This window comes from Schistocerca cancellata, chromosome 5 (assembly GCF_023864275.1).
Source record: "Schistocerca cancellata isolate TAMUIC-IGC-003103 chromosome 5, iqSchCanc2.1, whole genome shotgun sequence".
Taxonomy (NCBI): domain Eukaryota; kingdom Metazoa; phylum Arthropoda; class Insecta; order Orthoptera; family Acrididae; genus Schistocerca; species Schistocerca cancellata.
In genome coordinates this window covers 127,674,804-127,746,892 of record NC_064630.1, presented here as the reverse complement: position 1 = coordinate 127,746,892, position 72,089 = coordinate 127,674,804, and positions in this window count along the sequence as shown.

Genomic DNA, 72,089 nt, shown 5'->3' with positions numbered 1-72,089 from the left:
ACGTACCGCCGAATTGCTCAACACGTGGGGCGTGAGGTCTCCACAGTACATCGATGTTGTCGCCAGTGGTCGGCGGAAGGTGCACGTGCCCGTCGACCTGGGACCGGACCGCAGCGACGCACGGATGCACGCCAAGACCGTAGGATCCTACGCAGTGCCGTAGGGGACCGCACCGCCACTTCCCAGCAAATTAGGGACACTGTTGCTCCAGGGGTATCGGCGAGGACCATTCGCAACCGTCTCCATGAAGCTGGGCTACGGTCCCGCACAGCGTTAGGCCGTCTTCCGCTCACGCCCCAACATCGTGCAGCCCGCCTCCAGTGGTGTCGCGACAGGCGTGAATGGAGGGACGAATGGAGACGTGTCGTCTTCAGCGATGAAAGTCGCTTCTGCCTTGGTGCCAATGATGGTCGTATGCGTGTTTGGCGCCGTGCAGGTGAGCGCCACAATCAGGACTGCATACGACCGAGGCACACAGGGCCAACACCCGGCATCATGGTGTGGGGAGCGATCTCCTACACTGGCCGTACACCACTGGTGATCGTCGAGGGGACACTGAATAGTGCACGGTACATCCAAACCGTCATCGAACCCATCGTTCTACCATTCCTAGACAGGGAAGGGAACTTGCTGTTCCAACAGGACAATGCACGTCCGCATGTATCCCGTGCCACCCAACGTGCTCTAGAAGATGTAAGGCAACTACCCTGGCCAGCAAGATCTCCGGATCTGTCCCCCATTGAGCATGTTTGGGACTGGATGAAGCGTCGTCTCACGCGGTCTGCACGTCCAGCACGAACGCTGGTCCAACTGAGGCGCCAGGTGGAAATGGCATGGCAAGCCGTTCCACAGGACTACATCCAGCATCTCTACGATCGTCTCCATGGGAGAATAGCAGCCTGCATTGCTGCGAAAGGTGGATATACACTGTACTAGTGCCGACATTGTGCATGCTCTGTTGCCTGTTTCTATGTGCCTGTGGTTCTGTCAGTGTGATCATGTGATGTATCTGACCCCAGGAATGTGTCAATAAAGTTTCCCCTTCCTGGGACAATGAATTCACGGTGTTCTTATTTCAATTTCCAGGAGTGTAATAATTTGAAATTCTGATAACCAGCGTGAATATAACAGTAACTGACTAATAAATTGAAAATAAGAATCTCGCCTTTTCTGGTCGAACTTTTCCCTTCAAATCTTTCAAAGTATACATTGTCTGGAGTTGTAAAGCAGCTTTTTATGACTCGTTGAGAATAACAGTCTTGGAAGTCTTGGTTTAGCTCATAAAGACTGCATACCAAAACAGGAAAGAAATAACTAAATGTGTTAAAAAGTGAAATATGTTTACGATTAATGATTCAGTGAAAAATAATAAAAATTCTGAGCGCTAAATCATTTTTTGTCCACAGTAGGCTGTCATAAACTTTATTAGGCAGATAAACCTTATTATATCACATATCGCATTACAGTACTGGCAAATTTCGGCTTTTGGTCATTTTCAGATGCAGTTGTGTTGGTGAAATGAGTGTCCTCGTATTTAATAAGTAATACGAATTTTATTCCAGCAAGAATAGCTATATGTGTGTGTGCCTGACGTGGTGGTATTTCCTGCTATACATCGAAGGACTATAAATGTCAAACCAGGCTGTTGTAGTAAAATCTCGGATATGAGAGGGAGGTCAAATAACAATAGCATATTTTGAAAACGTTGCAGACCTTCCAGACAAATGTAAAGGATATTTATAATATAGATTTATGTCACGTGATTTTGTACGTAGACAGCTCGGGTGGAAGGCGAGAGATCCTGATTTCAGATTACAAATGCGACCGCAAGCGCCTTGGCGGGGTTTATGATTGAGGCCCGCGTGATTTGACACCTAAGATCGGTTTCACAGGAGTCAGTGGGAGCCAGTTCACACTTCTCTCCACAGATGGCAGTGTCTTTGAGACGGGAAAAGCCCGGACGGTGAAGGCGGTTAATGGAGACCTTCTCATGGCTGCATTGCGCAACTACATGAAAAATAAACTTATTTAAAATTAATAACTATGGATTAATATGTGTCATTAAGGAGCTAATAGGCTTACCCTAGGAAGAAAAAAAGGCGATTACGTGAGTGAAGACACGCTCTCGATACCTGCATTAGTTTGAAAGTTATTGCAAATTAAATATTTTGTGTAGTTTCTGAACCACAAAGGGAAATATCTCGGTAACACACTGTGCAATTATAGAACGGAATACGTCTATGTTTAAGTGTCAGGAAATCATTTCTGAAAGTATTTGTATGGAGTGTAGCCATGTATGGAAGTGAAACATGGACGGTAAATAGTTTGGACAAGAAGAGAATAGAAGCTTTCGAAATGTGGTGCTACAGAAGAATGCTGAAGATTAGATGGGTAGATCACATAACTAATGAGGAAGTATTGAATAGGATTGGGGAGAAGAGAAGTTTGTGGCACAACTTGACCAGAAGAAGGGATCGGTTGGTAGGACATGTTCAGAGGCATCAAGGGATCACCAATTTAATATTGGAGGGCAGCGTGGAGGGTAAAAATCGTAGGGGAGACCAAGAGATGAATACACTAAGCAGATTCAGAAGGATGTAGGTTGCAGTAGGTACTGGGAGAAGAAGAAGCTTGCACAGGATAGAGTTGCATGGAGAGCTGCATCAAACCAGTCTCAGGACTGATGACCACAACAACAACAACATACGTCTATGGATACGTCTCGTTGAGTTGTATCTGACAGGTTTAGAAGACTCATTGAAATAGTACACATTTTTAAATAACGAGGCCGAAATGTGTATTTCGCGCAATAAAAACAGATGTTTTTCCTAAATAACTATAAAAATTCTAAACCAGTGGCAGTGCTACAAACTAGAAATAAGTAGGAAATTATTGGAATGTATAATCTAAGTTATTTATTAATATATACTCTTAAAAACCTGGAAAACTAATGATAGCCACAGAAAAATGTTATTTATAAAGAACCTATGCTAAGTACAAGAAAACGAATGCACTATGTGATTTCTCGGAAAACTACCTTGTAAATTGCTATACTGATGTATAATATGAATGTTAAATGTTTAAATTATGAATTTCAGCAATTGGCTTACTAAGTTGTTTCTTTGAATTCGGCTGTTGTAGATCGGGGGTTTAAAAGGGCGGCAGCCATCTTTGAACGAGGAGTTCAGTATAGACGTGTCTTGTTGGCAGTTTCTGTAAGTCGTTGTGTTTGAAGAGAGGCAATACGGCCACTGTTTGTGAGCGCTGAATTATTCTAAGTCCCCAATTTTGGACCTAAAGGATTTCATGATGGAGCTTGTGAGTTTCTTTTCTGTTTGCGTGATTGGAATTATTCTAGGTTACCAGTCTGGACTTAAAGAATTTCGTGGTGCGAATGGGACATGTAGTTTGAACTAGTGCTTTGGGACTTTTTCTTTTCTTGGGGAAATCTCATGACATTTATCGTAAATTAGGTGAGAGCCTCCATTGCTACATAATCCCTCGATCGGACTGTGATTTTTTAAGGATAAACTGAGAATTACATTCTTTAATTTTGTTATTTTTCGTGTGAATATGAAAAGCAATGAATTTCAGTTACAAACCACTTAATCAAACGTGAAACTGTACATAATTTCTAGTGTAGCAATTCCTGCCTCCATTTATTTGAAAAAATCTTTCGGGTACATTGCCATTGGTGTGATATGGCTCCCTTGGCCACAAACAGCAGGTACATTATGAAGTCCACAAATTTCCTACAGAGCCCGAGCCCCATTACTGTATTGTGTTGGGTTGTCTGTGGGTGATATTTTCGTGCATTACCGTGTGAGGGTTCCGAGCTGTGTTTTAGAGGAAAGGTGAGTCGACTGACATTAATTTTGGCACCACCACAGCGCTAGCAGAAGTCCATGTACGGTCGTAATGTGTACATCACAATGGGCTAAGATATTAGGAATAGTATACTAGAAAATGTAGTCATCAGCAAAGCTAAATATTTGCAAGACAGACAACAATCTGAATGCACAAAACACTCAGTCGAAATAATAAACAGGAAGGTCAGGGTTTAAGGGCCCCCCAGCAAGGAGGTCAAAAGTGACTTCGGATTGAGGAAGGATGGGGAATAAAATGTGCAATGTGCTATTGAAGGAAATCATCACAGAGGTCGCCTAAGGCGATGTAAGGGGATCACAGAAAAATTCAACCAAAGGGAGGGAGACACGAACCCTGCTCCTCCTGAAAGCAAATCCAGTTTCTTATCACTGCGCCATCTCATTCATGTTGATTTTTTATAATGTTGAGTGAAGAATACATATGAAGATAGAGAGTTTAATATAAGAAGCTGGAACACAGAAGTAAACGACTCATCAAACTCGTGACGGAAAAAAAGACGTTAAGATTTCCCTTGAAGACAGTCAGTGCATTGAAGTATTAGAAAGCAATAAAGTTCTTAAACTTAATACTGTTTATAATAAGATGATTCGTTTCTGATATTACATTCAAATTTACAAGAAATATACTAGTGATAGAGATTTATAAAGTAAACAAGTGGTGCCAGTTTTCTTTTCTAGTCACAGGCAATTCAGACGATGAGCACAAGCAACGTCTCTCAGGTTGATAATCACTTACGACGGGTTTGTGACGTGTTCCCAGTAATTCCATACGTATGCCCTGAAAATTTCAATGAATGTTATTTAAATTACGTCTGAGGGACCTAAACGTGATAAACTTCGTCTTGACTTTGTGCTTCATAGCTTCAAAAAATTATATGAAAAACATTCTTATATCATCCAAACGTTTATCTTAAATGTTATCTTATTCTATAACTAGTTTGTACACAGCAGTTTAATATTTTCAAGTATGTCAGATGATCACAACTATTTCAAAGCCAGTTGGGTTATGATTTACCAACAACATTTCGATAAAGTAAGACCAACTTCCATATAAAAACATATATGGCATTCGTCTTTCACTTTTATGCGAGGCAGAACAATGCTTTATAGAGATAGAAACTATGTCAGTCGGTATATTCGATACTTCATGAAACAGTAAGTACTCTTACAATTTGCAGATGACACGACTAAATTTCGTAAATTTCATTACACTAATATCGACAGTCGTATTAACAAATATGCTCCAGTGTTGGTACTCTATTTGTAATGCAAACAAATGAACTTGAGGAACTACTTAATGTAGCTGAGATTATAAAATTAGCTGAAAAACTAAAATAATTTCTACGAATTCTAAAAATACAGACAGTTTATAATAACAAGATAATCTTAAAGCATTGAACTCCTTTAAGTAAAGGATGTGGTTATTTCGAATCTTTTCGACAAATAACGTAACAGGGAAATGTAGTGTTTCGTGGAATCTAGTTCATTTCAAAATCCATAATTTCATGATAAACATATTTCTTTTCAAACAGCTCCATAAACGGAGAAGAGAGATGCATTCGAATACATGTAAGAAAAATTAAGAGTATGTTATGTAGACGAGAGGTTGTAAAATTGTACAGTATATGAAAGCACTCTCTTGATACGTTTCTACTCTCTACTAATAAAATCTCCAATGCAATCACTGATTAATAGAGGAAATAATGTTACTCGTAAAGAATTGTTATGTCATCTGCAGTACACCAAAGAATTCTGCTTAGGAGAATGAGTGAATATCATCAGAATCTCGTCATACAAGCTGTGGTACACCAAAGAATCTTGCTTAGGAGAATGAGTGAATATCATCAGAATCTCGTCATACAAGGCCAAGAGATCTGCACGTCTGTCCGCTTAACACTTCCATACGCTACCGGCCATTAAAACTGCTGCACCAAGAAGAAATGAAGATGATAAACGGGTATTCATTGGACAAATATACTAGAACTGACATGTGATTACATTTTCACGCAATTTGGGTGCATATATCCAGAGAAATCAGGACCCAGAACAACCACCTCTGGCCGTAATAATGGCCTTGATATGCCTGGGCATTGAGTCAAACAGAGCTTGGATGGCGTGTACAGGTACAGCTGCCCATGCAGCTTCAACACGATACCACAGTTCACCAACAGTAGTGACTGGTGTAATGTGACGAGCCAGTTGCTGGGTCACCATTGAACAGACGTTTTCAATTCGTGAGAGATCTGTAGAATGTGCTGGCCAGGGCAGTAGTCGAACATTTTCTGTATCCAGAAAGGCCCGTACAAGATCTGCAACATGTTGTCGCACATTATCCTGCTGAAATGTAGGGTTTCGCAGAAATCGAATGAAGGGTGGAGTCACGGCTCGTAACACATCTGAAATGTAACGTCCACTGTTCAAAGTGCGGTCAATGCGAACAAGAGGTGGCCGAGACGTGTAACCAATGGCACGCCGTACCATCACGCCGGGCAATACGTCAGGATGGCGATGACGAATACACGCTTCCAACGTTCGTTCACCGCGATGTCGCCAAACACGGATGCGACCATCATGATGCTGTGAACAGAACCTGGATTCATCCGAAAAAACGACGTTTTGCCATTCGTGCATCCAGGTACGTCGCTGAGTACACCATCGCAGGCGCTCCTGTCTGTGATGCAGCGTCAAGGGTAACCGCAACCATGGTCTCCGAGCTGATAGTCCATGCTGCTGCAAACGTCGTCGAACTGTTAGAGCAGATGGTTGTTGTCTTGCAAACGTCCCCATCTGTTGACTCAGGGATCGAGACGTGAGTGCACGATCCGTTACAGCCATGCGGAAAAGATGCCTGTCATCTCGACTGCTAGTGATACGAGGCCGTTGGGATCCAGCACGGCGTTCCGTATTACCCTCCTGAACTCACCGATTCCATATTCTGCTAGCAGTCATTGTATCTCGACGTACGCGAGCAGCAATGTCGCAATACGATAGACCGCAATCGCGATAGGCTACAATTCGACCTTTATCAAAGTCGGAAACGTGATGGTACGCATTTCTCCTCCTCACACGAGGGATCACAACGTTTCACCAGGCAATGCCGGTCAACTACTGTTTGTATATGAGAAATCAGTTGGGAACTTTCCTCATATCAGCACGTTGTAGGTGTCGCCACCGGCGCCAAACTTGTGTGAATGCTCTGCAAAGCTAATCATTTTCATATCACAGCATCTTCTTCCTGTCGGTTAAATTTCGCGTCTGTAGTGCGTCATCTTCGTGGTGTAGCAATTTTAATGGCCAGTAGTGTATATATCTAGACAGTAACTTAGGGGGTTCAAAGGATGTAATCAGTTTGGTATCACCCAAACTTAGTACCAGTACATGATAGTTGGAGAAAGAATTTTACAAATGTAGAAATTGTTATGGTGAACACACTGTGTTGAAATGCATTTAAGAGAAAAATAAATGAAGTTTGCTGATAATGAGCGCCCTGAATGCGATTATCTTGACATAATTAAGCAATTAAAATTTTATGTAGCATATCCTGACACAGAGAGCAAGTACTTTTTTTTTCAGAAAATGAAAATTTGCTGTATGGCTCAGATTTGCTGATCGCACAAAGTAATATTCAGTTCGAGACTTTCATATCGTAATGAAAAATTTCAAATAAATTCGTTGACTTTAAGCGGAAAATATAGCTGAACAGCAATATCTTATTATCTCCACTGAACATTGTAACAACGAAATCTAACTCGCTGAAGTATTGTTATAAGAAAATTTAGCACCTCTCCATGGGAAATCGGCTAATGTATTCCAGACACAGAACTATCCTTGAGCAGCTGCTTTGGTGAATACTGCACTTCAAGTGTCCGATAGTACAGCAACTAGTTAGTTGTTCGAGCAATCGTACATTCATGAAAAGTGTATGAAATTGATTTCGTGCATTTGCAGCAAAGCTACATTTTATCCATTAGAACCGTAGCAAGCGGTACTCAGATTTCTGCAACACTTTCGTCTCCCGCAAATTACCTAATTCACAAAGTTCAGACGATCAGAATACACTGGAAGCTAATATCAGAAACACCTACCGCAACCAGTGCAAAACTTAGGTTGAACTGCTGTGGCTGAGTGCTGCACTTGAGAACACAACACATTTTATCTCACAGAAAGCCCTTCAATTCCTATTTATCGGTCACAAGTTATCGGCATCTGGAATTTGTACTGGGGGAGGGGGGAGGGGGGGGGGCGACTACGTGAGTTACGCAGATTGTGCATTTACTTTTATGTCACCTTAGCCAGGTCTGCATTCCGCCTCAGTGATATGCATTTGAGTTATACACTAAACCATAGATGCGTTATGTGGCTCACCAGTAGGAATGTCTCCCTGGTGATGGTGTAAAACTTGCTGGCGGTGAGCAGCAGGGGACGCCCCGTGCGGCACTGGAAAATGCGCAGCTCCCTGAGGAAACTCGGGGATCCCCCGGTCCAGTCGCAGCTGTACACAGACACCTGCAGGCGCTCGCTCTGAAAGCACAACGGAAGAAAAAAAAATATCTTGTGATGTTTCTGAATGAAAACATGTTTGCACAACTCCCCGAATTTGTAAACCTTCTTTGTGATAGGCCAACTTCAACAGCTGGGCTTACTCGTTATGTTACCAGAACAGTTTAAATAATTACAATATTATGCAAAAGCTATATGAATACATAAACTCACTCGAACTGAAGCAAGCTCCTTTCCACATAATTTTGTGCAAACTGTAGAGTGTCGAAATAAAATACCTAAAATTGTCTAATGTTAAATGATAACTATGACTGAACAGTAATGCTTGCGAGCGTTATCAACTTTAAAACTACCGTATTTCATTCTGAGAAATGGTGATGATTCAGAAGAATAGTAAAATTTGACAAATGCTATTCAACATCTGTCCATATTAGGAGTTTTATTTTTAAAGCTGAGAATTTGCACGAACCTATCTGTAGACATAACGTACAGTTACATATATTTATTACCTAACATTCTAAATACTTAAACAATAGTATTATTCTGATGATTCCAGGTGTTTGAAAATGGGATATCAGGCGAAACTGGAGAAAGATATAGCTCACAAATTTTCTCGGTTGTGGGAGTTGGGTTGGGTTGTTTGGGGAAGGAGACCCGACAGCAAGGTCATCGGTCTCATCGGATTATGGAAGGACGAGGATGAAATTTGGCCGTGCCCTTTCAGAGGAACTATCCCGGCATTTGCCTGGAGCGATTTAGGGAAATCACGGAAAACCTAAATCAGGATGGCCGGACGCGGGATGAACCGTCGTCCTCCCGAATGAGAGTCCAGTGTCTAGCCACTGCGCCACCACGCTCGGTCGGTTGTGGTACCATGCTTTTATTTGAAAAACTGAAATTGCGTCGGGACCCACGAGGTACGTAATTTATATTGTGGGTTGTATGGTGGAATCAGTTTTCTCGTTTCGAAAGGCAAGACACTCCTTAGATTGTTTCATCTAGTGGCTAAATACTGAATAAAGTTTCCATATTATATGTATATACAGGGCTATTACAAATGATTGAAGCGATTTCATAAATTCACTGTAGCTCCATTCATTGACATATGGTCACGACACAATACAGATACATAGAAAAACTCATAAAGTTTTGTTCGGCTGAAGCCGCACTTCAGGTTTCTGCCGGCAGAGCGCTCGAGAGCGCAGTGAGACAAAATGGCGACAGGAGCCGAGAAAGCGTATGTCGCGCTTGAAATGCACTCACATCAGTCAGTCATAACAGTGCAACGACACTTCAGGACGAAGTTCAACAAAGATCCACCAACTGCTAACTCCATTCGGCGATGGTATACGCAGTTTAAAGCTTCTGGATGCCTCTGTAAGGGGAAATCAACGGGTCGACCTGCAGTGAGCGAAGAAACGGTTGAACGCGTGCGGGCAAGTTTCACGCGTAGTCCGCGGAAAATTGGCTCATGCCACAACGGGAGACCGACAGCGCCGACTTCATCTTTCAACAGGATGGTGCTCCACCGCACTTCCATCATGAAGTTCGGCATTTCTTAAACAGGAGATTGGAAAACCGATGGATCGGTCGTGGTGGAGATCATGAACAGCAATTCATGTCATGGCCTCCACGCTCTCCCGATTTAACCCCATGCGATTTCTTTCTGTGGGGTTATGTGAAAGATTGAGTGTTTAAACCTCCTCTACCGAGAAACGTGCCAGAACTGCGAGCTCGCATCAACGATGCTTTCGAACTCATTGATGGGGACATGCTGCGCCAAGTGTGGGAGGAACTTGATTATCGGCTTGATGTCTGCCGAATCACTAAAGGAGCACATATCGAACATTTGTGAATGCCTAAAAAAACTTTTTGAGTTTTTGTATGTGTGTGCAAAGCATTGTGAAAATATCTCAAATAATAAAGTTATTGTAGAGCTGTGAAATCGCTTCAGTCATTTTTAATAACCCTGTATATATGCTAAGATACCATCTTAGTATGTATACAGTTAAGGCTCACCGGCCACTTGAGCATCTTCTTCTTCTGTGCGAATGCACAAACAGTGCCCGAACTCTTACAGGAATCGGCAACGCGCCGCGTGTAATGAGTGTAATGCGGGACAATATGTTGAGAATGTGGGTTTCGCGGGAGGCGTGCCAAAGATAAATCCCTGCAGTCGCGCTGTCCTCTGTGTCCTCGGTGGCTCAGATGGATAGAGCGTCTGCCATGTAAGCAGCAGATCCCGGGTTCGAGTCCCGGTCGGGGCACACGTTTTCATCTGTCCCCGTTGAAGTATGTCAACGCCTGTAAGCAGCTAATGGTATTCATTTAATTGTAATTTCCATTATCACTCTGAAAGTTGTTCATTAGACTCGCAATTTTCACTGCTGAAATTATTTCGTGTGTTAATTACTCGCAGGTTCAATTCCAAGATGCACGTCTGTACCTAGTTATCGGTTTCTACAAACGCAAGCGTCTTTGGGACATCAGTAAGGTTTGGTGGGAGGACTCACTCAGTTATGGTTATACGAGCCATTGAGATTCGTACGCGCCATGTGACGTTGTTGTGGCGCGGCATCACACAAAAACTTGGGAAGTCGTATGGAGGTGTCTGATCTGATCGGTGTGCTTGAGCTGTTCTCTGGATGGGGCACTGCCATTTGGTAGGAGAAAGTCTGGTTTTGTTGGCGAAGAGTACATCTGTAACATGAATCTGTTAATCAAATGCTTTACATTGCGATGTTGGCAATGGAGAATCGCGACGAATCTCTCATCACTGTAAAGAGTGTTTCTCGATGTCTTTGAGTTTTTATGAAGAGCGACGACAAACGTTTGCTATTAATCCATCCCAATTATAGAGCATTTACATTTGTCACACACAGTGACTTTGCTAAGCAGTTCTGGTCCTAAAACCTTGTCCAGTGCAGATATAAACACGCCTGCGCCAATGTTCAATCCAAAAGGTAGAACACGGAATTCGTAACTTCTGCCACCACAAACAAATTCTGTACATTTTCGACTTTCTTCGTGGAGCTTTATTCGCTAGTAGGACGCCTTGTGATCGGTTATACTGAAATATTTTGTATTGTAAAACTTTATAAGCTGTTCGTCCAAGTTGTCTGATCTTATGCGTATTGGTACTAAATTTTTATTGACACCTCTAGCATCGAGAATTAATCTTACCGACCCGTCAGGTTTACTTACTGGTAATATAGGACAATAGGGTGAAAATGAAGGTTGTATAGTTCCCCATTTAATCATATGATTGATCTCTTCCCTTACTGCCTCTCGTTTTGCCCATGGAATAGGATATGACATTACACAAAATGTTTCGTGTGAGTATACTTCAAATTTATATTCATAGCCTTTGATTGCTCCTGGCTACTTACTAAAAACATGTGCGTACTTAAATAACAAGTTAGAAAGTTCTTGTCGTTGCATATCATTTAGTACCTGCTCTACTATTTCGTAACTAACGTCAGTGTTTTCTTCTTGTTCAGTATCAAATTTGTTTGTGTAATATACAGTTGGAAACGAATACTGTAATAGAACATCTGACTCTAGTTTTCTTTTGTTGCTTTCATCAGGTGTTTTGACTAAATCAATAGAAATATATTATCCTTTACATAAAAGAGGCATTTACCATTACCTGTGTCAATCTGTGTTTCGTATGTTCTAAACGTGTCCATGCCAATAAGACAATTAACTATAAGTTTGCCAATTATAAGAAAATTGTACTTCACTGTACAATGTTCAATTTGTAATGGAATAAGTGTCTCATTTTTAATCATTTTAGTCTTACTGCTTGTAGCAGTTTGCATCTTGCAATTTTGGACGGGAAATGTTGGGAATTTGCCTCTCTTCTTCAATTCACAGAAAAATGTATTTGACATTAGGTTGGTAGTTGAATATGTATCTAAAATTAACTGTGTGTCAATATCAAATATTTTCGCCTTACTGATGGCTTGTACTTGTTCTCCTGGATATTATTTGTTGTATCTAACTCATGCTGATATAGATCATCCTTGATGTCACCTTGTTTGTTAAATCTTATGAAACATGTTTGTAGTTTTGGTTTGCCCCCACTCCCAGAGAGATCAGGAGCCTGAGGCTTAACTACGACAGGTTGGTGTTTTCCGACGGCGTGTGTGACTTAATTCATTATCTGGAGAAATTTCAGTTAGTTGCACTGTGTGGGTACTTCCCCAATTTGTGTCGTTGGCTGCTGTGGCGTTATTTTGCTACCCGAAGGTCGTGTACGGTACAGCGTAAGGAATGGCATTGTTGCCGCGCGTAGGCCACTGCTGAGGCTGACTGCTTCTGTTCATGTTCGGCATAGGGCCTTGTGATGGTGGACTGTAATTCGCTAGAGCGCTGAAATTACTCCTGTCGTTTTGAAAAGTTCTTTTAAATCGTTTGTTTTCTGCGTTCCCGTTACCGTACTCGTTATCTCTGGGTATGAAACTTTGCTGTTGTGTTTACCATCTATGCTGTGTGTTTGGTTCACGTTTTACTGACTGATTTACATATCTATGTTGTTGTGACTAATTTTATGTTGTTCTATTGGGTACAGGTCTTTCCTCATAGATTAAGTCGATAGACTCAAGCACTGAAAACATTCAGTGTCATGCTCTGGCGTTGTGACTAAGTTTTCTCTAACGTGCGATGGTAAACGACTTTTCTAAATTTTTTAAAAAAAATGGCTCTGAGCACTATGGGACTTAACATCTATGGTCATCAGTCCCCTAGAACTTAGTCCGCAGCTCGTGGTCGTGCGGTAGCGTTCTTGCTTCCCACGCCCGGGTTCCCGGGTTCGATTCCCGGCGGGGCCAGGGATTTTCTCTGCCTCGTGATGACTGGGTGTTGTGTGCTGTCCTTAGGTTAGTTAGGTTCAAGTAGTTCTAAGTTCTAGGGGACTGATGACCATAGATGTTAAGTCCCATAGTGCTCAGAGACATTTGCACCCTAGAACTTAGAACTACTTAAACCTAACTAACCTAAGGACAGCACACAACACCCAGCCATCACGAGGCAGAGAAAATCCCTGACCCCGCCGGGAATCGAACCCGGGACTAAATTTTTAACACGTCTACGTGTGATATTGGGTTCGTAGTGTGTCTTGTGCAGGTGTTTTCCAAAGTATCCACGTAGACTACCGTATTTGCCACTGAATGGTGCGGGGTTGAATATCTCGTGTCTGAGCCTTTCCTGCACTGCCTTGAACCAGCATCTGTCGAGGAAAGCTCGTTCAAGTGCTGCAACGTTCGGGCACTTCAGTTGCCCATAAAAGAACGTCACCTTGCGTATACAGGGTGAGTCACCTAAAGTTACCGCTGGATATATTTCGTAAACCACATCAAATACTGACGAACCGATTCCACAGACCGAACGTGAGGAGAGGGTCTAGTGTAATTGTTTAATACAAACCATACAAAAATGCACGGAAGTATGTTTTTTAACACAAACCTACGTTTTTTAAATGGAATCCCGTTAGTTTTCTTAGCACATCTGAACCTATAAACAAATACGTAATCAGTGGCGTTTGTTGCATTGTAAAATATTAATTACATCCGGAGATATTGTAACCTAAAATTGACGCTTGAAACCTCCGACGTTCAGTTGCGTGTTGTAACAAACACGGGCCACGGTCGGCGAGCAGCATATGCAGGAACATGTTTACGATGACGACCGTGTTTACGAGTGTGGCTGTAGTGCACTGTTGTGGTTTGGTCTAGCTGTCGCAGTGTCCGCATGTTGCGCTTGCTGCAATTGTTAAGCCGGCCGGAGTGGCCGAGCGGTTAAAGGCGCTACAGTCTGGAACCGCACGACCGCTACGGTCGCAGGTTCGAATCCTGCCTCGGCCATGGATATGTGTGATGTCCTTAGATTAGTTAGGTTTAAGTAGTTCTAAGTTCTAGGGGACTTATGACCACAGCAGTTGAGTTCCATAGTGCTCAGAGCCATTTGACTCATTTTTTTTGCTATTGTTATTCTGCATTCGTCTCCGCACGCAGACCAACTGTAGTACGCCGTGTTACCAGACGTTTGTGATAGTGTAGTGTTGTAGGAACTGTGACCATGGTGTATTCGAACTCTGAAAAGGCGGAGATGATACTCATCTATGGCGAGTGTCGACGAAATGCAGCTGAAGCCTGCAGGGTGTATGCAGAACGGTACCCGGACAGAGAGCATCCAACGTGCCACGCATTGCAAAACGTCTACCGCCGACTGTATGCAACAGGTATGGTCGTAGCACGCAAACGGGTCCGTAACAGGCCCGTCACCGGGCTGCTGCTGTTACAATGAACCCACACATGAATACACGGGACATTGCGAGAGCCGGTGGACTGAATCAAAGTAGTGTCATGCGCATACTGCATCGTCACCGCTTTCACCCGTTTCATGTGTCGCTACATCAGCAATTACATGGTGATGACTTTAATCATCGAGTGCAATTCTGTCAATGGGCATTAACTGAGAATGCGTTGCAGTTCTACCTGTTTACCGATGAAGCGGGTTTCACAAACCACGGGGCAGTGAATCTACGGAACATGCATTACTGGGCCGTGGACAATCCTCGCTGGCTCAGACAGGTAGAGCGATAGCGACCGTGCAGTATGCGCATGACACTACTTTGACTCAGTCCACCGGCTCTCGCAATGTTCCGTGTATTCATGTGTGGGTTCATGGCAACAGCAGCTAACACACTAACTGCTCCCGCTTCTCCTGTGACGGGCCTGTTACGGACCCGTTTGCGTGCTACGACCATACCTGTTGCATGGTGCGGAATCATTGGCGACCACCTCATTGGTTCTCACTTCATTGGAGGGGCCCAAACAGTTGCCACATACATCGCGTTTCTACAGAATGATCTGCCAACGTTGCTCGAAAATGTCCCACTGGAAACGCGTCGACGTATGTGGTATCAGCATGATGGTGCACCTGCACATTCCGCAATTAACACTAGGCTGACCCTTGACAGGATGTTCGACGGGCGTTTCATAGGACGTGGAGGACGCATAAATTGGCCAGCCCGTTCTCCTGATCTTACACCTCTGGACTTCTTTTTGTGGGGTACGTTAAAGGAGAATGTGTACCGTGTTGTGCCTACAAGCCCAGAGGATATGATACAACGTATTGTGGCAGCCTGCGGCGACATTACACCAGATGTACTGCGGCGTGTACGACATTCATTACGCCAGAGATTGCAATTGTGTGCAGCAAATGATGGCCACCACTTTGAACATCTATTGGCCTGACATGTCGAGACACACTCTATTCCACTCCGTAATTGAAAACGGAAACCACGTGTGTACGTGTACCTCACCCCTCACGGTAATGTACATGTGCGTCAGTGAAAAAGACCAATAAAAAGGTGTTAGCATGTGGACGTAATGTGCTGTTCCAGTCTCTTCTGTACCTAAGGTCCATCGCCGTTCCCTTTGGATCTCTACGTAATTCGGTGTTCTCCGATACACACGATCGAACAGCGGAGGAGTGGTACTCAAGCGTCAACTTTAGGTTACAATATCTCCGGGTGTAATTAACATTTTACAATGCAACAAACGGCACTGATTACGTATTTGTTTATATGTTCAGATGTGCTAACAAAACTAACGGGGTTCCATTTAAAAAAACGTAGGTTTGTGTTATGATTTGTATTAACCAATTACACTAGCCCCTCTCCTCACGTTCGGTCTGTGGAATCGATTCGTCAGTATTTGATGTGGTTTACGAAATATATCCAGCGGTAATGTTAGGTGACTCACCCTGTATACCACGATACATGTGATTTTTTGTGCTTCCGTCCAGTTGCGTGGAAATACATGACAAAATCACTGACACATACTACTGGATTCATTCTTTTACCTTCGATACTGAATGTAGGGAACTGTCGATGTCACAGCAGACCTTCGTCTGCGAAAATAGTTGATAGGCACGTGGCATTTTCGGTCGTATTTATGTTGTTATTGTAGTTACCTGTAATTCCGACTGGTAATTGTTCGGGTAACGGAGTTATGGGTATGTTTATATTTTGCACTCAGCAATTGTCACTGGTACCTGCTGTAGGACCCGCTACAATTTGTGGACAAATACCGACAGGTGGTGGTTTGTTCACTGTAGCCTGTGTATGATTTACGTGCATATTTCGAGATCTGGTAATATTTTCTTCTAAAATACTGCGGATCCTATTTTCCGCGACTTGTAGCTTAATGTTTTTCATGTTCACAATTTTATTTTCTTTTTTCTGAATAGCCTTTTCTACTACATCTGTGTGTAGCTTACAATCTGTTACTAACTTCTCTGCAATGGTGTTACCCTTATCTAACGTACCTGCTTCATCTTGATTAATATCATTGATCTTCTCTCTCTCTCTCCTTCTTAGCGTATGCTGTGTCATCTTCTAATATTGCTACCGTTAAAGTAAGCTCTTTTACCGCTGGAGGTACACTTCATAGACTTCATTTAGTTTGTTAACGACAGTGGTTACCTTGTGGCTTCAATATTTGTATTTGCGTCTGTGATTTTCTTTATCTGTTGCTCTACTAGATCATGATGGTCGTTAAAAGAATCTGCCTTCTGTTTTAACTCCGTAATGTTACTGTTAACTTTAAAAAGTATTTCATGCTTAAGTGCTTTTTACTATCATTTAATTTTTCGTAGACTTCAGTGCAAAGTTTTTAGCTAAGCCATTGAATTTTTGTGAGACCGTGCCTTGAAAATCCTTGCATACTTGTTTTTGTTCTTGCTTTATTATATTTAGATCTTGTATAAAAGTGTTTTGTTGTTGTTTTACCGTGTTCATATCTTATTTGACTGTGTTCAGATTCTATTTCAAATTGTCAATTTTGGTATTCATATCTTGTTTGATATCACTGAAACTGGTGTTCATATTATCTATTTTCGTGTTTATGTTGGATAACAAAATGTCATAGCAGTGCGTCAATTACACTGGCTGTGGTTGCTGTCAGCAGTATTTTCCAACTTAATGTTCGTGTTGTGACCAAGTGATGTTCGTAACGTGTTGTAAAGATTCATACTTGAATCGCTCTTCACTGTTTCATTCATGAGCGCTATTGTCTCATCAGTTGTAAACATTGTGTCGTCAAGGTCATTGTGCTGTGGAGCATCCCTATTATTTGTCACACCTGTGACACTCTGATCTACTTAAACTTTTTGCAGTAGGCATGCGTGGCGCCTGAACTTCAATTGCTCGAACGCGCAATTCTACGCCATATTGGCTGATGGCGTTTTCGCTGACGCTATCAACAACGGACATAGATTTTTCGATCACGTTGTATGAATATGCAAAAATAAAAATTTCATAAAGATGATAAATTTTCATTTTCTAATTATTATAGTTGATAATCGTAGTTTACGTGATGTCAAAGCCTGTTTTACGTCTATTATGATACACAAACTATTGTGTCGCAATTCTTTATGTTTTACTGACAACGCGTATCACACTGAAAATTTTTTGTAAATTTTCCACACTAAAATCCAAGGAAGGGAATAATGAGGAAACGGTTTCAATCTACATCAAAAGAGGCGCTACCAAGCGTAAGCATCGTAGCTGTCCTACGTTTGCTGTGCTGAACAAAGCAGCTTACTATGAAAAATTTTACGTATCCTGTGTCCACTTCTTATTTCTTTCCAAAATTATCTCCTCAATTTTTGCCTTTTTGCTTTACATGCTCCCCGTTGCGATTCATGCAAACAGAAAATATAGACAATTATTTTTATGACTAATAACAATGTCACAGAAACTTCTTACTATATCAGTATTTAACAAACCCCACTTACAACCGGTGCTCTGGAGTCGTGGTACTCAGGTCGCGAGTTGTATTAAAATAACAAAAAAAATACATACATACGAATGGAAAAAATATAAAGGATAATACAATTGCATTATTAAAAATGTTCTGCTTGTACGAATTTAGGTTATTCGGAGTTCCTCTCATACATTTCAATTGTAGATGCAGGCAGCCGACTTCAAGGAGACCAGTGCGTGTCAAAAAATAAAAAAAACCTCCTTACTTGGCACCACTTCACTTCAGTAAAAAAAATACTTGATACTGTTGTTAAGTCGCCTCTCTTATTCAGACAAACATATAATACATAACACTCGTAGTACTTCATGCTTTAAGCAATACATCTTAACCATCCTTCTATATACGAGAGAGTCAAAACAAAATCATATATAAAGAAAAATGAATGTTTTTTTTTTTTATCTGCGCCTTACCACGCGTTCATAATTAACGTCTTTGCCGACTCTTATGGTCGATCGCTGTTTCATTTTTTTTTCGGTAAATTTTAACCTTACCATATCGGGGGGGGGGGGGGGGGGGGGTCCATCACCATGTACCTACACAACGGCTCACTGGCGTGAATTTCTGAAATCACAGCCATACATTCTCAGTTACTTTCGTTAGTAAAACATGACAAATTTCGTCTGATATCAAAGTAAAAGAAAGTAAACCTGGAGAACACACGTCCCATCCACGTACTATCTATCAGCGGCGATTCCTGGACCAATACTTCGACCTGAATTTTATGGGACCCTTTTGCTTATCAATAGTTTAAAGAACTTAAATTTACATTTGGACAGTTTACAGTTGTACATTACAAGGACCGGGCTAGCAGAGAGCTCGTGCAGAACCACAGCTGACAAACGTTTCTTTCAACTTTAAGCTGCATATTAGTGGTATTTGGGCTTGGTGTCCGCGAAAGTCTAACCTGAAGAAATAAAAATTAGAGTTTAGTGCTCGGTAATTGACGAACATTAAGATGCAGCACAAGCTTATATCGCATAAGTGTTTTAACGTTAAGCCATTTAGGCGAATCACAGAAAGATTAATTGGTATGGTCGGATGGAAAGATGAACCCCATTCTCTCTGAAGGCAAATCGACTTTCATTTCACAGAGCCCCTCACCTTGTTATAGAATATATTACTTCTTGAGGAAACTTTACGACCCCTATGGCTCTATCAGCGGATTTGTGGCATCAGTCATAGCCCACGAACCGACGTTTTGTACCTTTGCTGATGGTCGCAAGCCGCCCAAGATTGGCACCTATATAGAAAGGAATTTTGTATAGATGCCAGATCAAGAGGACCGAATTTCAAGTTCACCACTCTTTATGACATATCATTTTATTTCTAGTCAGTTTTACTCGATTTCCATACCTTTGACTGCAGATATAGTTAGATTCCAGGGACGGTTGCACGCATAATTCAAACGTCGCTGTAGTAATTTTCGTTCTTCTTGCTGACTATTAGAAAATATAAAAGGCATAGCCGCCATTTCATGAATCCCACTTGTCCGTCAGATCTCAGTTCTGTGAAAGCCCACTTCGGCACAGACTTTTCTTAGGTCTTACTTCAGCATTAGAGTTTATTGGACTGATCAGATAATATACACAGTTTGAGAATTATTTCTTGGTAAAAGTTTAATTTATCTTTGCGATGTAGTTACGTGGAATTCATTCTAACATGATATACGTTTACTGTGAATAAAGCCATAGATACTTCCTATTAATTATAATTGTGTTTTATTTACTTATCGCCATTGAATTAGAATCTAAGAAAGGGTGTCTAACTTAAATTTCATGTGCACTTCCGTAATGTTATCTGGAAGGCTTGAATTTGACAGTCGCTGTTCATACAAGTATTTATTCTGACGATACGTGAACCAACTAGACATGTCAAATATAATCGTTCACATCATTAAAATTGAAGCTTCCGAAAACTAGAAACCTTTTCCAATCCGAATTTGAATGGTATATACACAGGGTAAAATTTTCTATGAAAAGTATATATTGAACCAAATATGATCAAATGTAGTATCGATTGTGTAGTAGCGTCGAGGCTCAACAGCGATCGCTGGTTCGAGGTATTATGGGTAACGTGTTAGAGTAAATTTAGATAGAGATGTATGGAGGACTCTCAAGTGCAAAGACATGGTGTATCCGATGTGTGCAATTACTAATGAAACTGGTACGTGACCATCAGCACTGGTTGCCTGGTCTGATGAATCCCGATATCTTCTTCTGCACGCAGATGGGAGGGTGCTGGCCCCCAACTCCCCAGATCTGAACCCGATCTAACACATCTGTGTTGTGATTGAGCGTGGTGTCACAGCTCATAGCTCCCCTCCCTCTAATTTACAGAAATTTCATGACTTGGGTGCTTAGACGTGGTACCAACTCCCTCCAGCTGCCTACCAAGGCCCCATTGCTTCTATGCCACGTTGCATCGCTGCTGTTATCCGTACCAAAGGTGGACACAAGGGCAATGGATAGTGGGTCATAATATTCTGGCTCATTAGTGTATTAATGTTTTGAAAACGGTTAAGAAAAATTCATAATTTTTACGTATCTGACAACTGATTTTTATAGTTGTGAAAAGATCACGTACCACACGTGGTGTTGAACAGCAGCTATGAATATACTACCAGTGTTTACACTGTATATATATATATATATATATATATATATATATATATCAACCACTAAATAACGTTTCTAAATGAGCTATGTCGTATTGACGAGCTAATTGTGAGAAAACTCTAAGATTGGACAGGCTGTCATTATATAACTGGTCATAACTGCCAACTGCCACCTAGCAATGTGATCGCCCTTCATATTAGGGAATCTATGTAATGATCGCCACTGGAAAAAGCCATCACTAGTAGCAATACTGATTATTTATGACTACATGTAAGGCTACAGTGAATTTATTAGAAATAAAACATTTTCTGCATCAGTCACTTGTTTATTTTGCCACTATGCGTTTCGATGGTTCACGCCATCACCTTCAGGTGGAGAGTTATTTATTCACATGGTTGGTGTTAGTGAGGAGTACAGACGTCTTTTCACAGTAGCTGACCAAGGTCAGTGTAGGTTATTTTGCGTCTTTTGCTAATTATGCTGGCGTAAGCTGTCGCCAGCACACCGGTCGGCAAACATGAAGAGCAAAGATCGATTATTAGGCTTTGCATTAAGCGCGCCTATAACGAGAGAGACCAGAGACACCCACAAGCAACACGCGGACAACGCCTCCTCGACAGCATGCATTTAGCCCGCCGCCACTGACTGGAGGGCCTGACTCAATCATCCAGTTTGGCGTCTGTGAGTTTAATCGCAGAGCGGGTTTAGTTCATCATAGGCTACAACAGTACACAGCGACAGGCTTATCGACTATAGCGACACTAGTTTACCTCAAGCAGGATTGTACTTTACTAGCAACTGGAAACTAAAGTTTGTAATAGCAAGACTGCCAAGATTGACATTACATCAGTCTGCAAGAGGACTATTACTGCTGAGCTTGAACCGCAAAACATTGACTCTATTCAAGTTAAGTAAATGTTCCCAGTTCATGTAGATAAAGAACATGTGTTGTAGTAAGAGGATACCGGCCACCCATAACAACATCCTCTCCCTTGCTTCCTTGCGGTACAAGACTCTACAGTGGCCAACGATGATAATTCAGTGGTGATCGAAGATGAAATGTAATCAACTTAACTGAAGATTTTGCTTGCTTCTCTTGTCTTTTAGCTTGCAGGAGTGATTGCGTTCAAGTGTTTCTATTTGTTAATTTTTGTTGTTGTATTCTTGCATGTGTACCAGGATGGGAGCCGCAGAACTAATCAAATTTCTGTTTTTCGAGGCTTTGCTTGCTTTTTGATGTAACGTATTTGACTACACCATGAACTCCCCGGCTCCTCCACCCTTTGTCTCCGTGCCTCAGCCATAGACGGCCAATGTGATGGCTCTGACACAAGCGTAACAACAAATTGCTACCGTACTGATGACGGTACAACAACTACTGGCTGCACAAGCTACGTCGACCGCACAACCACAACGGACAACCAAACAGCCCAACAGGTGCCGCCGACCAGTATACCACCGTTCCGCAATTTAAGAAGACAGAAAAGGAATGGCTCAAATATGCATTGCTTAGTGACAGACGTTTAGTGCATTTTTACCCCGCCGAGGCAGTAGTTTCACAAGTCGACGCTTTTTCCTAAGGAATCGGCGCTGTTCTTTCGCACAGAATTGGTGCACAAGACAGACCCGTTGCTTTTGCCTCAAAGTTGCTCACTCAAACTCAGCGCAATTATTCTCAAACAGAAAAAGAGATTATTGCTATTGTGTATGGTAGGACAAAAATCCATCACTATTTGTATGGTCGCAAGTTAGTGACATATCACAAACCTTTGCAGTCCTTATTTCATCCATCAACGCCGGATCCTAGATACACTGCTCAAAAATTGCAACGTTGGGCTTTGTCGCTTTGGCACTATCTGTATGAAATTGCGTACGGCAAAGCATGGCAATGCAGACGCCCTATCTCGCCTTCCGATTGGTCCAGACACTGATATTAATGCATCTACCGCATCTTGTTGCCAAATCGATGCACAGGACTTTGAATTGCCTGAATCTTTTCCCTTGCACTACAAAAATGGTGCACAGGCCACAGAAGCAGATCCAGATTTCAAGATTTTGTTGCATTTCATTCGCACGTCTTGGCCTCGTTCGTTGAACAGTATCCAGAACTCAACCTACACAATTTTACGTTGTCGCATTGTCGAACGCTTTTTCCAGGTCAGCACATCCTATGAACGTGTCTCGATTTTTCTTTAGCCTTACTTCCATCATCAATCGCAAGGTAAGAACTGCCTCAGTGGTGCCTTTCTTTACCTTTCCTAAGGCCAACCTGATCATCATCTAACACATCCTCACTTTTCTTTTTCCTTCTTCTGTGTGTTACCCTTGTAGGCAAATTGGATGCATGAGCTGTTAAGCTGATTGTGTGACAATTCTTGCACTTGTCAGCTCTTGCAGTCTTGGAAATTGTGGGGATGGTATTTTTCCGAAAGTCAGGTGGTATGTCGCCAGACTCATACGTTCTACATACCAACGTGAAAAGTCGTTTTGTTGCCACTTCCCCAATGATTTTAGGAATTCTGATGAAATGTTACCAATCCCTTCTTCTTTATTTGATCTTAAGTCATCCAAAGCTTTCTTAAATTATGATTCTAATATTGAATCCCCTATGTCTTCTAAACCGACTCCTGTTTCTTCTCCTATTACACCAGACAAATCTTCCCCTCGTAGAGGCCTTCAGTGTACTCTTTTCACCTATCTGCTCTCTCCTCTGCATTTAACAGTGGAATTCCCGATACACTCTTTATGTTACCACCGTTACTTTTCTTGTTGCCGAAGGTTGTTTTGACTTTCCTGTATGCTGAGTCATTCCTTTTGACAACCATTTCTTTATCGATTTCTTCACATTTTTCTGCAGCTATTTCCTCTTAGCTTACCTTCACTTCCTGTGTATTTTATTCCTCGGCGACTTGTATATCTGTATTCCTGAATTTTCCTCAACATTTCTGTTCTTCCTTCTTTCATCAATTAACGGAAGTATTTCTTCTATTACCCACGGTTTCTTCGCAGTTACTTTTTTTGTACCTACGTTTTTCTTTCTAGCTCCTGTGATTGCCCTTTTTTAATTTCCATACCTCCTAAACTGCACTGCCTACTGCCTACTGAGCTATTCCTTATTACTGTGTCTATAGCATTAAAGAACTTCAAGCGTATCTCGTCACTCCTTAAAACTTCGGTGTCCCACTTCCTTGCGTATTGATTCTTCCCGACTAACCGACTGTGTGTGTGTGTGTGTGTGTGTGTGTGTGTGTGTGTGTGTGTATTCTGGTGAGCGTATTCATATATTTTAAAGAGGAGAAATATTTTTGTAGAAACCACTTAATCTTGTATCTCTGTATCCAAGGTAAAGAAACATATCTGTAGCATGTACAACTTCTTTGAAACGACAGTGTAAATGTAATGTGCAGTACAGGCGACATACATCAGGCAACAGTATGAAGGCCTTTTATAACTCTGTCATCACTGTAAGTACAATACCCTGCAAGGAATTAATGTTTTTAACCCCTAAAGTGTCTTTCCTAAATCAACAATTTTTATCATTAGCAAAAGACGCAGAATAACCTACACTAACTTTGGTCTGCGACTGTAAAAAGACGTCTGTACTCTTCACCAACACCAGCCACGTAAATAAGTAATTCTCCACTCGAAGATGATGGTGTGAACCATTTAAACGCATAGTGGCAAAATAAACACGTGACTGACGCAGAAAGTGTTTCATTTGTATTGATCAACAGCCGCAGCCCTCGTAATGCCGTCCCTTATGGACGAAATATTCAATCTTCAGTGAATTTAGCATTAAAGGCAATCGTATGTTTAATTCCAAAGCGTAAGATGGATATGGAGTTCGGTAATTTTACCTGTCACACACACATATAAAATAAAGCATTTCACTTCCTTCTTGCAGTATCGTTTTGATGCTAATAAATGTCTACCAACCAACAATGATTGATCAGCGGCGGGATGAAAGGCGCAACTAATTTTCCATTACCAAATCCTTCTGAAATAAGTACTGAATTAAATCAGTCGCCATTCCTGATGGGAAAAATTCTGAATATTCTTCCGTTGATGAAATGGATTACTTTAATAGAAGCTTTCTCTTATTCTTTCAAAGAAACAAGGTAATCGACCCATACTTATAAATCATACCAAAAGACTGGTGAGTTGCACAGTTCATAACACACAAGGAAGGAACTAGGAGTAATCCACTTATTTGAAGACACATCTCACTCACGTCGATTTACAGTAGGATTATGGAACATATACTGAGTTCGAACATCATGAATTACCTTGAAGAAAACGGTCTATTGATATGTAGTCAGCACAGACTCAGAAAATATCGTTTTTGTGAACCCAGTTAGCTCTGTATTCGCACAAAGTAGTGGGTGATATCGATACGGGACCACAAAGTGATTCCATAATTTTACATTTCCAGGCACAACTGAACCGGTTTTTTTTTTTTTTTTTTTTTTTTTTTTTTTTTTTTTTTTTTTTTTTTTTACTCCTAAGAAAATTTCATTTTAGCTGTCAGGGGATAATTACCTCCATGGTGGAAAACACTGTTGCAGCGAATGTTACAAGACCAGGTACAACATTTTACGCCACGAACAGATCCTTGACTGGTCTATCCAGTCTTTTCATTCGGCACTCATAGAGCATGTCTGGGTGCGATGGCTAGACGTACATTTCCATACCATCCTGCAACCAGCAATCTTCATGAGATGACACAGCATGTGTTGAAGACATGGATACGAATTCCTCGACGAATACTAGAGTGTATTTGTGGGGGTCACACATCACGTCGATGTTGATCGTCAAGTCTGAATGGAATAAAAGTGTTATGATTTTGTACTTGTTACGTGATGAATGCCAACGGCCTTACTGCAATGGTAATACAGGTTCCCATCAACCTATATATTATCGTCTCAGTTGTGCCACGGGATTTGTGATGTCCTACAGCATTTAATAATCGACGGAATATCATATAGTGAAACAGGAGTGATACCCGACTTTTCCAAGGAAGTGTTACAGGCCCTTTGTTGTTCCTAATGCATATAAACGATTTAGGGGACAAAATGAGTAGCCCTCTTAAACTGTTTGCAGGTTGTGCTGTCATTTACCTTATGGTAAGATCATCAAACGAACAAAACTAGTTGCGAAATAATTTACACAAAGTACCTGTATGGTCTGAAAAGTGGCAATTGACTCCAAATAAGAAAAAGTGTTAGGTCATCCGTATGAGTAGTAAAAGAAATCCGTTAAATTTCCGTAACACGGTAAATCACACAAATTTAAGGCTGTCAATTCGATTAAGCAACCAGGAATTACAATTACGAGCAACTTACATTGCAGCGATCACATAGATTATGTTGTGAGGAAGGCAAACCAAAGACTGCGTTTTATTGGCAGAGCAGTTAGAAGAAGCAACAGGTCTACTACAGAGAGTATAGCTGTGTGATGGGATACTTAACGGACAGGATTGACAGAGGACATCGGAGAAGAACAAAGAAAGGCAACTCGTTCTGTATATCGCAAAACGGGGAAGGGAGGTATAATTTGTGAGTTGGCGTGGCGGTCTTTGAAACAAAGGAGTTTTTCGTTGCGGCGAGATCATATCGCGTAATTTCAGTATAATATTATATTGTCTCCAACCTACATGGCTAGAAATGATCATCGTAATAAAATAAGAGAAATCAGAGCTCGTACAAAAGATTTAATGTCCATTTTCCCCACGCGCTAACTGAGGGTGCCACGGTAGAACAATAACCTGAAGGTTATTCTAAGAAGCCTCCGACGGGCACTTAAGGGAGAAGTACAGAGTAATCATGTAGATTTAGACGTGAATGAAGACGGACGCAAGCAGTTACTTTGATTAAGTAGCATTCTGATTATAATTTTGAAATTTCATTTGATTCGACTATTGGAAATAATTAGAGCTGAATTTTGCTTTGATCAAAAGTGAATTAAAATGAAGCAAGTCAGAAAAAGGCGTACGGAAAGATGTAGGTGTTCGTTCTTTCCGCGCGCTATAGGAGTTTGGAAAATAGAGAATTGTGAAAGTGGTTCGATGAACCCTCTGCCAGGCACTGAAATGTGATTTGCAGAGTATCCATGTAGATGCAGATGTAGAAAGGCGACAAGTTCTATTGCAGTGATTTCATTAACAGCAGATTATATTCATTTAATAAGGAAATCCGTTGTTGTTTTAATTTGCATAAAAATTATCAATATTTTCTCCTTGGTTTCTGGGTGACACGTGAGGAAATTTTTCTCCATTGATAGGTACCACTAGTCTCAGTTATTTGATGTCCACTGGAAATATATTTTTATAGCCTTTTCTTAAAGAGTACATATAATTTCCGTTTGTTCGGGGAATAATATGGTTCAAATGGTTCAAATGGCTCTAAGCACAATGGGACTTAACATCTATGGTCATCAGTCCCCTATAACTTAGAACTACTTAAACCTAACTAACCTGAGGACATCACACAACACCCAGTCATCACGAGGCAGAGAAAATCCCTGACCCCGCCGGGAATCGAACCCGGGGAATAATACTTCGCCAGTGCAACCGCATTGAGCCAGTAGTGTCTAGAACTGGATCAGAATCCTGATCTGCAGCCGCAGGTAAGATCACATCAAGCGTCGCATTGGAAAGGATTAAGTAAGGTTTCCTAACGCGAGTGATATGCAACGCTGCACATGTATTAACCCAAATCCTACTGTGCGCAGAGTAACTACACGTAACTGCGATATAAGCTCACTCACGCTAGGCAAAGTTTTCCTCCGTCTATACGGTGAAGACTGACTGTGCATGACTGTCACAATATGCTGCACTGTTAGCCACATACCTCAGCTAGGATCTCATCTCCGAACCAGCAGTACAGGAACATCTGCTCCGCAATCCCAGAGAGGTAGGAGCCGTACTTGAAAAGCCATCCTGAATCCGCCTTCTGCAAAGGAATTCGTCATTGTTTGTAAACTATTACATGTATCGATACTCAGCAGCACAACTTACGCTTCAGTAATTTACTATGGTTGCCGCTGCAGGAAAAACTCTTACAGAAATAAAAAAAAAAATGGTTGCAGATTTTGTGTCGAGATATCGTCTTCATCAAAGGAAATCACCTAAATGGGTTATAGACAATGTTCAGAAGTATTTTATATTATGCGTATCCGTAGCTCTTTTAACTGTCACAGATCCAATACTTTATTCCCAGTAAAAAAATGGTTCAAATGGCTCTGAGCACTATGGGACTTAACTTCTGAGGTCATCAGTCCCCTAGAACTTAGAACTACTTAAACCGAACTAACCTAAGGACATCACACACATCCATGCCCGAGGCAGGATTCGAACCTGCGACCGTAGCGGTCGCGCGGTTCCAGACTGAAGCGCCTAGAACCGCTCGGCCACTCCGGCCGGCCCCAGTATAACTGCAAAAACAAAGACAACTGGATGATGTAGTTTAAAGTCAATAATTCCATACACTTCTTATCTACGGTGGTTTATACTATTACTGGCTCCAGTGGTCTAGTGTTATGGCTGGTTTTTCATACTGCAGTGAAGTCTGTCCTGTTGTGAAACTTCCTAACTGAAATTTCGCATACGGATGGAACTCGAACTTGAATATTTGGGCTACGCAGACAGTGCTGTTACTAACTCAGGTCTCGTCACAGCTTCCATATGCCACGACTACTCCCTCTACCACGCTTTTTCTAAATCGCAACAAGTGAATGGCCACATGGTGACTCAAAAGTCAAACCCTTTCCTTGTTCGAGATTAACCAACTGATTAACTAATTTGCACACTGTTAAACACCTGGTGACCATGAAACATATTGTGAGAAACGTCTGTTGCAGTATCGCAATTGGTCAGATGGTTTCCAGAAGTCATTTGTCGGATGAACACTGTGCAGGATCTGTAGCAGATACAGTGCCGAGAATTCTTCAGGGTTGCATTGCCGTGGTGCATGGAACTCTTCTATCCCTGACGTTTCGTCCAGAGCTACGTTGGACATCTTCTGAGGTGCTCCTGGTTGTGCTGAGTCTTGCCGACTGACGAGTCGGACGTCGAAGAACGGCCTAAATACTGTGGAAAGTGGTCGTGGTCTGAATTTCACGTGATAGCAGAGATAAACCTTGTCAAGGTAGATGTCCAACGCAACTTTGGACGAAACGTCAGGGATAGAAGAGTTCCATGGACCTCGGTCATACAACCTGGAAGAATTCTCGGCAGCTGAAACATTCGGTCGTGAAAGCCTTCATTGTATGAGCAGATACACTGCCGGGGAAGAAAAATCGCACCACCGAAAGATAATTAGTATAAAGTAATTAAATTTCTGGAATACGTTTGCGCAGGTATTTAAGTGCTTACAATGCAAGGTCACAGGTTAATGTAAGCGCGAGATGAGGCACTGCAAATGGGAAAAGATGGTACATTAATAAGCGATGTAGCCATCAGAACATTTGATTCAAGCATGCAAACGTGTGTTGTACAGGTACCGGATGTCATGTGGGATGGAGTTCCATGACTGTCGCACTTGGTCACTACAGGGACGATTAACACTGTTTGCGGACGACGCTCGAGTTGCTGACCTATGATGTCATATACGTGTTCGATTGCGGGCAGGTCTGGTCATAGAGCAGGCGAAGACAACATGTCGACACCGTGCAGAGCATGTTGGGTTGCAACAGCGGTATGTGGGCGAGTGTTATCCTGTTGAGAAACAGTCTCTGGCATGCTATTAATGAATGGCAGCACTATGGGTTGTATCACCAAACTGACGTACAAATTGGCAGTCAGGTTGCGTGGGATAAACACTACAGCGCACATGCTGTCATACGAAATCGCACCGCAAGCGATAACTCCAGGTGTAGGTCTCGTGTGTCTAGCACATAAGTTGGTTGCAGATTCTCAACTGGCCTACTTCTAGTCAACACACGGCCATCCCTGGCACCGAGACAGAACAAGATTTCATCAGTAAACACAACAGTCATCCACCCTGCCCTTCATTGATCTCTCGCTTTGCACTACTGAAGTCTGAAATGGCAGTGGGTTTGGGTCAATGGAATGCGCGCTACAGGGTGCGTGACTCGGAGCTGTCCTTAAAGTAACGGGTTTGTAACAGTTCGTTGTGTCACTGCGGTGCCAACTGCAGCTCAAATTACTGCTGCAGTACGATGCGCCAGAGCCGTACGCTGAACAGGATCGTCTTCCCTCTCGATAGTTCCACTTGGCCGTCCCGGGCCCGCATCTCGTGGTCGTGCGGTAGCGTTCTCGCTTCCCACACCCGGGTTCCCGGGTTCGATTCCCGGCGGGGTCAGGGATTTTCTCTGCCTCGTGATGGCTGGGTGTTGTGTGCTGTCCTTAGGTTAGTTAGGTTTAAGTAGTTCTAAGTTCTAGGGGACTTATGACCACAGCAGTTGAGTCCCATAGTGCTCAGAGCCATTTGAAGCCGTCCGGGGCCCGGTCTTCTTGTGACAACGGTTGCCAACAATCATGGACAGTGGCTACATTCGTGCCAAATCTTTCTGCAATATCGCAGAAACAACGTCTAGCTTTTCGTAGCCCTATTACACTACCCCAACTCAGTGAGGTGTTGATAATGGCGTCTTTGCCGCCTTAAAGGTACTCTTGACTAACATCAGTTGACTACGTCCAGTCTGAAACGTAAATAATGCTCACGACTGCTACAGCGTGTATTTAAAGCAAACCTCATTTGCATCCTCACAGTGGCGCTACTAGCAGCACTCTTATGTAACTGGTGCGAACTTTGAATAAACATCATCTTTCAGATACAGGAACAGGCCAACAACTTTCGTTTATGTCGCGTATTTCTTTCTTGGTGTAGCAGTTCCTTTTTCCGTCAGTGTAGGAGGCACTTGGTAGTCCTACCGTTATTCATAGGACGTTGTAGCAATTTGTAAGCTGTTTTGATTCTCAGGAGGTCCAGATAACGATAGCCAAGAACTAATACGCACTCCGCTGAAAGATATTTGCTATCGTGGAAGGATTTTGACAGCACAAATGCAATACCGTGCGCAGATGGTTGCCAGTCACTTTCGTACAGTAACCGCTCGTCTGAGAGGGAACGACTGCATTCTGAACGTAAAAACGTACATCAAAATGCAGACAAGTTATGGTTCTTTAACAAAGAGAAAGAAGATCGGTTTTCATTTGGTGGAAAGCCACATCCCTCATTATCGTCCATTATCATCCAGTCTTGAAAAAGACGCCTTTGAGAATGAGAGTGTTTCCATGTATATTGATATGTCTTTACGTGGACACAAAAAATCCTTTACTTCTTCTTAAGTGAAACTATCGCTGCGCAATACAGATGGTGTATGATGATCATGTGGGACCTTGTATCAGTGCGGTGATAAGTATAGTAAGAATAAGTAAGTAGGTATAAATATAAAATAACAAATATCGAACAGACATGGCTCATTTAGTAAACCAGTATCTTGTAAAGAAAACAATGGAGTTATTAGGTCTCCCAGTCTCAAACCTGTGGGGCATATTTATGCTCTCTGGACAGACATTACTGTTCAGTCCTCCTCTGGATTTTGTTGCCGTGTTGACGTCAAACTTGTAAGCTAAATTTCATTCATTTTTTAAGCAGAATCTGTAGTATCACACCTATAATACGTGCTTTGTTACTGCTTTGATCTTCTGAGTGCAAAAATGAATTCCTTTTGGGGAACTGTGTTTTCACATTTTCTTTCTATTGTGGCATGTATTCATAATTTTGTCTCTATTTCAACATATTTGACGCCTATGCCCTTGAGTTATCGTTGTTTGTGAGTTGGCATTGATTTGTGGAAAATAATAAATATCATACTGACACACCAAGCAAAATGTAAACAACAGAGTAATGTATAGGCAAGAAATGTAATTGGATTCCTGGAGAGGCCCAACAGAGTGTGTGCTAAACAGCTATTCTTTCCATCCATTCTATTCTTTCAATCAATCGAATTTTTGGTTTTTTATACGCAGTGGTAACAGTTTGTGAGCACCATTGTCAAACTAACCATGGGAAATACAGTTATACAGACGGTACGAAGTTTAAAACTGTTAATTTCATGTGAAATAGAGATCCAGTGTCGCCAGAATGCAGCCTTCCTGTCCTCAGTGTTTTGCTGCGTATCTTTTCCTTTAACTTAACGTTAAGTTTCCTTTAAGCACACATGGCATAATTTGATAATTACAACAGTAAAACAAACTTTATTTCGGAAATTAAATTTTCATTGAAGGTAAATTTACAGTTTTCCGTAGTGAGTCATATACAGAGTGTTACAAAAAGGTACGGCCAAACTTTCAGGAAACATTCCTCACACACAAAGAAAGAAAATATGTTATGTGGACATGTGTCCGGAAACGCTTACTTTCCATGTTAGAGTTCATTTTATTACTTCTCTTCAAATCACATTAATCATGGAATGGAAACACACAGCAACAGAACGTACCAGCGTGACTTCAAACACTTTGTTACAGGAAATGTTCAAAATGTCCTCCGTTAGCGAGGATACATCCATCCACCCTCCGTCGCAAGGAATCCCTGATGCGCTGATGCAGCCCTGGATAATGGCGTATTGTATCACAGCCGTCCACAATACGAGCACGAAGAGTCTCTATATTTGGTACCGGGGTTGCGTAGACAAGAGCTTTCAAATGCCCCCATAAATGAAAGTCAAGAGGGTTGAGGTAAGGAGAGCGTGGAGGCCATGGAATTGGTGCGCCTCTACCAATCCATCGGTCACCGAATCTGTTGTTGAGAAGCGTACGAACACTTCGACTGAAATGTGCAGGAGCTCCATCGTGCATGAACCACATGTTGTGTCGTACTTGTAAAGGCACATGTTCAAGCAGCACAGGTAGAGTATCCCGTATGAAATCATGATAACGTGCTCCATTGAGCGTAGGTGGAAGAACACGGGGCCTAATCGAGACATCACCAACAATGCCTGCCCAAACGTTCACAGAAAATCTGAGTTGATGACGTGATTGCACAATTGCGTGCGGATTCTCGTCAGCCCACATATGTTGATTGTGAAAATTTACAATTTGATCACACTGGAATGAAGCCTCACCAGTAAAGAGAACATTTGCACTGAAATGAGGATTGACACAGTGTTGGATGAACCATTCGCAAAAGTGTACCCGTGGAGGCCAATCAGCTGCTGATAGTGCCTGCACACGCTGTACATGGTACGGAAACAACTGGTTCTCCCGTAGCACTCTCCATACAGTGACGTGGTCAACGTTACCTTGTACAGCAGCAACTTCTCTGACGCTGACATTAGGGTTATCGTCGACTGCACGAAGAATTGCCTCGTCCATTGCAGGTGTCCTCGAAGTTCTAGGTCTTCCCCAGTTGCGAGTCATAGGCTGGAATGTTCCGTGCTCCCTAAGACGCCGATCAATTGCTTCGAACGTCTTCCTGTCGGGACACCTTCGTTCTGGAAATCTGTCTCGATACAAACGTACCGCGCCACGGCTATTTCCCCGTGCTAATCCATACATCAAATAGGCATCTGCCAACTCCGAATTTGTAAACATTGCACTGACTGCAAAACCACGTTCGTGATTAACACTAACCTGTTGATGCTGCGTACTGATGTGCTTGATGCTAGTACTGTAGAGCAATGAGTTGCATGTCAACACAAGCACCGAAGTCAACATTACCTTCCTTCAATTGGGCCAACTGGAGGTGAATCGAGGAAGTACAGTACATACTGACGAAACTAAAATGAGATCTAACATGGAAATTAAGCGTTTCCGGACACATGTCCACATAACATCTTTTCTTTATTTGTGTGTGAGGAATGTTTCCTGAAAGTTTGGCCGTACCTTTTTGTAACACCCTGTATACAATAACAAATGAGCGGGAACTGAAGCGAACTGCGAAAAAATTGTGCCATAATTATGGCACAACTTGATGAGTTGATAGACACATTCTGAGGCATCAAGGAACCGTCAGTTTGGTAATGGAGAGAAATGCGACGGATAAAATTTGTAGAGGGATACCTAGGTATGAATCCAGCAAACGGGTTCAAATGGATGTGTTTGCAGTAGCTACACAGAGATGAAGACGCTTGAGTAGGATAGACTAGCGTGGAGAGGTACATCAAGCCAGTCCTCGCACTCAAGAACGAAATAATATTAATAATGATAATCATAAATACTTCTGTGTTATCTGTCATGTCTGTCACTTTCATGGTTCTGTGGCTGTGAAAGGTAATTAAAACCAGGTGATAAAATAAGAGGTTGAAAAACTGTCTGTAAAATAAGTAAAAATTGTGGAAGTTTTTTAATCAGACATTTATCTTCCTGCGATATCTATAACTAGCTTAACCTAATGAATTCGTCCGGTATGGAACTCCTTTGTGTCAAGTGTATTTGTCCCTCTAACTATATTAATACTTAATTGTCCACTGATACCTTGTTAAAAGTTCTGATTTTCATATTACGTTTCAATACAAACAGCTCTAATGGAGAGGAAGATGGGTGAAAGGCGTCTATTGGGGCACACTTGTATGTGGCACCAGAATAAGATAAGAATATTAATAAATTAAAATGAAACTAGTATACTAAAAATGCCGAATGTCTCTGATAGGCTCGATAATGCGGATCGCTGACTGCGCGCGACCGCAGAGTCAAAGATACTTTGTTGGAGCAAGAGAGTGCTGGGCCCTCAGTTGTAGGTCGCTGTCTGTGAGGGAAAGACGATGTAGTAGGCAATTTCTGTGGTGTGCTGTTTGAAGCCACCAAGAGTTAGATTAATGTAGGTATGTCAATATTGTTGAACATGAAACAGAAGTCTTCAGGCAAAAAAGGTAAAGATGTTCAATAATTACGATTTCTCTTTTTCCCGGCATGTTAGTATAGATGAGTTCGCTGATCATTTATAATTGTTGAGTAACCCCACAATGTACGTAAACGATTTTGTAATGCTTTTAAGATTTGTTAACAGAGCAATATGTAATTTGATGCAGGCCGGTATGGCCGTGCGGTTCTAGGCGCTTCAGTCTGGATCCGCGAGACCGCTACGGTCGCAGGTTCGAATCCTGCCTCGGGCATGGATGTGTGTGATGTCCTTGGGTTAGGTTTAAGTAGTTGTAAGTTATAGGGGACTGATGACCTCAGATGTTAAGTCCCCTAGCGCTCAGAGCCATTTTTTTGTAATTTGATAATTTTCATTTATGTTGGATTGATGCAGTTAGATAATACTTGCTGGTTAAATCTCATTGTTTGTGAATCGATTGTGAGTAATGTAACTTCAATTGTCAGATGTTTTTGAAAAGCCAAACATAACTTGGAATACAATTTTGCTAAAAAAAAACTGAGTGTTAGTAATTCACCATGATCAGTACCGCCTCCCAGTCCCAGTCATATATTTTTTAAAGAATTTGTATTTTCTTAAATGTTCTTGTTTATCAGCCAAATGAATTTCATGTGCATTTCAAGTATTATGGCCATCATTGCACACTGCTGAGCCTGTAGCTAGCATTTACATTTCTTTTTTTTTATGAGAGACCAGAATATATCTCGTTACTCCGTTACTGCTTTAGAGGTAAGTCAATTTAATTTATTTTCTATGTGCAAAGGGACCACAGTTATCAGTTGAACAGGGGCAGATGATTCAGTGCCTAAGGGGCTGAATGTATTTTGCAGTGACTGTATTTCATTATTGGAATTGGGAGTTCCATTGCCCAATCAATTCGTGTAAAGTTTTGCTAACAGTAACACAGACTAAGCACACCAGTTGCAGTTACAACACGCAACACGACATTCCGAGCTCCGTATCCATTACACAGATCAGACTTTCATTCAAATAATCAGAAAATAAATATTTTTAAAAGAACGTTACGTGGGAACTTAAGATAATTGTCCAGCAGATGACATGTGGTGAAATAAACATGAGTGTCGTCTCTTGCTGTTCCTCAATGTATTTATGTCGTCTAATTTATTTGTTAGCATGATGATGAAATCGTGTCCACAGCTAAGCTTGCAATATATTGTTGCGCCCCTTACTCTCAGTTTGGGACTCTGTCACGCACTGAGTGGGTAGTGGATCTCACCAGAGTCGTGGTGACGAATGCGCTGACGCTGACAGTGATCATGTCAGCTAGAAACTGGCCCAGCATGATGGGACCCACCAGTGTACTCAGTCGCTGGATTAACCTGCAACCAAAAGATAACTCGCATCACGAAGGCACGCGCAGCGGCGCGTCTACCTGAGTGAATAAAAATGGTTATAATGTATGCTAATTGTTACACTGTAAGAAACATTAAGCATAACTGATTAAACTTAAAGCGTCGAAATTGTAACTCCATTCCATCCGAACTGACTATGCAAATGTAGGCGAGATGTGGCTCAAATTCAAAGATATAGTAGCAACAGCAATTGAGAGATTCCTACCTCATAAATTGGTAATAGATGGAACTGATCCCCCATGGTACACAAAACAGGTCCGAACGCTGTTGCAGAGGCAACGGAAAAAGCATGCGAAGTTCAGAAGAACGCAAAATCCCGAAAATTGGCTAAAATATACAGACGCGCGAAATTTGGCTCAGACTTCAATGCGAGATGCCTTTAGTAGGTTCCACAACGAAACATTGTCTCGAAATTTGGTAGAAAATCCGAAGAATTTCTGGTCGTATGTAAAGTACACAAGCGGCAAGACGCAGTCAATACCTTTGCTGCGCAGTGCCGATGGTACTGTTACCGACGACTGACCGCTAAAGCGGAGTTATTGAACGCAGTTTTCCGAAATTCCTTCACCAGGGAAGACGAATGGAATATTCCAGAATTAGAAACACGAACAGCTGCTAGCATGAGTTTCTTAGAAGTAGATACTTTAGGGGTTGCGAAGCAACTCAAATCGCTTGATACGGGCAAGTCTTCAGGTCCAGATTGTATACCGATTAGATTCCTTTCAGATTACGCTGATACAATAGCTCCCTACTTAGCAATCACATACAACCGCTCGCTCACCGATAGATCTGTACCTACAGATTGGAAAATTGCGCAGGTCGCACCAGTCTTTAAGAAGGGTAGTAGGAGTAATCCATCGAACTACAGACCTATATCATTGACGTCGGTTTGCAGTAGGGTTTTGGAGCATATACTGTATTCAAACATTATGAATCACCTCGAAGGGAACGATCTATTGATACGCAATCAGCATGGTTTCAGAAAACATCGTTCTTGTGCAACGCAGCAAGCTCTTTACTCGCACGAAGTAGTGGCCGCTATCGACAGGGGATCTCAAGTTGATTCCGTATTTCTAAATTTCCGGAAAGCTTTTGACACCGTTCCTCACAAGCGACTTCTAATCAAGCTGCGGGCCTATGGGGTATCGTCTCAGTTGTGCGACTGGATTCGTGATTTCCTGTCAGGAAGGCCGCAGTTCGTAGTAATAGACGGCAAATCATCGAGTAAAACTGAAGTGATATCAGGTGTTCCCCAGGGAAGCGTCCTAGGACATCTGCTGTTCCTGATCTATATAAATGACCTAGGTGACAATCTGAGCAGTTCTCTTAGGTTGTTCGCAGATGATGCTGTAATTTACCGTCTAGTAAGGTCATCCGAAGAGCAGTAGCAGTTGCAAAGCGATTTATAAAAGATTGCTGTATGGTGTGGCAGGTGGCAATTGACGCTAAATAACGAAAAGTGTGAGGTGATCCACATGAGTTCCAAAAGAAATCCGTTGGAATTCGATTACTCGATAATTAGTACACTTCTCAAGGCTGTCAATTCACCTAAGTACCTGGGTGTTAAAATTACGAACAACTTCAGTTGGAAAGACCACATACATAATATTGTAGGGAAGGCGAGCCAAAGGTTGCGTTTCATTGGCAGGACACTTAGAAGATGCAACAAGTCCACTAAAGAGACGGCTTACACTACACTCGTTCGTCCTCTGTTAGAATATTGCTGCGCGGTGTGGGCTACTTACCAGGTGGGATTGACGGAGGACATCGAAAGGGTGCAAAAAAAGCGTAGCTCGTTTTGTATTATCACGTAATAGGGGAGAGAGTGTGGCAGATATGATACGCGAGTTGGGATGGAAGTCATTAAAGCAAACACATTTCTCGTCGCGGCGAGATCTATTTACGAAATTTCAGTCACCAACTTTCTCTTCCGAATGCGAAAATATTTTGTTGAGCCCAACCTACATAGGTAGGAATGATCATCAAAATAAAATAAGAGAAATCAGAGCTCGAACAGAAAGGTTTAGGTGTTTGTTTTTCACGCGCGCTGTTCGGGAGTGGAATGGTAGAGAGATAGTATGATTGTGGTTCGATGAACCCTCTGCCAAGCACTTAAATGTGAATTGCAGAGTAATCATGTAGATGTAGATGTAGATGTAGATGTTAATCATTATTTCTGCGAATCTGTATGATCTGTAATGCAGGTGAACTTACTAATTTTCAAATCACGTTTCGTTTTGGGTACTTATTGATGTATTTAATCACAAATTACTAGTACTAAATAACTGTTTTCACAAGAGCATTGCATTATTTGATGACTCAGAGCATCATTAACAAAGGAGAAGCTCTTAGGTATGAAAAAAGTGACTCTGGAAGAATTTTTTCTGCCTAAAAGAAATTTACAAGGAAGAATTTGATCTTTAGTTGTTTTCATTTACTAGCCGTAATTTGCACTTCCAATATTTCACGCCTAAAAGTTGGTCTTTATTGCCCATACGACGTGCTGGTTTTACTAGACGCTGTGGGCCTAGGGGGCTAGGGTCACGCCGGCCGCGGTGGTCTCGCGGTTCTAGGCGCGCAGTCCGGAACCGCGTGACTGCTACGGTCGTAGGTTCGAATCCTGCCTCGGGCATGGATGTGTGTGATGTCCTTAGGTTAGTTAGGTTTAAGTAGTTCTAAGTTCTAGGGGACTGATGACCACAGCTGTTAAGTCCCATAGTGCTCAGAGCCATTTGAACCATTTTTTGGCTAGGGTCACAACCTTACGGAATATTTCCCACTGTCGCGGTGCCTTAAGAGCGTGGGCAGAGTTGTGTCCCGGAAGATGCCGTTAGATAAGAGGATAAGGACTTCAAGCAGCTCTGTTAATGTGGATTAGTAGAACCTTAATAGATTTAAATGAAGTTATTCTCATGCAACTTGCAGCGTCGATTTCTGCCCACACTCCTAAGTAAAATATAGGCATCGTGTCAGCGGGAAAAATTCTTGTGTCCGAAAGGAAGTGGATCTAGACCGGTTCTAGACCTAAAAAGACGAAAATTGCCCACGGTGTCTAGCGAAATTAGGATGACGTGTGGGCAACACAGATGACTGCAGCCATTTTACATTTTTATTAAATCCACCTAATTCCTTTTAGAATTTTATTTGAAAAGCATGCAGTTTGAAATATTCAAGCACAACAAAGCACAACTTTTCTCATACTAAAAATCGTGATCGTTTTAATTTATCATAATATATCGCATTTTATTACAACGCAATCATTTTTTATGATGTCATTGGGGCAAAACTTCAAATCCACTTGAATTGTACTGTTTTTTTTTTATCACTGACGTTGCTTCTCCACAACATAACATGGGCCATATATCTTTTGGCATTGATACTGTGCATATATAATCATTGTCTCCTCCCCTATTCCATAATATATTTTTATATCCGTATTATGCAGAGAGAGGCACATGAGAAGTAACACCCTTTTTATTTTGTGAACGGTTACATACATCGAAACGCGATTTTCGGGAAATGTAAGAGCGTTTTGTTTAGTTAATGTGTTTAGCGCTGGTATCAACGGGGATAGTGAAAGACGTACCATTTTTAAATCGGACCCTATACGTTTTATAACTGCATTCGATAGCTCTTGACAAGAGAATTAAAGTGATATAGCGTCTGTTGATGTTGACATTGAAACCTGTCGTAAAATATTCGAGAAATGTCCTATAATGTGAGAGCATAGCGGTAGGCCGGCGCTTCAGCTTTATTTCCCCTTTGAGCAATTTACGGCCTAAATGGTGGTCCACCTACGAATGTAGTGTTTGAAAATACGACATAGGCTACAATCTAGCGTATCACAAAGGGCTTAAGAGAACTATTTCATATTTGTCTGTACTCCCAGATTTATGTGAGCTGAAACAGAGAAATCAACTGTTCATTCTTCAAAAATAACATCGTCTTAAAGCAACTACTGTATAAAAGATATAAATATTAGAAGAAAGACTTTACCTGTCTCTTCCTGTACGTAGCTGTGTGCTTCTTAGAGGTAAAACACATGCTGTCGGACACCTGTATCTACCTAAATTGCTCTAAATTATATCATGTGTGGTACATTCGTTGAAGTAAACATGTGGTATCGATAGCTACGATGCCACAACGTTAGTGCGCTCTGCTAGGTTGGCACTACGACACCGACACCGACGACAGCGCCCTCTAGCCGGCGCTGTGCTGCTCTACGAGCGCCGCTTCCGATTCAGCCCATGTGATTCCGACGAGACGACCTAGCAACATTGTTTTTACTTCATAGGGAGCTAGTCATTACAGACTTTGTTACTTCAGTTACTTCAATGATAGTTTGTCCAATGTTACTTCAGTTACTTCAATGATAGTTTGTCCAACTACTAGCGGATATTAGCGTTGATGCCTACCCAGCTTCGCACCTACGTGCTCTTCAGTGCAAAGTTACAAATGTCATTGACTACTATTCTCTATTAAATGTTCTGCAAAGTTAAACTTAGTACCGAAGCATTTCATCTTTTCCTGCTCCAACTCACTTGCTAAATTCGGCCTACCGTTCAGTTTACAGGAGCAGACCCACGCGCCGCCTTCCAAGCGGGATACAAACAAACATTTTATTCAGAATACTTTGGCGATCACCTGTACACCACAAAATAAATATTCTTCTGAACGAAACGTCGTTTCATGCTGAACGTAAGCGCGTAATGACTGTTACCAGCTATGTGCAGTACACGCTGAAGAATTACTTGGTAATGCAGTGCAATTTGGTACACATACAAATGAAATAAACCATTTACAAGCAATGGTTTGGTAACCATCCAAATCATATAACATAAATTTTGTCTTCCAAAAAAACAACTTCACCTTTTATTTGAGCATGTGTTCAAGATGTTTACCACGGACTGAAAGACACATTTGCAATTATCGTTGGAAAGAACGATGAACAGATGTAATTACAGTGGATGATATGATAGAGAATGTACTGGCGATTCGACGACACGTAGCGCCTGGGGTAGTTGAAGCTTCGTCATAGACTGCATCTTTGAGTGCTTCCCAAAGAAAGAAACCTGGAGGAATCAAATCGGGGGCCTCGCACACTATTTCAAAACAGAATTTCATCCTATCCAACATCCAGGAAAGTTCATTCAGTATTTGTATTGCAACACGGGACGAGTGAGCTGGACAAACGTCGTGCGGCAGATACATACACTATCGAATATCAAGTGGTACCTCTTCTAGAAGAATATTCGTCAGAATGTATACGTACGTATGTCCGTTTAGAACCCCTGAGAGGAAGTAAGGTCCCACAACGTAATTTCCAATGATGCCGCACGACACGCTTACGCTCCACGACAATTGATGTTGCACCTGACGAAAACAGTAGGGCACGGTAGTGCACGTTGTGCGAATTTACATTAGCGTGATTAGTAAACGTTGCTACATCAGTAAAGAGCACTCGTTGGAAATACGTAGCCACGCGGGTTTAGCCGAGCGGTCTAGGCGCTGCAGTCATTGACTGTGCGGCAGGTCCCGGCGGAGGTTCGAGTCCTCCCTCGGGCATGGGTGTGTGTGTTTGTCCTTAGGATAATTTACGTTAAGTAGTGTGTAAGCTTAGCAGTGGGACCTTAGCAGTTAAGTCCCACAGGATTTCACACACATTTGAACATTTTTGGAAATACGTAGGGTGGACTCTCAGCTGCTGAATGGCAAACCGACAAAACTCTGTACGACGTTCGAAATCACGGTCGTCGAATGTCTCAGGTAGAGACAGATGATAGAAATTGAAATTCTGTCGTTGCAGGATGCGACTGACCCTCGTCTAGCTGATTCCACATTGCTTGGCAATATGTCTCGTACGACTGTGCGGATTCATTAGCGTCGTAGCCAGAACAGCTTCTTCGTGTTCTCTGTCAGTTGTAGTCTTCTTTCTTGTTCTCCTTTTGAAGTTCTAGCAGCATGTCTGCACCAGCGTCAAAATAAATCGTGTAAGTGCCTGGCGCTTCGGGCAGTGGCGATACGAATAGATAGTCCTATATCGCAATACAGTTTTTTACAGCAATTCTTTTACATTCACCGTATAAAAGTAGTATGTCCAACTTCTCCCCATTGGTGCACGCAGTGAATGCTACAGCAGAAATGAGTGGCCTGCAGTGCAGAAAAGTAACCAGGCAGATATGTTAACGTTCGACACAGCGTAGCATGAGAGCACTCGAGAGCTTGGCGGTATTTGCACCGCTAATGCCGTTTCCGGCCCCACTCCTCTCAAATTCTAGGACTAGTTTCTTCCGACACGTTTCAATGTCAGCATTGTCTTCTAAAGAGTTGTCGAACGCAGTTATAAAAAATATATGGTTACATTTTAAAAAAGTACTTCCTCCAATATCTCTGCTGATTCCAGCGCTAACTACATTAACGAAATAAAAAAAAAGAAATCGACCCTCTAACATCCGTCGAAAACCGCGTTTCGATATCTGTAACCGTTCACTAAATGAAATGGGTGTTACGTCTTACGTGAAGATGATGTTTGGCTTGGGGGCGCCCAACTGCGCGGTCATCAGCGCCCGTACAAATTCCCTATTTTTGTCAGGAATGATGATGATGATGATGACAACACAAACACCCTGTCCCCGGGCAGAGAAAATCCCAACCTGGCCGAGGATCGAACCCGGGACCCCGCGATGCAGAACAGCAACGCTAGCCACTAGACCACGAGCTACGGACTGCGTCATACGTGACTCATCCTGTATAGTGGCAGTTCCAGATACACTTCATAATGGCCAGTGTGGCCGAGCGGTTCTAGGCGCTACAGTCTGGAACCGCGCGACCGCTACGGTCGCAGGTTCGAATCCTGTCCCGGGCATGGATGTATGTGCTCTCCTTAGGTTAGTTTAAGTAGTCCTAAGTTCTAGGGGACTGATGACCTCAGATGTTAAGTCCCATAGTGCTCAGAGCCATTTTTTGAAGCGTAATGAGAAGACCGAAACCGGACGTGTGGCCCTAATGAAGTTCTTATTAATCGACTGGAGCAGCTTTTCATTAATAAACGATAGAGTCGTTCTGAGCAAGATAGGAGAAACGTCGACGATTCCGCGATGAAGGAACTCCATCGGCATTTCCATAATTCGGTAACTGACAGAGAAATGATGGAATACTAATACTACGGAAACCAAACTGTAATTAGAGCTCAGTCACCCTGATCGCACTTATCGGTATATCGGAGAGAGGCTATTGGGCATATTGGGCTATGTCTCTGAGGTTACATATCCTGGTATTCAAAGTTTCACCGTGATTTCAGGAGGATTTTCTTTGGTCAATTTCAAACAAATAAGACACGTGACTGTATTCGGGGAGATAATTATGCTGGAACATGCATAAATAAGAAGCTGCTCTATTGAACAAACCTTCGTTCCTACCTGATGTTGCGAAAAGCTACTGGAGTGTCAAATGGTTCAAATGGCTCTAAGCACTATGGGACTTAACATCTCAGGTCATCAGTCCCCTAGAACTTAGAACTACTTAAACCTAACTAACCTAAGGACATCACACACATCCATGCCCGAGGCAGGATTCGAACCTGCGACCGTAGCGGTCGCGCGGTTCCAGACTGAAGCGCCTAGAACCGCTCAGCCACTACTGGAGTGTCAGCTGCACCAATGTATGACAATTCACTAGAACAATAGACCTCCATGTCTAGCAAATATTGCAGTATAACCATTATCCGTTTCTCTAGTTTCCAGAACACGTACAAAAACATTGTACATAGTTCAGCAAACATTAATTAATAACTTACTAGCGAAAGAAAGTATTGTATTTCAATTCGTCCTTGAATTTTAATCACATAATTATGTTCAGATATTCATGTTTTCTGGACTTTACATCTTTATTCATTGCTGACTTCCATTCCACTGTTACGAAGGCGACTGGTATTGCAAACGATTCGTAACTTGAGAAATGGATTCTTGTTCAGACTATCTTTACTGTGCACATCACCAAACTTCGTTCACAAAACACGGAAAACCACACGTGCATGCAACAGTTGCGGTACCAGCAAGTATTCCTTTTCCCGATAACGTCCGATAGCTTTCTCACGCCCAGCTCAAGCCGAATTTACGACATACGTAGCAGCTAAATTAAGATTCACAAAACCGGCGGATAAATCAGACACCATGAGAAAATGAAAAATGAGAGAAACGGTGTTTTGGGATGAAAATGGTGTGTTTTTAGTACATATGAGAAATCAGAGAACAGTAATAATGTCTTCACGTGTGGTATAGATGGAGGTTTTGCAGTAGACAGATCTACGTAGCAAATTACAGCGCTTTGGTTGCAGAAAAAGGGAGTGATTGGAGCATCTATGACTTTAAAAAAAGTTTGAGGAATTTTCACGAGAGTATTGACGGTTCCTTTGTTCTTTACGCGTTTCTGAACAACCTTATTTAACCTGCTTGTTTTATTTAGTTATAGGAATGTAAGTATGCGACGCGAAATGACGTTAATGTGTCAAAATATTTTGGAATCAACAACTGTCAAACAAACTCTAAATTTCGACAAAGTTCAATTTTCTTTCATTATTGTTAGTATTGGCCCTACGATACCGTTTCTGAAGCAACCATGCCAGAATGAATTTGTTGTCCATTCCTTTAGACGATGGAAACTTTAGTCTACAGTGTTTAAATATTCACATCTTATGAGTGATTGTAATGTAGGAAAAAGTGTGCTTTTTAGCGACACTGAAGATACAAGTAACGCAGTTTTAAGTTGCAATGTCAAACCTTATGGTGTGGCGTTTACGTAGAAACTGTTCATCTAGTACTGAATGTGCATATTTTTAACCAGTTAGGCTACCTCTACAAGGTACGTACGAACACTTGGAAATCTACGAGCGAAGTTTTTGACTGAGCTTAAAAATTGTGAAGGAGTGCAGTGAAGTTTCCGACAGACCTCTCAATATCATTGTGATAACGAACGCACTCTCGAAGGCGACTCCTCATTTGCTCTTCGGGATCTGTGGCGGAAGTCACATGGCGACCAGGTGGAGTCCTGTTCCTGCTTCCATTCTGCTCGCCGCTGCACATGTACCTTGCCATGAAATTGAGGAATCGTAGGTGGCCAGCCACGTAGATCATGAGTGAGCAGAAGGCGCCGTCCAGCGAGACGGAGATGAAACAGCCGTAGAACAGGCCTGTCGACACCACAGCGAATACCACCTGCGAACAGTGTGTCACGCAAGGTAACTGGAAATACTTCTTCGCATTTTCAGGACAACGCAGAAAAACAGTTAAACAACATTCTGTCACGGTCGGAAACAAAAGATCTAACTTGACCTCGAGCTTGCTCGACAGAAAAGCACATTGGACATTAACTGGGTGAAGCACCTGTTTACGAAGGGCGTTTGAAAAGTCCGTGCAAAAATAATTTTTTTTTTTTATTTTTCGACATAGTCTCCTTTTAGACTGATACGCTTCGTCCAACGCTGTTCTAATTTGTTGATACATTCCGAATAACAGCAATTGTCCAAGTCTGCAGAATAACTTTTAGTTGCTGCAATCACCTCCTCATTTGAATAAAATCTTTGTCTCGCCAGCCATCTCTTCAAAACGAGAAACAACCAGTAGTCCGCGGGAGCCAAGCCTGGAGAATAGGGGGCATGTGAAACGAGTTGGAATCTTATTTTCATTAAATTTGCGATCACAACTGCTGAGGCGTGTGCTGGTGCATTGTCGTGATGGAAAAGGATATTTTGCGTTCCAATCGCCGGCGTTTTTCTTGCAGCTAGGTTTTCAAACGGTACAATAACATGAACAATATGCACTTGCAATAGTTTTACCCTTTTCCAGGTAGTCGATGAGGATTATCCCTTGCGAATCCCAAAAGACACTGGCCATAAACTTTCCGGCCGAAGGACTGGTCTTCGCCTTTTTTGCTGCAGATTCTCCCTTGTTAACCCATTGTTTAGATTGTTGTTTGGTCTCAGGAGTATAGTTATGTATCCATGTTTCATCCACAGTGACGAAACGACGCTTAAAGTCCTGCGGATTCTTCCTGAACAGCTGCAAACCATCCTTGCAACACTTCACACAATTCCGTTTTTGGTCAAGCATAAGCAGTCGCGGAACCCGTCTTGCGGATAGCTTTCTTATGTCCAAATGTTTATGCAGAGTGTTATATACCCGTTCATTCGAGATGCCCACAGCACTAGCAATCTCACGCAACTTAACTCTTCTGTCATCCATAACTATATCATGGTTTTATCAATGATTTCTGGAGTCGTAACCTCCACAGGGCGTCCAGAACGTTCAGCATCACTTGTGCCTATATGGCCACTCCGAAAATTTTGAAACCACTTATGAACTGTTCTAATCGAAGGTACAGGGTCACCGTAATGTTTATCAAGCTTCTCTTTAGTCTCCTGAGGCGTTTTGCCTTTCATAAAGTAATGTTTAATCACGACACTAAATTCTTCTTCGTCCACTTTTTGATAATCACTCGACTTCCTTGATTCACACGAATGCCAAACACAAAGAAATAGACCAATATGGCTGAAAATTGGTGTACCTTCTTTCCCAAGATGCTACTAACTAAACATGACCTCGATACGCGCCGGTGGTGCCATCTCTCGGTCTTTGCCCGGACTTTTCAAACTCCCTCGTATATGTGCTGTATAACTTAGAGAACGTTGCTTAATACAGTTACAGACAGAACAGTGCCACACCCTGAAGTGTCAGTCGGATATTTATCGAACTTTGTAGATGTATTCATCACATACAAAACTAAATTAAACTGCGTCCTAAGAGTTCACGGAAGACACCAACGCTACAGACCGACCACCATGTCGTCCTCGGCCTATACGCGTCACTAGATGTGAATTGCTGGCTGCAGAATGGTATGGAAATGAACGTCTTGCCATCGCACCCAAGACGTGCTCTACGAGTGACGAACAAGGAGACTGAATAGGCCAGTCAAGGGTCTGTTCGTGACGTAAGCTGTTGTGCCTGGTGTTGTGATATTCACTGCAACAGTGTTTCCCACCATGGAAGTAATTACCCCCCCCCCCCCCCGAGGGCTAAAATGGAATTTCCTTAGGGGTAAAAACAAAAGGATTCAGTTGTGCTTCGGTCACGAAACTAAATTATTTTTATAAGATCAGTATTACTGTTTCATAAGATTATAAAACTGATTACATTTTTTTTTCGAATACTAACATTAACGACTGGCGCAGTGGTGATGGGTGTTAAACGTTGTGAAACGAATGTATGAAAAACACATTCCTCTCACAGTCCACGCCGATCGAGGTGACGCAGTGGTTAGCACACTGGTCTCGCATTCGGGAGGACGACGGTTCAAACCCGCGACCGGCCATCCTTTCCGTGATTGCCCTAAATCGCTTCAGGCAAATGCCTGAAGGGCTCCTTTGAAGGGGCATGGCAGACTTCCTTCCCTATTCCGATGGACTGATTACCCCTCCCCGAAGTCAACCAACCAAAAAACACAGTTCACGCGCTACACACTTATTTTGTGTTTGATGCCACGTATCTATGGAACTAAACTGGAGGGATACGTCACAAGTGCATAAATATCTAAAGAAATTCTTTCTCCGACTTGCAGGTAGTTCTCGCAATGCACCAGAAATTGCTTCATTATTCACTTCACAACAAATAAAAGACCTAATTGACAGCAAAAATCAACAGTAGCTGTGTAATGCCTGTTACGCATTGTATTACTATTGTGATTTTTATTATTACTGACATGGACAGACATAAAGCATCGGAAAACTGAAGTCTTCCGATTTCTGAAAGTTCAGAAGTAATGAATCCAGCAATCAAGTGATTTATCAATTATACTGCACACATTTTCAGTTGGCTGATTTTAAATGGGGGTGCAGGGTGTGGGTAAAGCAAGTGTCGCTTGAGAACGGAGTGGTTGCAGAGGTAGCATGTTACGTAACAGGTATCGGCGCTCAATGTGAATCGTTTGCTTTCTTTTCTGAGAAGTTGTAGGTAGCACTCGCAATTGACTGCGAATTTCCTCACCATTATTTAAAAAAAGGTTGTTAGAAATAAACAGTACCCGTTGTCTCATTAGTTCACGTTTTAATGAAACACATACAAAAACTAATTATCATTTATTTTCTATATTTCGTCATTTTAAAAACTTAAGTGCTCTCTCTCTCCCTCTCTCTCTCTCTCTCTCTCTCTCTCTCTTTCTAAAATTTATCTGGCGATAAGACTGTTGATGGTGGGGGAAGGGATGGATCGGGGCTGGATGCGGGGCAAGCACTAAGTAATCTCCGATTGCATTCCAGAGTAAAGATCTCAGAAGGATTGAGAAACACTAAACTAGAATAAGCCACTTGGTACTTTGGTCATGAAGGGTAGACAACAGGGTTTACCGTTCTCACTGCATACTAGTGAGCATTCAGCTAAATTCCAGCAGTTACCAAATAAATACGGTTGTTACATTCAGTAGTCCACGACTCCGTGAGTCCAGACGAAGGAAACTTCTACTTCTAGCGAATCATACGCATAAGACCATTTGACAGGATTTGTTTTAAGTCTTGAAAACTGGTTTCTTGTTATATTGCCCTTCATTTTTTTAATTCGTCGCTCTTTTGACTCTCCTGATGTGGCCCGCCACGAAATCCTCTCCTGTTTCAACCTCTTCAGCTCAGAGTAGCAATTGCACTCATCTTGTCAGTTATTTGTTAAATGTATTCGCTTATAGCTCTTAGCCTCTAAAGCTGTATCAAGTATCACAAAACTTATATCATGATATCTAAACTCATGATACCTAAACCCATGTCTTATAATCCCAGCTTCTCTTCTAGCCAGTGTTTACCACATACCCTCTCGTCGCTGTTTCTGTGCAGATCTTCCGCATTACTTACACTATCAGTGTATTTAATTTTCACCATCCTTCTACACCACCATATCTCCAACACACTTCGCTTCTCTTCTTTTACAAATTTTCCCACAGTCAATGGTTTTCTGTGATACAATACCGTTCCCCTTGCTTACAGACTCAAAAATTTCTTCCTAAAATATTATGCTTGATACCTGATACCAGCAGAGTTCTTTTGGCGAGGAATGCCTTCTTGGCCCGTGCTAGTCTGCTTTATGTGTCGTTGTTGCTTCGTCCGTCACGTACAATTTTGCTCCCCAGATAACAAAAATCCTTCGCTTACTTCAAGGTTTCCAATACTGATGTTAAGTTCATTGCAGATCACATTTCTACTGCTGGTCATTACTTTCATCTTTCTTAGGTTAATTGTCTCTCCATAGTCAAGATAGTAATAAATTCAAGAATATTAACTTTTATATCCTTTCACTCTGAATATAAATCATCCCTGAATCTTTCTTCTATTTCTGACATTCTTCCTTTGATGTATAGATTCAACAATACACCTACATCGATATGTACGTACACACTCCACAAGCCACAAGATGGTGCATCGTGAAAGGTACCTGAATTTTCGTTGGTTCCGTTATCAAGTGTATCAACAGAACTACCTCTCTGGTGTCTTTCCCTTTCCTAAAGGTGAAATGATCGTCATCTAACTGTTCCTTAGTTTCTTATTTCATTCTTCTGTACATCATTCTTTTCATCAACTTGTGGAAGCATCTGCTACTAAGTTGATTGTCCAATCTTTGTCACACGTATATTCACTTGCCATTGAGAGAGTGTGCACAAGATATTGTTACGAAAGGCTGATGGTATGTCTCCAGACTCTGTGAAACAATTCTAATAATAGTTTGATTGCTACTTCCCTCAATGATTTTAGAAGGTCCAAAGGAGGCTCGTCTAAGCATTCCACATTATTACAAGTTTTGCAAACCTCTTTTAACCCCTCAAACACAATGGGGTCTCTATTGACCCAATAAGGTAATTTTCTCGAAACTAAATCTTGTACTCCATACTTCAAAATTACGAAAAGTTGGACATTACCAGTTATAAGTAATAGTTTCACACCGCATTACATAACTGTTGAACACATCTAGTTTTGTAGAAAATCACCACTGGACACTACTGGGGTCATATGCAACCCCACTTCTCTCTTTGGGTTCTAAAATACATTAATGTTGTTTTACAGTCTTTAATTGTTGCTGTACTTGCTTTGTTACATTATTGGAAATATTGTAGGCAAGTACGAATGTTGACAGGACTTCATTTACCGAAGTTATTTTTTACATGCTTGTGGAGACTACTTCTGTGTCTGCTGCGTTTAGTTGAACATGTCATCTTTCTGGAAAGAAAGTCCTCGATGCATTACATCAAGATAATCCTCTCTGGAGAGTCAAATAGTGATATTAGAGATATAGATTCTGATGACTAATGTAGTAATGGTGAAATGAACGTCTTAGAAGAGAATATTTCTCAATCAGACTGAAATTAGCAAGAAGATTTGGGCAGTGCAAACATCCAGCGTGCTAAGGGAGTGACACATACTTCTTACTTTGACAGGTAAATTTGTATTGTGCTGTAAGATACTATATTCATGCGGTAATCTTTAATGTCACAATATACGTTTTTTATCTATTTCCTGTAGATTAAAAAACAAAGAATAAATGTGGCACAAACAGGAGTTGACGAAAAATTGTGAAAGATAGGAAAGATAAAATATAAAGCGAGCAAAAAGAAGCCCAACAAAATTCCCAGTAAAACATGTGGGCAACATAGAATTAGTGTTTCATTTCTTATCCCTAGTGCACTAACAAAGAAGAAATTCTTGTTTATAGTAGTAGAAGTAGACTAATAACTGCCGCTGTACTGACATACTTTGATGCTAGCAGCTGCGTCTTACGTTCACGATGAACGTGAAGACCTGTGAAACACAAAAAGATGGTACACTCATATTTTGTGGTGCAATGGCTACAAATCGCTTTACCCGAATTGAGATATGCATTGGATTTGAAGACTCAGATGCAAGACGTCGCAACTGTGCTGCTGAAAGGCTGGTACCCATCAGAGAAATACACTCCTGGAAATTGAAATAAGAACACCGTGAATTCATTGTCCCAGGAAGGGGAAACTTTATTGACACATTCCTGGGGTCAGATACATCACATGATCACACTGACAGAACCACAGGCACATAGACACAGGCAACAGAGCATGCACAATGTCGGCACTAGTACAGTGTATATCCATCTTTCGCAGCAATGCAGGCTGCTATTCTCCCATGGAGACGATCGTAGAGATGCTGGATGTAGTCCTGTGGAACGGCTTGCCATGCCATTTCCACCTGGCGCCTCAGTTGGACCAGCGTTCGTGCTGGACGTGCAGACCGCGTGAGACGACGCTTCATCCAGTCCCAAACATGCTCAATGGGGGACAGATCCGGAGATCTTGCTGGCCATGGTACTTGACTTACACCTTCTAGAGCACGTTGGGTGGCACGGGATACATGCGGACGTGCATTGTCCTGTTGGAACAGCAAGTTCCCTTGCCGGTCTAGGAATCGTATAACGATGGGTTCGATGACGGTTTGGATGTACCGTGCACTATTCAGTGTCCCCTCGACGATCACCAGTGGTGTACGGCCAGTGTAGGAGATCGCTCCCCACACCATGATGCCGGGTGTTGGCCCTGTGTGCCTCGGTCGTATGCAGTCCTGATTGTGGCGCTCACCTGCACGGCGCCAAACACGCATACGACCATCATTGGCACCAAGGCAGAAGCGACTCTCATCGCTGAAGACGACACGTCTCCATTCGTCCCTCCATTCACGCCTGTCGCAACACCACTGGAGGCGGGCTGCACGATGTTGGGGCGTGAGCGGAAGACGGCCTAACGGTGCGCGGGACCGTAGCCCAGCTTCATGGAGACGGTTGCGACTGGTCCTCGCCGATACCCCAGGAGCAACAGTGTCCCTAATTTGCTGGGAAGTGGCGGTGCGGTCCCCTACGGCACTGCGTAGGATCCTGCGGTCTTGGCGTGCATCCGTGCGTCGCTGCGGTCCGGTCCCAGGTCGACGGGCACGTGCACCTTCCGCCGACCACTGGCGACAACATCGATGTACTGTGGAGACCTCACGCCTCACGTGTTGAGCAGTTCGGCGGTACGTCCACCCGGCCTCCCGCATGCGCACTATACGCCCTCGCTCAAAGTCCGTCAACTGCACATACGGTTCACGTCCACGCTGTCGCGGCGTGCTACCAGTGTTAAAGACTGCGATGGAGCTCCGTATGCTACGGCAAACTGGCTGACACTGACGGCGGCGGTGCACAAATGCTGCGCAGCTAGCGCCATTCGACGGCCAACACCGCGGTTCCTAGTGTGTCCGCTGTGCCGTGCGTGTGATCATTGCTTGTACAGCCCTCTCGCAGTGTCCGGAGCAAGTATGGTGGGTCTGACACACCGGTGTCAATGTGTTCTTTTTTCCATTTCCAGGAGTGTAAGTGAAATGTGAGTCGACATTGCAAGACACTCATGTTTCTAGCAGCAACGTAACAGGCGACGAACAACTTGCGAAATTTCGAAGTGGATGGCAATATATTCCATCAAAACTAGAAAAATGCGGGTTGAAGTTATGGGCTGTATGTGTTAGTGCAACGTGTTAAGTTTTCAAACATTGGTCGACAAGAAAATGAATCACTTGAAGTTGGTCAAGGAAGAGGTAAAAGGCATAGAAAACAATTACAGAAAAAAAAAAAAAACAGTTGGAAATTTTTTCACAAGTCCTAATTTGGCGAGAGTACTTTTGAAAATCGATAACAGACTTTTAAGAACAGTTAGAAAGCAACAAGGGAGGACTACCTGAAAATTTCACTCAGAACAAATGTTGAGTCAAATATTCATCGATATTTGGGTTTCAAGAGCATGCATCAATTGTTTCGTATTGTCTAAAAACTGATAAAGTGGTAACATTGCTAAGTACACTGCATTCAAGGAAGGAAGGAGAAGATCATAAAGAATACAAGACAATAATGACACTGGATTATAATAAAACAAAGTCAGGAAGAGACACAATGGACAAGTAAGTTAGAACGTACGCTACAAAGAGAATGCGTAGAAGGTGGTAAATGAAGCTATTTTACAACGTGAATGGCATTAGTCCACTAAGTGCGTTTATAGTACTACTGCATCTTACGTCATGCTGGGCAGAAAGGACTAACTGCTGGAGACTGGTTTTCCTCGTACAACTAGAAAACCACCTCGTTGTAAAATTGTAAATATTAGTTTCGCAGTACTTTTATCAACACCACGTATGAGAAAGATTTGTGGTCAGAAAATGCACTGAAAAACATTTAAATGTGAAGATCCTCTACGTAAAAATCACCTGGAAATTTTTTTACCTTAAATGCAATGCCTCATAATCGTCACTTTCAAATTTAATCAAAAATATTTGTAGTTTCACAAGAGTCGTTAATTCCCGTTAGATGATTAAAGATAATTAAATTTTCATTTATGTTCATGCAACTGTCGTCAAGTTTTAGAATAGGGAAAAATATAAGAAAATTAGCACCTGATCAGTTGCACATGAAATGAAAGTTTCGCAGGGTACTGTGTGGCGAGTGTAACGGGAAATGTTGCTACACCCGCATCATCCACAGAAAATGTATTCTTTGACTCCTGCTGGCTCCGGATGTTGTGTCATGTTCAGCCAGTGGTTCTTTCAGTACCTTATAGTCGAGCCGTATTTTCTTGCGTATGTACTTTTCACGGATAAAGCCTCTTTCACCAGAGACAGAATACCGATTAGTCGCAATAGTTACATATGGGACGAGATTCCCCACACTATAGTCGTAAGGAGCCGTTATCACACATTACCAATCAATGTGGGGGTATGTAATCATTGACTGAATTTTTTTGACGTGCCTCACTGTTGTTGGCATATTAAACTCTTAAAAACTATGGTTTTAGGATATGTGTTATTTAACAAGCGGTCCATGTTACAGCATTATTAGATTGATCAAAACTAGAAAACAAAAAATTAAAATAATTTCACCTGTACTCGGAATCGAACTCTCAAACTTGAGTATTTTAAACCAAAACTCTAGCCCCTGCACTGATTGGGAAGCACAACTGTTGAATATTGGTTGAGAATATTTGTTCACCTTGTATACGAGGTGATTCAGCTACACCTACTCACAGGTTTTATATATTCCGCAACACCTTCAAATACCATACACAGGATTTACATATTCTCTGACTTGCTATGTGCAAATTATTAGTACTACGGAAAATACGAACTGGAACTTTTTGTAGGAAATTTAAATTTTGTACCGGGATAAGGTTTCGCTAGAGGCAGCAGTTTTCGAATTTCTCAAGAGAAACATGTACAAGTGACACTGAAACGCGCTTTCCTTAAATAAGTTGAAAACCGTGGCCTCTAGCGAAAACGTCCCCCAGTAAACAATTTAACTGCATTATATTTCCTATAGAAGGTTCAAATGGTTCAAATGGCTCTGAGCACTATGGGACTTAACTTCTGAGGTCATCAGTCCCCTAGAACTTAGAACTACTAACTAACTAACTACCTAACTAACCTAAGGACATCACACACACCCATGCCCGAGGCAGGACTCGAACTTGCGACCGTAGCGGTCGCCCGGTTCCAGACTGTAGCGCCTAGAACCGCTCGGCCACCCCGGCCGGCGCTATAGAAGGGTCCTGTTCAATGTCTCCTATAGAAAGGTCCTATTCATTGTATCTGTAGTTTGCGAGGAGCGAGAGAGAGAAAATGAATATTACATGGTTTAAGAAAATGTGGCAGGTTGCATCAAAGTTATCGGTAGGGGCAGCTGAATTACACACAAGGGGAGGCCATGACGTTTCGAAGGCAGATTTACTGCGAAATTCGTACACACGTAGTACTCCACGAGGACAACAAAATGTGTAAGCAGTAGCGCGTACTTCTCAAGCGTTATTGAGAAAATCGCAAGATTATCTCGGTCGTCAAATATGTATTTGTGCGTGGCCGTTACTATCACAAAGCGGCGGCTGTTGGTAACGCGAAGCGGCGGCGGCTCAGTGGTTAGCGTCCAAGCCCCGCAATCATAGGTCGTCGGACGCTGAATCGAGACCTGTTCGTCATTTTTTTTTTTTTTACAATTGATATTACAGTTGATATAACGGGAAGAATACATGTAATCAGATGAAGTTTTATTACATTTGAAATGTTATTTGGCAGTCTACAAAGTTTTATTTCACAAATAGTATAATATTCATAACTACCGACTAGTAAACGACCAACGAGAGGAGGGCCAGGCTCGGAACGGGATAGAATGGGGATAATTCGACGGTTAACTCGCACAGCGGTGAGACCTTGCTTATGTAGCAGAAAGAAATAACGTACGTGCGAATTGTTCGTGAAGTATAAAACCTTACATCGTGACCAGAAAAATGGAAGTGACACCCGGTTCGTCGAGAACTGGCTCAAATGGTTCAAATGGCTCTGAGCACTATTGGACTCAACATCTTAGGTCATAAGTCCCCTAGAACTTAGAACTACTTAAACCTAACTAACCTGAGGTCATCACACAACACCCAGTCATCACGAGGCAGAGAAAATCCCTGACCCCGCCGGGAATCGAACCCGGGAACCCGGGCGTGGGAAGCGAGAACGCTACCGCACTACCACGAGCTGCGGACAGCCATGTCTTCGCTCGTCATTGACTGAGTTCGAAGCGGGACACGTCACTTTACATTATGGTTAAAGTCGTACCTCCGAAATGCACGCCAATTTGCCAATCGTGCGATGTATATTTCTACAGGCAAGTTAAACATTTCATTAAGCATCTTCAAAATTGTTTTTATTTAATCGAAAGAGAACGAGAAATTGCTTCTCGTGAAGACGCTAAAAAAAACACTCGATACTATATGACCAATTATCAGCTCCGATATTTAAGGAAATGCTGTGTTATGCAAGGTTTGCTTCCAAATTATCGGATGAAAGAGAGGTTTTTAAAAATGTTAGCGAGGTTTGTTTTTCCTCAAAAGACCTTGCGTACGTGGAAACATAGCATTTATTCAATGCAGCTGGTGCCGTTTAACTTTATGTTTTCCATGTTTTTACGAAAAATACCATCCTGCAGCTTGTACTCGAAATGTTGAAAGCGACGATTAGTTGTACATCTTTCGACAGGTGTCTGTGGCAGTCAAAAATTGCAGGTAACAAGTAGTTTCGGGCTGCTTTCAGGTATAAGGAATTTCTCAAATCACGGACAAGCAAACATTTTCAGTATCACTTTATGCGTTTATGTGGTTTATATGGTGCGAAGACCTGGACATTGAGGCAGGAAGATGAAAGAAGATTGAAGGCTCTAGAGACGTGGATATGGAGAAGACTGGAATAAGTGAAATGGGAAGACCGAGTAAGGAATGAAGAAGTATTAAGAAGAGTTGGAGAAGAAAGAAACATGCTGAAAGTTATCAGAAAGAGAAAACAGTACTGGATTGCACATTGTTTGAGGAGGGACTGTTTATTGAATGAAGGAATAGAAGGAATGGTGGAGGGAAAAGGGGGAAGAGGAACAAGAAGATATCAAATGCTGGACAATATCAAAGGAGACAAATATTCGGAAATGAAAAGACTGGCTATGGACAGACAAAAGTGGAAGAGGCTTACCCCATGACAAGACCTACCGTAAGGCAGAATACCATACTACTGCTACTTATGCGTTTGGTCGTTTACTAGTCGGTAGTTATGAATATTATATTACTTGTGATAATAAAAATTTGTAGACTGTGTTGTAAAAAAAAAAAAAAAAAAAAAAGGAAGGTAACCAATGAGACTCGATACAGCGACCAACTACCTACGATTACGGGGCTTGGACGCTAAACACTTCTTTTTTATCTCATTTTGTTCGATATTGTTCGTTGAATTTGTTCGTGGCGGACGTCCGATGACACCAGTTCTGGTCTTTTGTAAATCATGTCACACAGTTTTATCCTACAGAGCGTAGCTAAAGCCTCTGGCCGAACACGCTGAGCTACCGTGCCGGCACCACTCAGCTGCCGCCGCTTCGTGTTACTAACGGCCGCCACTATGTAATTATAACGGCCAAGCACAGGTACATATTTGACGACCGAAATTTTCTCAATAACGCTTGAGAAGTATGCGCTACTGTTTACACAGTTTATTGTCCTCATGGAGTACTACGAGTGTACGGAGTTTACAGTAAATCCGCAATCCAAACGTTGTGGCCTCCTGTTGTCAGTATACAGGGTGTTACAAAATGGTACGGCCAAACTTTCAGGAAACATTCCTCACACACAAATGAAGAAAAGATGTTATGTGGACATGTGTCCGGAAACGCTTAATTTCCATGTTAGAGCTCATTTTAGTTTCGTTAGTATGTACTGTACTTCCTCGATTCACCGCCAGTTGGCCCAATTGAAGGAAGGTAATGTTGACTTCGGTGCTTGTGTTGACATGCGACTCATTGCTCTACAGTACTAGCATCAAGTACACCAGTACGAACCATCAACAGGTTAGTGTTCATCACGAACGTGGTTTTGCAGTCAGTGCAATGTTTACAAATGCGGAGTTTGCAGATGCCCGTTTGATGAATGGATTAGCACGGGGCAATAGCCGTGGCGCGGTACGTTTGTATCGAGACAGATTTCCAGAACGAAGGTGTCCCGACAGGAAGACGTTCGAAGCAATTGATCGGCGTCTTAGGGAGCACGGAACATTCCAGCCTATGACTCGCGACTGGGGAAGACCTAGAACGACGAGTACACCAGCAATGGACGAGGCAATTCTTCGTGCAGTTGACGATAACCCTAATGTCAGCGTCAGAGAAGTTGCTGCTGTACAAGGTAACGTTGACCACGTCACTGTATGGAGAGTTCTACGGGAGAACCAGTTGTTTCCGTACCATGTACAGCGTGTGCAGGCACTATCAGCAGCTGATTGGCCTCCACGGGTACACTTCTGCGAATGGTTCATCCAACACTGTGTCAATCCTCATTTCAGTGCAAATGTTCTCTTTACGGATGAGGCTTCATTCCAACGTGATCAAATTGTAAATTTTCACAGTCAACATGTGCGGGCTGACGAGAATCCGCACGCAATTGTGCAATCACGTCATCAACACAGATTTTCTGTGAACGTTTTGGGCAGGCATTGTTGATGTCTTGATTGGGCCCCATGTTCTTCCACCTACGCTCAATTGAGCACGTTATCATAATTTCATATGGGATACTCTACCTGTGCTGCTAGAACATGTCCCTTTACAAGTACGACACAACATGTGGTTCATGCACGATGGAGCTCCTGCACATTTCAGTCGAAGTGTTCGTACGCTTCTCAACAACAGATTCGGTGACCGATGGATTGGTAGAGGCGGAGCAATTCCATGGCCTCCACGGTCTCCTTACCTCAACCCTCTTGACTTTCATTTATGGGGGCATTTGAAAGCTCTTGTCTACGCAACCCCGGTACCAAATGTAGAGACTCTTCGTGCTCGTATTGTGGACGGCTGTGATACAATACGCCATTCTCCAGGGCTGCATCAGCGCATCATGGATTCCATGCGACGGAGGGTGGATGCATGTATCCTCGCTAACAGAGGACATTTTGAACATTTCCTGTAACAAAGTGTTTGAAGTCCCGCTGGTACGTTCTGTTGCTGTGTGTTTCCATTCCATGATTAATGTGATTTGAAGAGAAGTAATAAAATGAGCTCTAACATGGAAAGTAAGCGTTTCCGAACACATGTCCACATAACATATTTTCTTTCTTTGTGTGTGAGGAAAGTTTGCTTAAAGTTCGGCTGTACCTTTTTGTAACACCCTGTATAGGCAATGTCTCAAAATATTGCTGAGCTTTAGAGACTGTACAAGGCAGTGTTGGATATGTTCTGTAGACATATCCAAGCATCTTGGAGTCGCAACTGCAATTCTTGTTGAGCAGTTTGTTGTGCATTCAGTATATGCGTATGGGCAGCAAAACATAAATGCTAGAATATGTTTGGGTTTTCTCTGGGGTGAAACTATGCCCATAACTTTACTGAAGTGTTCATCAGGCCAACTGCGTGCGACCAAAGATTTCTGAAATGTCGCGTTGTTCTGTTGAAATTTGGCGTCTCCTTCGGGGTACTCTAATGCCAAAAAGATTTGCAGACTGTCTGCAAGAATGTCCTCACACTGCGCATGTGTCATTCGGTTAAGCAGTCAGGCAATGAGGCTTGAAGGTGATCATTAGAAATCCCAGAGCACTACTAAGCCACCACCTGCTACGAGATAGCCTTGTTGACACACAGAATCCTTTACACTGAGTAACACCTTCTCAATTATTCAGGAGTTCGACACAACTGAAACTGGGAATCGTTGGACCATCCTACACAGCATAACTGTTTGATGTTCCAGTGATTATGTTCGTGGATCTGAACGAGTCGTTGGGCTGTGTATCGCAGTGCTATCCGAGGTCCACAAATCCATCCTCCACTGCTGAGACTTAAGCTAGGCGCAAATTGAGACGCGTATAGTACGTGTGACGTGACACGACTCTACATTGCGACACACACGTTCCGCACGCGTCGCGCGGGTGCAGCGCATATTGCGGAGCGTACACCACACTTCGCACGCTCCGGCTGACGATGCTCTGCGCTGACAGAACCGAAGCGCGCCCAACCTGTCATTTTTCTCAAACGATTTTACTGTAACTATTCACTGAAAATATACGATTTTTGCCTTACTTGTAGCGTTATATGTCAGGTTCGTGACGAAGTGCTCATCAAGTCGCTAATGACCGTTCTTATTGTGAAGTATACATTTTAGTAAGACACTACGCAAAACTCAAAAAGTTTGCAACGAAAATTAGGGGTCGCTGTGATTTTGCGTTTGGTGCGTATTATACCATATGTTTCTGCGTATGAAATTTAGATAACATGCTGAATTTTTGTTTAGATTTGGGAGGAGGTCTCTATGTGCCTCCGATCTCGAGAAAATGGATCCCATGTAGCGCGCTCACTTCCGATCTCACGTCCGCGAGAATGAAATACTCGCAACATAACTCTTATCTCCTAAACCGCTCGAGACATCGAAACGAAAGTTTGGCTAATGATAGCATACAAGGAGGAGAGTGTTTTGTCATTTCTTAAACACACGGAACTTTCTTACCTATGGCGATATATCAGTACTTATACTTCCCTTTTTATTTATTTCACTCAAGTGACTGCAATTTTTTAAGAGTTATCGACAGCTAGCGAAACAAGAGCTTCCTAGTATAAAAATAAACATGAAATTTCTTCTTTTATCTTACTGCAAACCGACACTATGAGGTTTTCCGTAAGCTATTGAGCTCTGTGATTGCCAATTACTTGTTTAATGAGGCACTCCGTTTCGGAATTCTGTCTCAATAGCTGCTGTGAGATGAGTTTGGCACATTACACTGTGACAAAGGAAGTACAATTAAACCATTCACCAAGAGAAATGTGGCCGTTACTCACAAACGGTGATGCTTCTACGAATGAGAAAAGATTAACAACTCACACAAAAATAGATTGCCATTCCGTTGGAATTTTGGTGGAATCCACGTAACCCATCGTATTTTTAACACTGAGCGACTGGAGTGGAATCTTACCCAAGTATTTTATTCCTTCTCTTGATCTGAGCAGTATTAAAATAGTGACGAGCGTTGCTTCAGGCGTAATGATAGGCACATGCCAGATACTGGTTACTCACCTACGGCTTGACAAACTGACAATGTGTGATCGTGAATAAAATAGTTGTTATTGAGAAAAATAAACAATAACACAATGGTCAGTGTATTGTCAGCAGCGGAGGATAATGCGCGCGACAGGAATGCACAAGCTAGTCATGTGCGCCTTGTGAGTTGGAGTTCGAAAAACATTGTCATGAAAGTAGATCTGCCTTTGTCAGCAGTACATTTCAACAAATTAAATATATCTAATTATAACACTCTTTTAGGATATTCCTACTTTCGTAATAATACCGACCATTTTCTTCATTTGTGTAGCCTGTTGTATAATTAGTTTATTAATGCTGATAATGTGCATGCACCAATTGAAATGCTTTTTCTCATCACGGCGAACCAATTAGAACATCGTTATTTGTGACAGCTTTTCGACTGTTTGTAGCTTGCAGTGGAAATGTGATGTTCCACATGCATGTAGTGTGTGTCGTATTACATCCATATCCAAGGAATCACAGTGAGACTACTATACTTCAGATCTTGGACACTTTTTACCAGGAGCACAAAGGGATCACACCTGTGGAGATTATACCTTTCTAAATTTTTGTAACAGATCGTACAGATACGCCAGCATACTGGGCAGCGAGAAGATAACCTTGCTTTACTTTCCTGCCTTGATTGTTAATCACATGATTTTATAATATTCCTTGCTTCCTTATTCACTACCCACTGTCCGTCCTTGCGATCCGAAAACATCGCGGAGGCATATGATACAATTCCAGCGGCCAATGGCTCATCAGTTACTGAAGTATACATTTTTCTTGACAGAAGAAAAACAAAACAAAACTATACAGATACTAATAACAGAAAAATATAATGTACTAACGAAGAAAGCTGAAGCGTTTAAATGGCGAAAAACGAAACACTACAGAAAGGTAATAAAATTTAGTATACAGTATGGCAAAATTTTTTCGTATGGGCAATAAATACTACCACTGTTCATATGCGCCGTTCCGATGTGAGTATATGGCCTGGGCTACTTTTCCGCTCCCCGCCTCAAATTTCCCACGGTGCTAGCGAGGGACGCGGGACGCGCGGCGCGAGAAACTGCCTCAACCACAACGCCGCGCGGCCTGGCGCAGGCGCATGTCGCGTCCCAGTCGCGTCGCGTCGCAATTTGCGCGGTCCCTTTTAAATCAGTGATGTTACAAAAACGCGTGCTGTGCTGCGTCGCGCCGCACGCGCTATACGCGTCTCAATTTGCGCCTAGCCTAAGGGTGCACCTGTCTCGTTATAATCCTAGTAGAAAAGGGGTCCCTGAGATCTGACTCATTGCCGATCGCCCTATACGACTCTGCAGAAGTGACGTGACATTCGTTTCTCAAACACGTGTGATCGTGCTGTGTTGTGTTTAACGGGTGTGAAAACATTGTCTTTGCATTACTGAAGATCCATCCTCGACATTGTTGTTCCCGAAAACCCGATTTGTGCAGTAATCTCCGATATACTGTGACCCAAGCCTCTTGCTCTGATTTTTACGCCACGTTCAAAGTCGTTTAACTAGCAACGAACTGTGTTATTCACTAGACACCTGTCTGTAACAGACTGGTCAGATGCTATGTCCATGTGCGTATATACAGGGTGATTACAATTAAAGTTATACTTTCAAACCGCTGTAGAAATAACACCACTGGTCAGAATGACGTCAAACTGAAACGGAATATTATCGGGGAAAGGGGAAAACGTATGGCAGAAGAAAAGTGAGTAATTACAAAATTTAGGAATACATGGCGCTGTAAACATCATAATTTAATAGTGGTCGACTACAAATGACAAATGAATCATACAACAATGCTTAAGGTGTATGTTTGACGTTAAACAAACTGTGCTACTCAGTGTGCAGATGGGCGTACAGATGTGATACTGTTAGTGACGTAAGCCCATCCACCACGGCACATCGGATGGAAAAAAATCTCTTTTTAACTTCCTGAAGCAAAAAACCGCATTAAAAGCATCAATCAGAATCAAATCGGATTATTAATTTTCGTGTGACTGATGCAAAACCAGTTCAATATGCTATCCACCGTTTTTGCAACATGTTGAAATTAAGAAACAGCATGTTCCACAACTGATCGAAGTGTTTCCGGGTTCACGTTCAGAATGTATTGCGCAATGCGTGCCTTCAATGCAGCCAAGTTTGCAGCCGGAACACTGAACACAACATCTTTCAGATAGCCCCACAGCCAGAAGTCACACAGATTAAGATCAGGTGATCGGGACGGCCAGACTGTAGGGAAATGGCGGCTTATAATTCTAGCATTTCCGAAATGGCGCTTCAGCAGCTGCTTAACTGGATGTGCAATGTGAGGAGGTGCGCCATCTTGCATTAAAATAATCCCATCCACACATGCACGCTGTTGGACAGATGGTCAAACACTCATAGCGCTTACTAGTGACGGTACAGGTAACAGGACTGGAAGCGCCTGTTTCTTCGAAAAAATGGGGTCCTACGATAAATGATGCCGATTCAAAATGGTTCAAATGGCTCTGAGCACTATGGGACTCAACTGCTGAGGTCATCAGTCCCCTAGAACTTAGAACTAGGTAAACCTAACTAACCTAAGGACATCACAAACATCCATGCCCGAGGCAGGATTCGAACCTGCGACCGTAGTGGTCTTGCGGTTCCAGACTGCAGCGCCTTTAACCGCACGGCCACTTCGGCCGGCTAATGATGCCGTAAACCCGTGCCACACAGTGACCTTTTCAGGATGAAGTGGTACTGGTTGATTTGCGTGTGGATTTTTCCGTTGTCCATATTTGACAATTCTGTGTATTGACATGTCCTGTCAGATGGAAGTGGGCTTCGTCTATCCACAAAATCCACGGCCAGTCATTGTCCACTTCCACGCGAAGAAGAAATTCTAAAGCAAAGGCCTCCCTTGCTGGCAGGTCAACAGGAAGCAACTCGTGCTCATGGGTAATTTTGAATGGATAGTAAAGAAGGATGTTTCGTAGGATTTTACACACGTGCTCACGGGTATGTCCAATGTTCTGACAATTCTCCGTTCACTACACGTTTGCACACCACCACTCGTCTCCTCCTGCACTGCTGGGGTCACTGCTTCCACTGACGTCGAGCCAATTCGTTTCTTCCCTCTTCCAGGTTGCACACCAAAAGAACCCGTCTTTTCGAATTTCCGAATCATTTTCTCCAGACCCAGGGCAGTCATCGGATGAACGCCTTTTTTTAAACCCTTCAGTGTCCGGAACTTCTCCAAAGTGACGTGTGCACGGTCATCATTCCCGTAATACAGCTTTACAAGCGGAGCGCGATCCTGCATTGAGACAGTCATGGCGAACGTCGCAGACGCGAAAGGAGGAAAAGCCGTGTACCCGGCGTGTTTATACCAACTTCAGTGGGTCATGAGCATGACAGGTGTTTTCATTAACGTATTCTGACACACACAGCACCATCTATTTATCAATTTTCACACACTTTTTTTTCTTCTGCTATCCGTTTTCTCCCTTCTCCCATAATATTCCGTTTCAATTTGACGTCATTCTGACCAGTGATGTTATTTCTACAGCGTTTTGAAAGTCTGATTTGCCGGCCGCTGTGGCCTTGCGGTTCTAGGCGCTTCACTCTGGAACCGCGTGACCGCTACGGTCGCAGGTTCGAATCCTGCCTCGTGCATGGATGTTTGTGATGTCCTTAGGTTAGTTAGGTTTAAGTAGTTCTAAGTTATAGGGGACTAATGACCATAGACGTTAAGTCCCATAGTGCTCAGAGCCATTTTTGAAAGTCTGACTTTAATTATAATCACCCTGTACTATACAGAATGTTTCATGAACGACGCAAGTTTTGTGATCAGCGACACACGACACCAACAACGCCGGCTGCAGTTACCGCATACGCTCGACCCAGTGCTCGAATTCTGGCAGGTGCCGTATCGTTTCAGCTGAAGCAAGGTGAGTTAGGAGCAACCTTACAGAGAACGAGCAAATTGTTACGCCGTTTGGCACTTATGATTGACGAGTCATTAGCCTCTGCTTACAGATCTGTACCCTACTTCAAAACGAAAGCTGACAAAGTGACGGCAGCGCATCGACTGACCAAGTAAGATATGTTGCTGGACGTCATTAGTGTCAGAAATACACCAACAATGATTCGGCGCCAATTTTAGGCATGGGTTATGTTGTAACTGACACAGGGCTGTATTTTAAAAGTTCTAAAAAATTATTTGATGATGGCAGTAGATGAAAAGTCGTAATAACTAAAAACACGAGAAGCGGTCTAATGACGACGCCTCATTCTAGGACAAATTCAGTGCGTAGCAATAAGCTGAGAACTGTAGTCATAAGTCACATGTTACGCACGTCCTGCAATTTAGCCAGATTTATCATCTTCTGGAAACTAAAATGGCATCCTTCTGCGTGGTCTTTTTCAGGCTGGTGAAGAAATGTAGATACGCATAGAATTTAGCTCGTGTGGTTCTGCTTGTTTGATATTGTTCTCATATATATCATATTTTATCGACTGCCAATAAAAATATTCTAGCGAGATTTTCTTGAGAATTTATGGGTAGAGTCGAACGTAACGTGGCCATATTATTTGACCATGATCAAGAGAATAATCCAATATGACAACGCACAATGTCGTATGGAACACGATTTATAATGATTGATGCCGCTTCCAAATGTACCTATCCTGTGGAAAGCAGTATCGCGCAAGGAGAACGTATCCAGCACTTCTAATTTTGGTGAGAAAAGGTACTAATTTCTCTCCTCGCGTTATATTTGCATTTCTGCGTTGGTTTTCAATATCTCGTACAACGTATTAATGATTATTTCAATGTGAATCAGGGTTGAGAGATGTTGTGAGACGATTGAAAAGGTATATTGTGACTATTAGTTGAACAATTCATTTCATTTTTACACATTTATGTATTTGATAGTGTCATAGTAGTGAAGTATGGTCCCTTTCTGAGGAATAAATGTTTTATTATATTCAAAAGAGTGTTATTCCGCCAACGAAACTGGGAAGCTACTAGCCTGTGAACTGACAAGCTTTTTCCCTGTTCGTTTTCGTTTCTGGAAGTATTGTCTTTCGAACGACGAGTACTGCAAACAGATTGCACTCTTCAAGAATTTAATATTGTCTGCTAATAACTGCATATTGTGGAGGAAAATGATAGTCAGTCTTTGGCAATATTTAGTCGTCTCATGTAAATCGTAGACGTTGATGCAAGATATTTGCAGGCAAAATTATGGTGCTGCGACAACTGCACTACCTTGCTTCGGGAATGATTCCAAAAGGTGGACAATATGATGTGTTTGGTCTGTTTAAATAGTATAACAAATGAAGAAACTATGGAAGTAATTTCACACAACGTTCTCTGTACTACACTGCTTCTCACAGGGTAAGCTACCGACAGTTTATTTCGTAATTATTAACGTAACAGTAGTGCCAGACCTTTGTTAACAGAAATTGTAGTGTCTGTGATTTTGGATTTATACTGCAGTAGTTAATTCAAAAGTGTGTCACCTTTTTATATCTCATACCTTCCTATCTTAAAGTAACTGCATTTAACGCTATGTTTGTGGGGTTCACTTACGTAATAAAATAGAGATACGCATCTTTGATAGGTCGAACTGGAATAGTAATCGATTAAATTCTTTTGCTTATTTTTCCAAGACTAAAGCAAAAGCAGTCAGAAAAGGATAACTAACTTTATTTTTATTTGAAAAGCTTCGGAAAGTGACTGTTAAAAACGTCGTTAAAAATCCTGTGAGCTTCATTTTAGTACTAAAAGCTAAAACTGATTTATTCAAAAATAAATTCACTAACTATTTCAAATTTTATGAATACTATTATTTGTAAAATTTGTCCCTTCAGGACTGACGATCGGTATTAGAACGTACAATTATTTATCTTTAGAAGCGAAATTCTCAGGGTGAGTTGGCATTTGTTCTTGGCTCAGTAGTAAACTCTGGCACTGTGTTTTAGTGGCAAACATTAATTATCGCAAAGATAATCAAAGGTAAGGAGTGAAGTAAAGTGTTAAACTTGATTTCTGGTTAAAATAAGAACGATAGCGTAAATAATATTCAAACAGACACACGCATTTAACAATATTCTCAAAATGTAAATTTTATTATTCTTTCCGAGTGCAAAGTTAGACTCTATGAAAGCCACTCAAGATCGAGCAAGGTGACGCAGTTTTGCAGGCGCGATCAGCCAGAGGTAATAAAAGATGATAAAAGTACATTACATTTACGAATGGCTAAGAGGTGTGCAGGGTTGTTAAAACAAGATTCTGCAATCATAATTAAAATAATTTAACGACTTGTTTTGAAGCTCCTGGTATTGCAAACACTGAAGGCACACGTGGCGTACGAGTGAAAAAAGGAAAGCATGCGTCACTTCCAATATGAAAAGCTACAAAAAATCCCAAACCGCGAAATTCTGGAACTGAAGTACAAAAAAAAAGAAACATTTGGAGAGCTGGAATGGCCAGTTCACTGGCATGAAAATCACTGCTATTAGTCACATGTAGGTGTCATGCTCCTCAGCTGCTTCGCGAGACTCTCTGAAGTGAAACTTACATCGTGCATTAACAGAAAGAATACCATGCTCCTTGGGTACCTGGTAGAGTGGCGTCTCTGTGAAGGAGAACGGGTACCAGACGAGCGCAGGGAAGCCGCTCTGGATGCGACACTCTGTGCTGGAGCAGCTCTGAACACGCAGGAGGGGCACCACTTCCCAGACCACGTATATGGACACCCCAACGAACAGCTGCATCTGGGAGACGCGCCGACTTCTGCGAGCGCACGTGCCGAATATGGACGCCTTCTGATGTGCGTAATTCTGCCCGTAGCACTGCAAAGACACTGTCTGCTTACCAGCCGCTCTGGTTTTCATAAATTGAGCAAAAAATCTTAATAACAAATGATAATTATGATATATAAGTGAAACGCCTGGTTAAATCCGCAGGACGGAACAGGTAGTTGGAATTGTGGAAAGGGGCTAATAATGAGCGGCTGTCAGTTACACTCGAACACATACAACTTTATTTAGTTGCCCAAATATTACAGCCCAATTTTCTGATCTTAACTATCGACTAAATACGTCACACAATCTTATGGCTTAAGGGCACAACCTCTTTAATTGTTGAAACCGCTGAAGGCCCATGATTTAAAACACAACTACAATAAATTTTCAAAACGCAGAAAGCGCAAAGTTTTGTGCTTAAATGCGCGTCTCCCGCATCGTTCCCCTACGCTCTGTAAAGAAGCATGGGACTTCATTTCCATTTCCATTTCAATATTTCAAAAAAAAATGGTTCAAATGGCTCTGATCACTATGGGACTTAACTGCTGTGGTCATGAGTCCCCTAGAACTTAGAACTACTTAAACCTAACTAACCTAAGGACAGCACACACATCCATGCCCGAGGCAGGATTCCAACCTGCGACCGTAGCGGTCGCGCGGTTCTAAACTGTAGCGCCTAGAACCGCTCGGCCACTTCGGCCGGCAAATATCGGCAGAAGTTGGAATCGAACTGAGACCAACATCATACCAAACTATCATCAGTCCAACAGACCACCACACCCACTTTCAATATTTCAAATCAGGCTGAAGGTCCAAACAATCTAAGACTTAGCAACTAAGGAATTTTAAGACGGCTAAAGGCCCCTGATTCAAAACCACAACTACAATGAATTTTCAAAAGGTAGAAGGCCCAAAGCTTCATCCAAAAATATTTTAAATGAGGCTGAAGGCCCAAACAATCTCAGAGTTAACAAGTAAGTAACTTTCAATTTTAAAACGGCTGAAGCTCATTATTTAAAACCCAACTAAAAGCATACAAATTCAAACCATCGGCTGTGAGCCATTAAAAAAACACAATTAAACATCAATAAGAAAAGGCAATACAGCCAGCGGCGCTTAGAAGTTTCCGGGGGTCGGTCTGCACTTGAAATATTAACGTTCACTTAGGAGAAACAGGTAGACGGCCCAACCATATCCGATCCGCCGGCAACCCAACCAAGAGACAGTCAACGGACCCACCGACGAGACGACTTGCTTTCCACCCGACCAGTACGCAAGGTACTCCAATCCCAAAACGTAAAAGGCGTAGCCGCCCACAACCAAGTATGCATAAGCTGTCAGAAGTACACACACGTGTTGGATAGCGACAACACGTCGAGGAATGGACACTGCCCGAATTTTACGTCAGCGGCCAGGGCAGGTAACTGGTACGCCAACGGCCACAAGGCATAAAATTCCGCTGGTGCGCTTGGACTTCAAATAGCCAAAATACAGTTAAACTCCACCGGATGGTGGCCAAATTTTCGCCAACTCGGACATTCGCCGTTGCTCACGGGAGCACTCCAACAGCCAACCATGAAAACCAACGGCACAATGTGAACAGACTGGCTTCGGTAATTAAATCACCACTCAACTTTGATGTCCTGGGTCGGTGAGTCACGAACCTCGAAGCAATCGAAACAGCTCCCACACACTCCTACACTGCGTAGAGACCACCAGCGGGCCCGGCCAGCTGCGATTTCCTGGCTCATCCACACCAACCGACCTACTGCCACACATCAGCACGGATACAGCACTAAAATAACTGAGCAGTCGACGTCACAAGCTACACACAGTATCACTAACACTTGCACGAAGGACTAGACAATACTAACGGCAGCGACTGTGCAATAACGAGGACCATGAGTCGGCACACGCAGGCAACCCATAAGCGATCGCCTGCCAACATACACGTCGTCCGACAAGACGACCGACCGACGACCAACCAAGATGGTCCGCACTCAAGTGATACGTATCGGCAACCGTCGGGAGAGTCATGGCTGTCCGGATTTCACTGCAGCCGCGCCCCGACTGAACTTCTGCCGCGTCCTAAGTCAAACACTGTCAGGTCCGAACTGCACTGCTAGTGCCTCCCAACTCACTGACAGATCCGAACTGACCCCGAATACACGACAACCGGGAAGTAATAGCAGTCAGCAAAGATAATACGCCAGGGATTATGCCGATAAGCGCCGCTGCTGCCGCTCACGGACAGGCAAGGCGGCAACTCAGTGCCACCAGTAATTGAAATTAACATAACGAAGTGGTAGTACATTAAAAAAAGGATGTATAATGAGATATGGCACGAACACGAGCCACGCACGGCTCAATAAGTGACGAATATAACAATGAGGATTATTTGTGGTGCGCACTCAACAACGGCCTGCGAAGGCCTGTTTAAGTAACTGAGACTACTGAATACTGCTACTCAATATATTTTATCTATAGTCTGAAATATGTCATAAGTACACTCCAAGATAAGAAAAAAGACGCAACACGAAGGATTAATCCGAATTTTACGGAAATCGTGAGATGTGATATACTTGTACAGGCAACAAGTGATTGCTATTTCTGAAAAACTGAATGATTTATTCAAGACAAGGAGCTTCACAAATTGAGCAAGTCAATAACCTGTTATTCCACCTCTGTCCCTTATCCAAGTAGTTATTCGGCTTGGCATTGTTTGACAGAATTGTCGGATGCTCTCCTGAGGGATAACTTGCCAGACTTTGTCCAACTGGTGCGTAGGATCGCCAAAAGCTGGAGCTGATCGGAAGGCCCTGTCCATAATGCTCCAAAAGTTCTCAACTGGGTAGAGATCTGGCGACCTTGCCGACCAGGATAGGGTTTGGCATGAAGACAAGCAGTAGAAACTCTCGCCGTGTGCATGCGGATTTTATGTTGCTGAAATGTATGCCCAGAGTTGCTTGCCAAGAAGGCCGACAAAACGGGGCGTAGAATATCGTCGACGTACCGCTGTCTTGTAATGGCGCTGCATATGGCAACCAAAGGTGTCCTGCTACGAAATGATATGACACCCCAGCCCATAACTCCTGTGTCGGGCCGTGCGTCGGGCGACACTCACGTTGATACACCGCCTTTGTCCTGGGCGTCTACAGAAACGGCATCGACCTGGAATCTCATTGGCTGGAGTAGAAGTCTCTTCAGTGACGTGTCCCGCTTCGAACTCAGTCAATGACGAGCGAAGACATGCCTGGAGCGACACCCCCGGGATAACAAGGCCGCCCAGCAGTGTTAGTGACGTCACACTAAGCGGCCCATAGCCGACGCAGCAGTCCACGGACACCTCCGTAAAGACGCGCCTGATGCTAACGATCTTCTGTCCGTCATACAGAAAGGAGTGAACTATAATTCGAACCAAAGACCAAATTATATATATCCTTGTAAACAGCATAAAGGTTCATAACGAAATACCGATTACATATACATATACCAGAATGAACATCAAATTGTCAGGCTTTCTAAATAGAAAAGCACTTTGTTAGTAACAGACAGCAATAATGAGACTTGCAGTTGATGATTTCTACGTGGAAAAGGAAATAAGCTGTAGAGAGATTGAAAATGGTAAGTAAAGAGAGCCTCAGCCTTTTGCTCACATTCTTACACGTAATGCACTTGGTTGTTTTTCATTTCCTTACCTTTCATAACATTTTTAATATTGTTTCAAGAAGTGTATATTCAATAGCAGAGTGAACTTCAAATTGTCAGGCTTTTCTTAAAGGAAAGAGCAGTCCCTTAGTATCACAGTGCAAGACAGAATCTTGTGGTCAGTGATGTCTATGTTAAAAGGAGAATATTTGATATCTATCTTTTGTTTCCATTCTTTATTACTGGGGATACCCTTGTAAAAATTCTTGAAAAGAGCTGTCACCATGAACATATGAGTAAATTCACGATAGTCATGTGTTTTATGAGATAAAGCGAACTCTTGTTACCTTATTGTAAACGAAAGTTGTGAGGGTTTTGCTATGTATGACAGTGTTTAAGATAATTTACTTTCAGTGCAATAGCTTGAAAATGTTAAGTCCTGCTGTCAGTTGGCATTTGTCACCACCTGTATGCGAGTTTTAAAGCTAAATAGTGTTCTGACAATTATAAAATAGTGGCAAAGTTCCTCAATCGATTAAACTTATTCCTGCCCGTATATGTAATCGGTATTTCGTTATGAACCTTTATGCTGTTTAAAAGAATATATATAATTTGGTCTTTGGTTCGAATTATAGTTCGGTCCTTTCTGTATGACGGACAGAAGATCGTTAGCATCAGGCGCGTCTGTACGGAGGTTTCCGTGGACTGCTGCGTCGGCTATGGGCCGCTTAGTGTGACGTCACTAACACTGCTGGGCGGCCTTGTTATCCCGGGGGTGTCGGCTGGAGACGCCCCCTACAGCGGTGGGATACCAAACCGAACGTCACCCACCAGGTGGCCCAGGAACCAGTAGTGATAGTCTGATATGCCATTTATTTTCATAGCAGAACCGCCTGGGTGGTCATCAGCGATCTCCTTACTGCACAGCAGTGCATCGACGATATTCTAGT